Source organism: Lonchura striata, chromosome 5, assembly GCF_050655825.1.
Source record: "Lonchura striata isolate lonStrDom1 chromosome 5, ASM5065582v1, whole genome shotgun sequence".
NCBI classification, from domain to species: Eukaryota; Metazoa; Chordata; class Aves; order Passeriformes; family Estrildidae; genus Lonchura; species Lonchura striata.
Genome location: NC_140707.1, coordinates 24105376 through 24177464, shown reverse-complemented (window position 1 = coordinate 24177464; position 72089 = coordinate 24105376). Strand labels below are relative to the sequence as shown.

Below are 72089 nucleotides of genomic sequence, written 5' to 3'. Positions count from 1 at the left end.
CATCTAGCATGTATTTAACTGAGAAAAGAAAGGAACTGGGTAATATGCAAACAAATCTCTTATGAAATAGAGGTCCTCGGATAGAGACACTCACCTGTAACTTCTGGCAGGAGTTTAGTGGGTTTAGTGATTGCTTTTTCTAATTCTAGAGTGTTTCAAATATGTCTTGAGATAAAGAAATGCTAGAATACTGTGGCATGTGTCATTGCTGCTCCTTCTGCAATTCACTGAAAGTAACTTGTGACTTAATTTCTTCATAATACCAGCATTTCCCTCTTCCTGAGCAAAAATGAATGCATTGCACAGTAGAACATGCTCTCCTATTATGAGCTTTCTTTTATACTCTGAGATTTATGTCACTGTTTAATATTTGAGCAGTCTGCACCTTTCTCTATCTTTTTATACAATACAAACAAGTTAGTAGAAAAAATTCGGTCACAAAGTATTGAAATCTTGAAAAAATGTTGCAAGAAACAAATGACAAAAAAGAAACTCTGGTGACAATTTTTTTTCCAAAAACATCTGATAGAAAACGTGTTTATCAGCCCTAGTGTGTATTTATAAGCTAAAATAATTAAAATACAATATCAATTAAAGAAACAGATGTAGATGTGGGAAAGGACTATAACATATGTTTAGAATCATGTGAGCATGTTCCTATTTGTGAAAGATACTCTGTCAACATTTTTTTAAATGTAAAGCCAGCATTTCAACCACAATTATTAAATGTGGCTACAGTCAGAAAAAGTTACTAGGCAAAAGTCTTATTCAGTAGATCTGTTCTCCATATGCAGTCAGTCCAAATGTACTCACTTAAGAGATAAAAATAAATTGTTACCATTTTTTACTCCTGTTAGTTCTGCACAGCCAAATACAGCTAAGAGGAAGTGAGCTGCCTTCTAACTCCTGCACCACCACCAGATGATCGAGATGTCGGATCTGTATTATTGATGATACCATACAAGCCAGAAAGCACACAGCTTGACTGTGCAGGAAGACATGATGCAAAGGATGTGGTTTAATTAGGCAATGGCTTTATTAACTCATCTGGCAGCATTACCCAGCAATATGTCATACAGGGCAGGTCATCACTCTTTCACCGATTGTTCCAACCTATCTTGAAGGTTGCTGTCAACTTTCCCCCTTCTAGAGTAATTCCAGCTGTTGCTGGGGCCTCATCATCTCCTCATCTGTACCCTCAAGGGTGCTACCTGCATGGCCCACTGTGACCTTTAAACAGGTAGACAGAGACTCCAAACCACTGGTTTTGATCAAAGTGTGTCAAGGAGTTCAGGTTTGTTTTTCCTTCCCCCTGGACCTCACGGGAAGCAGCAAGCAGCACATTATGTACAACAGGTCACAGAAAGTGAATTAATGAGGGTTTCCTAGCTCAAGAGAGCAATACAAGAACTAAATATGGTTTCCCACTTGCAGTATGTTCAAAATTTCCTTGCCCATAGATTTCAAACAACACTTCTAGATTTCATTTTGCAAATGGGCACTAGGAAATAGGTTTAGGTTCTCTCTGTGAAGGTGAATGAACATGAGCACAGGCTGCCAGGGAGGCTGTGGATTCTCCATCCTTGGGGATATGTAAAAGTTATCTGCATATGGTTGGACCAGGGGGCCAGATGACCTTCAGATGTTTCTTCCAGCCTCAGCTCCTCTGCAATTCTGAGTGCGAACATGAATTGGGTGTTAAGTGGCAAAATACATACATGGCCTCACAGACAAGCTGCCATTCTCAATTTTATGCTTTCCCCAGTATCTGAGAAACTCAAAATTCACACATTACGATAGCAGTTAGAATTCCTGACCTTTTGTATGGATAATGGAATGCAATTGACAACTGCATGAGAATCTTTAGGTACAACTAGCAGCTGGCCAGAAGTAACTTGATGGATTAAGAAAACACAAGCAAACAAAAATTCATACAGAAAATCAGAAATCAGGTCTTATGGCAACCAACTTTTTGCCTCAACCTCATCTATTATGCTTGAAAAAAAATCTTTTCTTCCTCTCTATTGACTATTTGTATATATATATATATATATATTCATTTATATATATAGTGCATTCCATTTTTTTGATATATATATAGGAAAATATTGCAGGCACTCATTTGGTATTTGAAACTGGTGGTATTTAGAAGCCAGCTTCATGTGCAGCACTGCTGCTTCCCTCATGACATATTAAAAAAAACCACAGTAGCTACAATATGCTTCCACATGCTTAAGATGGTTTGTGTTTAACTTGCTCTATTTTCAATGAGGTACATTTAAAAGAAGAGGATGCCTGGCACCACATGCATAATTTTGATGAATAGACAAAACATTCTCATCTGAAGTATGCTCACTTTATTAAAAAGAGTAATCTAATCTTAGCCTTTATTCTGTTAAATCAGTCATGTGTGACCCATTACTAACCCACTAACATGGAATGTAACTCGAGAGCCAGAGAATTATTCCCACCATATTGCTTATCAGAGAACTGAAAAATAGGTATATACTATATTTTCTTGTTTAATCATTCCCATTGGTGATTTATTGGCAAAGACACTACATTTGTGCATCTCTTTGAGCCTCACTCTTCATCTGTTAATTCTAATTATCTTCTGTGTTTGCCTCTTTCACATTGTATACATTCATACAAAGCCAGCATGACACCAAAGAAATATAAAAAACTCTTTAGTGACTCTCCAAGCAAAAAAGTCTGACACTGGAGGAAAGCCTGGCACTGTTTTCAGAAACAAAGAAAAGAATCAAACAAACTTTTTTCACCTGTTCTAAACAGTTAATTGTCAGGAATTTCTAGACAATTTTCCTGAGGCCCACTGAAATTTCTAGAAGGTCTGGCAAATGGGTGCTAGATTTCTGGGTTTATGGTTCAAAAGAAAAAAAAAAAAATCCTAGTCTTGCTGAAGACAGCAGTTACACTTATTTCTTTGCAGTTTAGAAAGTGCTTTGAGACTGCCTTAGAAGAGATGCACAAGAAAACCTTCTTACACTCATAACAGGGAACTATACAGTTTAGATCTTCAGAAATCACAGAGGTGCTACTGTAGATCAGGTTTTCGGAATTTATTGATCTAATATCTGGCAAAAGGGCAGATGAATATCATGAGACAAATATTCAAAACTAGAATTTTGGATTTTGACTTTTAAGACTCCAGAAGAAAGATGCTCTAAAGGACAGCTAGAACAAATCTGAGTGAAAGACAAGATGCTGTTGGGGTCTTGGCTTTTTATTTTTTTATGAATTTCAAAACATAATTTAGACATTTGCCATTGCTTTCTCCACCTTATCTCAGACAAAAAAAAAATTGAAATTTTGATTGCTTCAGGAATGATCTTAGAAGTTGCTTTTGAACAGAGGGACCTAAGAATCTTCATACAATCTAAAAGTTAGGTCAAACTAACCTATGGGTTTCTGATGAAGAGATACCTTCTCTTTCTTAAAGAAACCAAAACCAAAACAGCAAACCAATGAAAGAACTCCCAATACAACAACAAAATCAAGCTGTAAAATGTGCTCACTTTAATACTAAGTATTCAATTCATATGAAGAAAAAAGACAATAAAAATTATGTTACTAAACAATGACTGTCAATAGACAATATTTGCCAAATACACCTGAAATGTTTCTGCCTGGATGGGATTGCTTTAAAACACCAGCTAGAGAAATGTTATTACAACTCAGTAAAGCTTAAACTATGCAAGAACCTAAAATAGCATTTATCCATCTCTAAGAATGCCACTACACAGTAGAAGTAAAATAAACAGGATGAACATGTTTCCAGGGTTCTTATAAAGAGAGATGCATTACAACTTGTAGTGGAATCTTTTTAGCTGTTCTAATCATTAGAGCTATAAGAGACCCTGCTATTTATTCAAAACAACTTAAAGCAACTCTAAAGGTCCCAGTGTGATGTTTTCACTTCTAATTTTCATAAAATGTTGATAAGAGTGGAATCAAACTAGTTAGTTATCAGTCTTGATGTTGGCATAATGTGACTGGAAATGTACAATTTGTAATTACTTGAAAGGAAACAAATTACCTTTAAGAGGAAAACCATAGGTAGAAATTGCAGAAATTAGATGTGTTCGGCTGCTCTTAAAAAAAAAAAGTAAAAGTACCTGTTATTTAACTTGCATTCTATGAGAAAAAATATGTATGCAAACCAAAGGCAAGTATGCATTAGTGGAAGCATGGAGCTGAAGGCTGAGCAGACACTTTATCTGTAACTTCCTTTAAAAACACTAACAGCAAGTGACTTTTTCATGAGATTTATTCCATATCTGAGTTCTTAGAAACATAATAGCAGATGGAAGAATTGCCTGTTGTTAAACTTTCATTTAAAACCCCTCAAACTCAGAGCTTTGGAGTTTAGACTTTGACATAAAGCTCAAACAAAAATCTCATGCAAAATCTTAGGTCACAAATAATTAAGCATGTGCTTAATTTTAAGCATATTTTCAGTCCCACCTAATCAGTACAGTTAACCTTTAACACACATCCTGATGGATTTGAGATCCTATGCAAGCACTTGGCTAAGTGGAAATGGATACTAAGGAAAAACATGAGTCTCAAGCTGTATCTGGACTTAAATTTCTCAAAAAACAGACAAGCATTTTTCTAGTCTGGGAGAAACACAGAATTTTGTACAATGAGCTTCTTGGTTGTTGGAAAAGCAAATTTTCCTTAATTTTCTCTTCTACCACTGCTATCTGTCTAGAAATCTTAAGGTGGGCATGCAGAATATGTGTCTTGAAGTGGAATCATCCTGCTTGTTGTATTTTCTGTTAGCAGACAACCTAACAAAGGAACCACTTAGAGTAAATTCTAGTCAGTCACTATATATCTCTAGACTCCAAAAGCCAGAAAGGATCACACTGATTGTTTCATCTGACATTTTTATAAATAAACCATGGAATTTTCCCCAGATGTGGAATTACAGCAAATAATTCTAAAAATTCAAACAAAAGAGTCAGAAGAGAGGAAATCTAATCTAATCATCTTGAGCCAAGATTTTCTAAGAGTTGTTCATCTTTCCCAAGGAACATGTTATTAAGAGCAGTAAAATGATGGCTGGGGGACAATTCCCCTGTAAAATATGGTGGCTGCAAAGGGAGCTGAACACTTTGAGGAGACTGTGCAACAACAAGATCACTGCATGATTTTTTTTCCCTGAGTGATAAAAGGGAGGGACTGTTCCAAAACATAGCAATTGCATTCTAGCCACAACCACCCCAGCCCAGCCTCATGCTGCTGAGCACACAGGGCTGCACAGACACTTTTCACAGTGTGGAATAGGATGGAAATTATGTCACATTGCTCACCTCCCTGTGACAGACTACTCACCATGCTACTCTGTTTTTCCATCACACATTTCATCCTTTAAATGCAAAATATGGCCCTTTGCTTTCCCTAAGCCAGAGACTATGACTCAAGAGGAACTTGAACTGTGAAATCACCTCCTTTCCATCGCTCATTCTTTGCTTATTGATTGGAAAACTAGGTAACTTCAAATCTAAGCAATTAATTAAAAGGTAACCACAGCAACATCATAACCCCAGGACAACTAAGAGCAATTCTTTTCTAATCTGAAAATACAACTGTCCTATCTTTTATCTCTCTGAACAATAAAGGGATAAAAATATTGCTTTACTCTTCCCTTCTGAGTGCCTATAGACTGTTGGGGTCTGACCCCAGCCTTCCCCACAATGGCAATTCAGTGAAGTAAAGCACCACTGATCCTAAAATCTCAAAAGCCAAAAGTTTAAGAAGGGATCATCACTAAACAATATAATATTCTGAGACAGGAAATCTAAAGCTAAATTTCCTTAACCCCTGGCCGTACCTAAGCTACAGGGAAATCCTCCTTATCAAGATATAAAAAGGTTTAGTTAGGTGATAATTATGGCCTGCTCAGAGCAGAACTCATTTGCCTGAACAAGGTATCGCTGAAATGATCTCATGGTGGAGCAGGAAATCTTATTGGTTATACCTTTTGCAAGAGCAAATCTATACTACCAGGGAAAAGACTACTTCAGACACAAATTCACATCCTTTAAATATCATAGTCCCACTTCAATATTTTTACAACAAAACATACATTAAATACCTATAGTAACAGATATAATTATTTGCACTGTTAAAAAAGGAGACAGAAAATACCTTTTACCAATACCAAACTTGTGCATAATATTTTCTTTTCAGCCTTCAAGATAGATCTCTTTTTAGGAAAATGGCTAATGTTACGTGAGGTTGTTGAAGTGAACTTTCTATCTAGTCTGGGTAATACCAAGCTATTTATTTTTCTTACTTTCTAAGAATAAGGTAGTTTCCTTTGTAATGATCATGATCAGATTGGCCCCACTTTAATCACTTCCTATTGTTTCTGTACATAGGAATGTTTAACAACTCATAGACTCTGTTGACTGAAAATTGGTGCAAGGGAAACAATCTCATTCATCAAATGTAATCAGCTGCTAATTGTCAGGAAGTGGAACTTTAAAACTGTATGTCACCTTCCACTGGGTCAGTATAACAAAGGCTGTTTAATGGGTTCTGTGAGCCAGAAGATCTTCACAGATGCAAACTGTCCTTAGGAGTGAACATCTGTAGCTACTTGGTAGCAGAGGGTACCACAAGTATTCCTGGAAGAAGCTTATTTTTTACTTGGGTAGTAATTTTACTTTCCAAAAAGAACAATCACAGGAAACAGGTATATCAGAATGGATGCAATTGTCCTGAATTCCAGACAAGAATGGAACCCTAATAGATCATAATAAGAAAATGCCACTATAACTTTAGTCTCCACAAGTTATTCTGCATGTCCAAAACAATTTCTCTTAATAAAAGGTCAACCTGAATATTCTTAATATCAAGTGACAGGATAGCCTCAGGACACTCCATCAGCTCCAATTCTCCATTGTTTGTGCATTTACTGAAATCTGTCTCCAGTCAATATCTGAAAACCATACTGCATGTCAGTATTTGGAGCAATAGATATATGCACCACAGCTTAGTTTTTCTAAAACTACTCTGCTTTCTTTAGCTAGATTTAAGAAGAACACTTTTCAGAAATCTCTGGTAAAGTCTTTTATGACAATCCTGTGCCTTTAACATTTATCACCCAGCATACCAAAGAAAGTTGTCACATTTGGACTATTAGATCCTTTTCCTTTCATTTTCCACTTGATTTGTGGATGTTCATGCTGACCAACTTCTATTCATGAGTTAAATGCTACCAGCCACCATGTTAAAACCAATAAATTTTCATGAAGTAATGTAGTCTTCTCCTCAATTAATGAAGAGTATTGTTATTCCTATTTTTTATAAGGAAAAAAAGAAAAAAGAACTAATTCAGGGAGTCCTTCAATCTGTATTTCTGTACATAGAATAAACATGGCATGTAGAAATAGCAACAATGATGCTATTGCAGATGTTCTGTCCTATATCAGGTCTTGGAACCAGAGACACTTTGTGTGGAATATATGCATGTTGCTATGTGTATATGATAAACTCATATGATGTCCTCAGACTAGAATGTGATGTGAAAACTGTTGTGGGAACAAAACCAAAACTTTATGCAATTTAGTGGCAATGAAAACTACAATAAATTATAGCCTCAATTAGAAGAATTACTAATGGTACCCTAGTATTAAAAGTAATAAAAACATTTCCAGCTTTTGAGAAAGAGTAGATCTTGAAAAGGCTGTTCTATCAAATCTAGAATGCAGGGATGCTGCTGGTTTCCTAAAAGAAAGACAAGAAAATTTTGGTTTTGGAAAGACAAGAAAATCTTATGTGGCAATAAGGAAAGAGGTCCTCAGACATCCCAACTGATTCAAGCACCTTTCTACTTTAACTCAATTAAATTTTTTTTCAGAAAGTGTTTGGAGGATTTATTTTCGCTCCATCAAAAAAACATATGTGCTGAAACTTCAGATGTTGCCACAAAATTAGATTTTCATCCTTTGGTCAGATCTACCATAATTTCTTGCCTGAATCCTGTTCAGTGGTAATTGAAAACAAAAATGTTAATGATTACATGCAAATGTCTTTTTTTAAACTGTTGGCAGTTTAAAGGAAAAAAAGTTAGGGGTGTATTGCTGCTAACCAAAATTCATATGCTGTGTTAACTTTTACTGCTTGACTTCCTGAATTTTTTAGCAGGGGAAACTTCTTGAGACAGTGCCCATAACCACACCATTTCTGAATGAGTGAGATTCATATACGAGCAGCTTTCTAGAGCAAAAACGAAGGCTGGCATTTTGAAAAAAAAGAGCTACTGTCTTTGTGAACAAGACACAGATAGAAGAAATATTCAGAACTGGATTTCATGGGTATTTCAGTAGTAGAAGGATCCATGCAAAGTTCAATCTATAGAGAGGTTAGTAGTAGTGTGGCCTTCTCTCCGAACACAATAAAATTTACATCATGGTTTGATGACAGGGAGCTCAGTAGCAATGCTGGTTTAAAACTTCAAGGCTTTTTTCTTGCCTCTTGGCAAAGTTTGCTGTCAGTCTCATTGTGTTGACAACTCACGGAGCTGTGCTGTGAACATTTCATAGAACCTGAAAAAACAACCCTCTCCCTCTTTCTTTCTTTCTTCCTCAGATTTTTTTTAGCTCATAAGTTATGTACTCTGACTTCCTGCAAGAGACAGAAAATGGGAAGCAAGTCTTCATTGTAGCACCCTCAATCCCCAATGGGCTTTTAGTTCTGGGACTGACACAGACATCATGCCCTCTCCCACTTCATACAACATCAGCCTGAAGAAGCAGGAAGATAACAGCAGACAATACCTCCTGAGAGCAGGCATTGCCACACTTCCAAACAAAATTTGACTCCTACTTTAGCAAGCAAATATTGCCCCATAGTCTCTGCACAGAAATACAATGGCCAGGCTTTTCCATCTCCTGCAGCTCTCTCAGAGGTGAAAGAACATCTTTAGCCAACCCTAGACACCAAAAAGGGATGGCATGAGATGAACCACATAAAGAACATTAGGAAATATTTTGAAGAGCCCACTAGAACAGGGGGAGGTAAAGATTCAACCAGCACTACAAATTTCTGACAGAAGAGATAAAAAGGCACTGCTTACACTCTTAAACATTACAGGCACCATCTCTTTTATTCCCTGAACTCATCTGTAACCAGATCTTGAGGAAGCTGTTTTTTTCCATATATGCAGCAATTTTTGTGAGCAACAGATGAGAGAGGACCCTCAGAGACCCAAGTGCTCTAACAGAACATGTCCCCTGGGGTTTACATCAGAAGGTGAAAAGGAGAGGAAGGTCGTGTGGAGGATAAGGATAGAATTTTTCTGCAGTCTAGTGATTCGAGCAGGAACCTTTGTGACATTGTTATCAAGATCATTCCCAGGAGCAGTGTCTCAGCCCAACCAAAACACAGAGACAACTGCATGAATTACCCTGATTATGATTTGAATCATAACAGCAGATTAACGGTAATTTAAGTGGGAGTCCCTGCAGAAGGTGCCTAATAAAAAAGTGCATTCTGGCCTGAAAAATGCAAGTGTCATGATGTTGGAAGACTGTTTTAACATGCAATGGATCTTCAAGGCAGTGAAAATAAAACATTTATACACCTTTGATGAAGATGATTGTGGTAGACTTACAAAACTGTTATATTGGAGATTGATATAAATCTGTTTTCATACATCTTCTGTATGAAATAGTCATATAAGAATGATCCATGAGTACTCACAGCTAAAGGTTCAGATGAGGTTAACCTCAACTGTGCATTCCCTTTTCTTGTTTGTTTCTCATTTCCTCAGAGGGTCAATAAAAAATGGAATACAGCTTTCTAAACTGTCAGAACCACCAACTCTCAGGCTGCTGGCTGCAGTTTTATGTGAAAAAAAATGGATGTTACCTTGCAAGAGAGCATCATTGCTATAGAAAATTTTCTTTCCATTTTCTTTCAATTAAAAGTAACTGGCAGCAACTTTGAAGGACAACTGTGTAAAAAATTGTCCATCAGGAGAACACAATTTATTGGCATGCACTAGCAAAACAAAAATGCCTGTGTAAAAGGTGGGGTAATTATTACCTGTTACAGAGGGAGGGGTAGGTGTTATATGTTAAGTTTAAGATAGCAGTAGTTCTTTAAAAGTTTGACCCTCAACATTCATTTACTGAGAACACAAAAAATGTCTAACAATGTACAATAGAGGATCCATTTCTAGTTTCATTTATAGTAGTTAGTCCTATATCTTTTACACCAAAAATACATCATTCTATAATCAGAAAGAGAATACTAGTTTTACTGTAGATATGCTTCTTCATATCTAAAAGACAGGAGTTTTTCCTTTAAATTTAAAAGTCAGCTTACTGATAGGAGAACAGTGAGCAGGACTTCTCAGATGTAGCTGAATGCAGTCATATAAAAGGAGGAACAAAAAGAAAACGTCTACTTCATAGGCCCATTTACAGGAAATAATGTGATATATTCTAGGAGATTTATTGCTTATGCAAAAAGACTCATTTGTTAAATATTAATATGTTAATCTTAATAGCTTCCATTTTTCTTAGGCTCTCCTGTCTTCCAAAAGATTCTGACTAAGAAAAGAATGGACAGTTTGTTATGATGAGAGTGGTCAAGATCATAAATGCCTTAATTAAAGGAATATGATCAACTTAGAACAGTTTGTACATAGATTTATAATGGATTGTTTTATCTGTTGTCCTAAGCAGCATTTTTGTAAATATAAATTAAAGGTTTTCGTGGGAAACCACAGTGCATGTATTTTGTTTACTTTGTATATTTGACAGCTGTTTGGTTTAAATTAATTTCACCAGATACTCTCTGTGTAGCACTGCACAAATGTGCTCTCCATTTCTCATCTTCTGGTAGAGATCCCAAAAAGTAACTATGTGAGAACCTTTTATTCACTAGAAAAATTACCATAAATCAGAAGAAAGTGCCACACAGGCTAAAGGGCAGAGAGAGTACCTGTAAGTCCTTTTAACAAAGTTGACAATATTCTTTTAATGTTGCAGTAAATTTCAACTGAGATAATAAAACTGTTATTTTTAATGTTTCCAGCCAGTGTATGAGAAAAATACAGACTAGACTGCTAGCCTGAAGAATAGTGTCCAGAAGCATTTTGTTACCCTTGACCTTGTCTGAAAGCTCAGTTTCCAGAGACCCCTTGTCTTCTGAGAACTTCCTAGCAAAAATGCATTAACAATGAGTTCTGCTCTGTATCATCCTGCAACACCACTCGTCTTGCACAGAAATGAAAACAAAAATGCTTTCTTGCATAACCCACAATGCCATTTTCTTTTTGTTCCCATGGTCTTTGGTCTTGGTTAATATGCTTATCAAAAGAACATTGGAATGTTACCAGCTTTGCTTGAAATAAGCAATATGGCCTCTTAAAAGAAAATGAAAGGCTGTCTACTTCTCCCTTGATTTATCTATTTATTTAATTTTTTTAAATTACATAGCAAAATAAAATCATAACTGAGAAATTAAAAGGGTAAGGCTGAGGCTATTAGTGGTAGTCCACCAGAGGTAAATTTGGCCCAAGCACTTCTCTGTTTTGGTATTTGCAAGAATATGTTCCAAATAAAAGCTCTCTGCAGCCTTGGACATAACTATAATCATTTCCACTGATCTGAGAGACTGATCCAGAGCATCTGCTTTGCTGCCACATGGGCCTCTCCCAGGGTTATTGTCATTTGTGTGGCTTGATCAATACTGAGAGGAGAGACGATTCTTTACCTAACCTGTGTTTGTGAACTCTAACTGGAGCTGCTCTGGATTCTGCTGTTGTGGAAGTAGAGGACAGAGTTAGATTTTCCCTGCCATTCCATTCCATTTCCATGCCATTGCAGTGCTTACACCATCCTGTCTGTACGGCAGATTTTCTGACCTATATTTAAGCAGTAAGACATGACAGGTAGTGAATTTTCTGAGAATTATTATATGCTTGGATAGTGTGATAAGGCAAGAAGCTGAAGACTTCCATTTAAGAGTCTTTTTGCTATTATGAAATGGAATTTTTAAATCAAAAGGGAGAGAGAGAAAGAGTCTGAGTCCTGCACTTAGAGGGCATTATTGACACAGCAATGACATCACTGACAGCCAGTCAGGAAGTTCTGACTATGTTCAAACTTTTAAAACTATTCCATAAACACAATCAAAGAAGAATTTTGCCTTCAAACTTTGCATGAATACTGTAGTGAGAATTGACTGTGCCTAATTTTTCTTCAGCTATTATCAATGAATCCAGATACAACTAAGGACAGGCTTTGATTACTTTTGCTTCAATAGTGTGAAGTGGTCAGAGTTTTATTATGATTAAGAATAAGCTTTGCACGTAGAGGCAGCTCTATCTTTAATCCCCAGGTCAGCCAGTACTAAATACAGGATGAAACTTTTGCTGGAGTTTTTGTTGAAGTTTTTCTAAGAACTTCAGTGCATTTCTATGCTGTCTAGAAAATTACTGCTAAATCATCTAAAGCAAAACTTTAGGATGAAGATGTGCAGAAAACTGTTTGGGTGCAGGGAACTTATTAAACCATTATTTGTTTTATTAAAAACTTTCAGCTGAGTTCACATGCTATGTATATATAGAATACAGTTGTGCTGTTTGTTCAGATACTAGGAATATAAATTAAAAACCAGCTAGGATTTTCCTGGTCACTTTCATTCATTATCAGCAATATAAAAAGAAAATATTTTAAATATAACAAATTATTTAATCAAATTAGAACCTAGAATCTACTAACTACTTAGATCTCTGCCCAGGTGACACAATAACCTAAACTTACCCTAAAATACTGGTGGATTTTTAAATTTCACTTTATTATTTTGTTTGGGCTTTGTTATTTGCACTGTGGAATCTGACAATTTAGAATACAAAATTGCTTCCAATTGGGTTTTTCAGCTAATATATTCTCCCTGCACATCTCCTGTCACTCCCTAATCCTTTATTATGAAAGGTCAAACAAAACTTCTCCCTCTGGTTTATGACATATAATTTTACCATCAGGATAACCCAAAATTAAGCTTGTAGTCTGCAACCTCATTTAACCAAAATAAATTATCCTACAGTGAGCCAGCATTTCCATCTGGGTTCTGCAGCCACTCTGCAGGACTTGACCCACCACAGAGCTAGGTCATGATGAATGCTGGCCACAAACATTCCAGGAGGTCAGCAGCCACAGAACTCGGCTTCACTGGGGGAGAAGAATGTTGTTTTCCTACAGTTGGTAGCACTGACTTTCACTTCTGACACTTTTCCTGAGAGCTGCGCAGAGGATGGACATGTGACACTTTTCTGGAGGAGTACTGTTCTACAAAGAAATTCAGCTTGTATGCAGTATTGCCAGTAAAGTATGAGTAGGAGAGAGAGAGAGCTGCAATTCTAGTAACATCTTTCAGAATACAATTTCTGTTTATCTGTAGATAGGCCAGAATTCCTGGTAATTTTCAGCTGTCAGAGTTTAGGAAAGAAATTTAACCTCTCACAGGTGAAGTCCCACCATTCTCTGAAGTCTTAGTTTTTATTTGGTTTTGTTTCCAAAAGGTGAAAAAGAATCTTTGGATTTCTACATAGATCTAAAATACGATTATTATTGCTGTAGATTTGCCACTGAATTAACTTGCAACAATCAAAACAAAAACCTAAGCAAGCTGAACAAGGACTCCGGTGTTGCCTGAAGCACATCCACATATTTAGAGTGCTCTAACAAACTTCTCTTATGTTGTTATATCTTAACTTTAGTTTGAAAGTTCTATTGTAGCCACTTTTATTTATGTCATAACAGAAGTTACGTCTTATATTTTTCTTAACATCCCTAGATCTTTGTCTATTGGCTGTCTTAATGAACAGAAATATGCAAATGAATCTAAGATGATTTATCTTAAAAAAAACAGATACAGGATTAATTATAGGTCTAAGAGTAATTTAAGTGAAGAAATAGCTGATATTGTAAGAATTAGTGTGAGGTGAAGAAGCAACATGAAATAACTGGTAAAAAATGGCAATATATGAGCAAGAAAAATATTAGGTGGAATATAAGGAGACTTTTCTGGGTTTCTCACTTCTTCCTACAGAACACTACAAAACTCCCTGGGTCCAGAAGGATCTAATTCATATTATTTTATTTTCCATCCCACTTTGATCAGATATCGTCAAGCATACCCAGTTTGCTCTTTGCAAACCAAAGGGAAACAATCAAAACTATTCTCCTTTCACCATTTTGCAGAGACTTGCGGGTTTCAGATTCAGTCCAAGCTGCCAAACACCAGGCCTTGGCATTTTAGGTCCAGACACACAATGCACCACATTGAGCATCATGTGTTAACATGACATAACACACATCAGTCACCATTCACACATCTAGGGAGTGGATGGATCAGAGTCCGAGTCTTCGTTACTTCACAGACATAAATTTTGTATATTTTTGAAACAAATTTTCTTCAGCTAGAATAGAAATTTAAAGACATTTCTGTAACACATATTACTCATACAAAGTAAGAGCCTTAATAGTTTTCTTTGCAACACCCACACTGCTTCAGAATTCAGTAACAATTGGGTTTTAATCTAATTTTTTATTGGCTCATTAATGATTGAGGCATTTTCATCTGAATTTTGCTCCTTAAGAGAATATATTACCTTTAGATTGGACAATGTGACAAAGAATCTATTTTTTCAAGCTTTTTACTTGGATGGGAACCAGTGTGTTCCTATAGAAGAGCATTGAATAATCATGTGCAAAATAGGACCACCCAACATCTGTCTATATTCACTTGGAAGTCAGTTTTATATTCCTCTGCTAAAGGATTTGCAGGAAATTTATACCGAATACATGGGTGGGGTGGGATAGAATCCTTCCTCTTTGCTTAATCACATTCAGGGAAAAGTGATGATCCATTTTGTCTGGTTTGCTCCATTACTCTTTCTAAAATTAACTCACATCTGACATTATAACATATGTTAAATATTATGTAAGTGGTCTGTTCTATATTTGGTTTATTCAGTCATAAATCCTGGCATGCACGCACACACACACAAAATAGTGCTGTGAAAAAAAAAAAAAAAAAGCCCACACCAAAAACCCCCACAACCTTGTGCAGACAAAATGAAATTGGTAAAAGTTGGATTATTCCTCCCAAGATCATCAAGGGGCTGTAATAATCCACTGGACATGAAAACTCACAAGACGTTGTTCACCAGGGAAAACATTTTGCAGGTGGATATATTTTTTACTTTGTAGAAATGGAATTTTCACAGTCTAAGAGATCTTAAGAGCTACAGTAGTTTATGCTGAAATAGGCTCCAGTCTGGCATGACCAAGGTGTGTCTGTGAGCATGTGAAAGACAAAACATAGTGGCCACAACAATGAGTTAGGAGCTCACTGTTGGCTTTCCTTTTGGTCCTAGTTTCTATTGGTTTGCTAAGGGTCTAAATATATCTCTATAACTGCAAAATAAAGGTTTTGTCTGGAAGTAAACTTTTGTTTTCTGAACCAGGCTTCCAGCTTTCCCAGCCTATTTCCCCGAAAGCTTTGCACCGTTTAGTACAAAATTTCCAGCACCGTCTTCTATCAATATTATTGGTTTCATTGGATTTGGCATGTCTGAAATAAAATAGAGACACTAAATTACACATAGAACACCATTTGTATTCTAAGGCTGATGACTTTTCTTTCTAACAAGTGTTTTGAACTATTTAAGAGCTGAAGGATTTCATACCACAAATGCTGTAGTGGATATAGGGTCTAACAGCTGCAGAAACACTTTGACAGTAAGAGGTAAAATAAAAAGTCTGTCTTCCCTTCTGCTCCTTAAATGCCATTTTCTGAAAATAGCTTGAATGATCTTGCTTACAGGGGAGGCCCTCCAAGGACAGACACAGACAGCAAAGCTGGCACAGCACAGCTTAAGGTTGTTACAGCCATTTCAATCAGCTGACAGCAAGATGCCTAAATATCTTCAGCAGACAACTTAGATTGTCCAGTCCCTCTGTTTTTTCAGGGACAAGAACAACTCAGAAAGTGAGATATTGTCTATCCATAGCCTCTGGACCAGGAGCTATTATCCAGAAACACCTGCTCTCCAGTTCTTCTCCTGGCAGCCCCCCAGGCCTTGTTTTTCAGGAAGGTATGCTCACCTTTTCCTTGCAAAGCTCCAGAGAACAGCCTGTGTCTTTGATACAGATGTCAATTCCTATGGCTCCAAACTCAAACATTTTTCCTGTGTTTCTGCTGGTATGGAGGACTGATCCTGAATGCCTCAGGTTTTAGCTTTTATATTTTTCAGATTCTCTACTGCTTTAGTGTGTAGTTCTGAGCTTCATGTTAGGGGATGGTGAGCTCCCTTCACAGACAAAAATTGGTGGACAGAATTCCTTCTCTAGCTGGGGACCAAGGATAAATGATCCAAATTTCAGGCCAGAAGCATAAACAGCAGAATGAAGAGTGAAAAACAAGAAGGATGTGACTTCATAACCTAAAGCTGTAATTGGACAATTTACTCCAATATACAAATGGACCAGAACTTAGAAAAGTGAGAGATCCTGCGGCTAATCATCCATTTTTGTGACCATTTTGGGTTCACCTTGGGTGTAGCCCTGGCTGGGCTCTTGTGCTGCCCAAGGTGGATCCTTTGAGGCCTTTTAAAAAATTCCTACTTTATTCTTTAGCTCCATCTAGCCTCTATTTTAGGTCAGCCTTCACAAGGCATCAATCCAACTTCTTATAACTCAGGTAAATATTGTATGGACATTTCAGCAACAAGGGCAGACTATGCAGATCTGTCAGAGAAACTTTAGCAAGTAATTAAAAAGCTTTGAATCATCAGGAAGGATATCTCTGCAATTAATTAGTTCCTCCTATCACAAGCCCTGAACTGAAAGAGCTGTTCTTAAAATGTGAACAAAACCACAGGTAAATAAGATTTTTTTATGTAGTGAAAGTTATCCAAAATCTACATTTACATCTCCCTTATATCAAATTATCTCATAACTGTAATTATCTCCTAATTACATGCTTATTTCTAAATTGAAGTAAGTCCAAGCCACATATAATCACTTCTCTTGGTCACTGGTGCTGAAAGAAACCCAACTTTATAACTTTTAAAACCACAAAGAAATTTTCATATGCCAAGGTTCATGCTGAGAGACACCAATGCACAGTTTCAAAAGAGCACCAAAAGATTTATCCTGACCCACATAACAAAGCAGGACATTGTGAGAGCCTGGTTATATTCAGCAGCAATTCAGGACTGAATGGATGGCTCATATTCTAAAGTGTTTCCATCATGCTGAACTACTGTGAAAACATTGGAAAACAGTGCCACCATCATTTGGAATGAGAAATATTTTGCTTTTTTCTTACTCCAATATGACAGACGATGGTCTAACATGACACCTCTGAGCAGCAGAGATCACATTTTAGCCAGCACAGGCTGCAGGAATGAGAATTAAGCATGTGGCAGCCTGCTTTATCTTTCTTGACAGGCAGCTGAGCCTTCTGCAAATGTTATTCTCTTACTGCCATAGGAGGCACTTCAAATACAGTGTGTTTAGAGCCTCCAATCCTGGTGTAGCTGATTTTAAGAACTGAAACTACCTAAGCTATCATGCATGAACAAAAGCTACTCTTTAGTCCCTAAAAGTTTTTCCTTGCTCTTGTTACCCAAAATCAGCCAGAGCCTCTTGCATGGGCCTGTTTTCTTGAGGCTGTGGAAAGCTGACAATTATTATTAATTGACCTAATACTGATCAAGGCTCTGTTGCTGCCTGGTGGGCTGAGTCACACAGAAGGGAGCTAATTATCATAGGAGGGAGAACAGGGATTAAAGAGATAATATTGGAAAAACAACACTGAAGAGCAATAGCCTGAAAGAACGAGATAGGTAAATACCTAGAGAAAGAAAAAGGGAACCAAGAGTTCTTCTTTGACTTAAAAACAAGATTGATACCATTAAGCAGTCTGCTATAGCATCTTATGAACAAATTTCATAATATCAAAGAGACTATGCATTCCAGCTTTACATATAAAAATATCTGTTCAGCAACATAGCTCACTGTAGAGGGAAAAAATATAAAAACTCCCATAAATTTGTAAATTAAAATGACAGAGTAAATTATTTCTTTTAAATCCCTGCAAAGTATATTTAATGCACGATTTGAAATTGCGGGAGGCATAAAAATGAATATTTGCAGCATGGAACAAGTGAAAGGAACAAAATTAAGCCTGGGTGGGTAGCCTTAGTAGGGTGGAGTGACAATGATGAAGAATTATACAAGGAAGAAGGGAGCTCACTAGGTCCCTAAATAGTTCACATCCAGATGCTTCAACATTTAGATTTCTTTCAAATGTATAGAAGGTTTTTAAAAAAATGTAATTTTTATTGAAGGAGTGGGATGGAGAGAGCAGGAAAAGGAGCAGAAGCAGTCATTGGGTGGATGCCACCTAAACCAAGCATTTAGACTTTGTTCCATTTCAGTGGAATTACCCCTCTCCACCCTGGCCCAGCTGACAGGCACACACAAACACACTCAGACAATGTACAATATGCTCAGGAGGCTGTAAAAAAAGCTGCTGGCATAGGTGTTATTCCAAAACATACAGAAGGACCCTACTGAGAGCTTTTTCAGCAAGCTGCCTGTGCTGAGGAGCAAAATCACAACCTTTTTGCCAGCTATTATACTCAGATCAACAAAGCTTCTCTAGCCTGAGCAAAATGAAATCACAATCAAAAATAACACCAAAAAGCAGCATTACAGATTCATCTGCTCCAGGGTTTCAGCTAAAACATCTTTCTACTATTTTCAATCACTTTCTCATTTACCAGCTACTTACTTTAAGACACAGTATGCCTTGAAGATCTTTGCTTAAGGCTTTTTCTACACATAAAAACTGTATTCTTTAGTGATTCTGATGTAATAAAAAGGTGCAAACCCCCTCTTCCTCAACATACAGACACACTTCCTCTGTATATGTACTTTTATCAGTCCAGATTCATGCCAAATGGGAAAAAAACACCTGTCAGTGACATATCTACATTCATAGACCTGTATTATTACATTTGATATCACCAAAAAGAATAAAACCTGAAGCATGCTACTGTTACCCTAACTAGGTATAACAGAATACAATGTATACAGACCACCTTAAAGCAAATAAAGTTATATGTAGAAAGATAGGTATCCTAAAACCAACAAAATGTCATTTTCCAGGAAAAGTTTAGTTAAAAATGAGGAGTTAATTAAATTCTGCTAGAAAATAATACAGGAAAAGAATAATACCCATTGTGACTTTTTTTTTAAACAGAAGTCTCTGACAAAGGAATAACTTAAAAACTTAAAATACAGCTCTAGAGAGACTAATAATCACACTGATTATGAAATACTCAGGAAGAGGTAAATTTCACAAACCTACACCAAGAAAAACAAAATATTATCCAACATTACCAATACTCTACTTGTACACCATGCCCCTCAAAAGTCTAATCTCTTGAATAGATGACTGACAACAGCCCAGTGCCACCTTCAGCTGAAGCCCATCAGTTCAGGAATATATACAAACCATATTTCTGTATTTCTCAGTAATAACTTCTAAGTAATTATTATGTTCTTGGCAGAGTTTATATTTTTACTTGCATTGGATTCTTGGAGTATTGGATTCCTATAGCAGAGTACAGCACAAAAATCTGTTCACGTTTGATCTCCTGTTCACTCGTACAGCAGAGGTTTGCTGAAAGCAGGATCAAAGATTACTCACCTTTTTCTTCCTTTTCCTGTTTTCCCTGATGACAATTCCACACCAGCCTCTTTTTTTATCTGTTGGGCAGCAAATTATTTTGTACTAGGCAACACCTGAGCTGAATTTGTGAAGCTAATTAGCAAAACGTCTACAGGTGCAGAGCAAACTAAGCAGCATGCTTTATATTCCCAAGAATGTTAAAACTCAAACTCCCAAGAAATGAAGCTCTCAAAGGCAAATGAATCCTATTAATCTGAATTCCTCTATTTTGTGTTGGCATTGTTAAAATAGGCTTTATCTCACATAGTTATAGTTTGTACTGGTTGTGTACTGTTTACTAGAATGCAAAGTATCTAGATTAAAGGAAGTTAGTGATAAGTAGTCACTTTACAGTGATATAGTCTTTATTTTTACATGCTTGTGCACTCACAATTAAAATCCAGAAAAGTTGTTTCGGTAAGAAAAAAAATATTGAATACTAATTTGGTTCTGGTTCTCTAGCAACAAAATCTGGTGATTCTGGATGGTTATCAGGTGAGAAAGCAGCTTTTATGGAGGTAATGCAAGTATAAACAAGCACTGAAAACTGACTCAGGCAATCTGTACTGCACATGGACCTAACAAAACATTTCTAAAAGGAAAAAATTAGAAAAGCAAAATAAACTGTATTGTCTCTTTCAAGTGTAATACCTCCAGATCCTTAGTAAGCTTTAAAATTGTGACATTCATGACATTCAGCATTTTTGATGTGTTCCAATGAATGGTATAGTCCTGGAACGGGAGCATATCTTGTTCAGCTTTATTACCACAAAAATGATATGTTAAAATGAAAAAGAGAGGGGAAAAGAGTGGATAAAATGTAAATTACATGAAATAATAAATCAAAGACCTAAAGCCTGACATTTAGATTTCTGGTGGTCCATATGTTTTACATATTATGAAACCATCCCCATAAACAATTCTTGCTAAAGAATACAATTCACATTCTTCCTAAACCATCCTATCTCATTTGTTTACAGTTTTCTTCTCAACAGCTTCATTAAATTGAAGACAGCATGAGCAAGTTGAAACAATTCATAAAGGAAAAAAAAGATCTCTATTAAATAATGTCAACATCAAAGGCAACAATAAGTAATCTCCTGCAAAGGGAAGGCTGTGAAAGCATCTTTTGAGCTGGTTAAAAACTGGCAATTATCAATTTCATTTTGACATGAATGAGAAGGAGGAATGTTCTGTACATGCTTTAATCTTCTAACATATATTTTATAATAAAAAAAAATCAAAACACCTTAAGATATATTTGGTGAATATTTAACTAAGTCTGTACTAGCACAAACAAGTTTTCACCACTGAAAGCATTATACCTCATGTTTTTGCTTTATCCTTTAGTTTTTACAGAATGCTAATGGTTTTGTTAGCAGCCAATGGTCTAGTATTTATTTAGGAAAAAATATGTCAGTTTTGTGCAGGTTTGTCACAGGGTGCTGGGCAAGGGGTGGGTCACATCACAGAGAAAACACCATGTGCCACTTTTCCCTGTCACTGTAAGGCACACAGAGTTTAATAAAATAGTCATGAAATATTTGAGATAACTTACACTTCATCATTCACAGGACACTATTGAAGCAGCTCTATCCCACCCACAAACCAGCTGATCCATCTTTTCTCTCATCTTTTAATCTTTGATAATAATAATGTAGTGAAAAACAGAGGAAAATACAAATTACCTTTTTTTTCCACTTAGTTCTAATCACTACTTTATAATCATATTATTTTTCCAATTTTTCTCTTATCTAAAGAAGAATATTCCAAGACTAATATATTGGCTGTAGTCATCTAGAGGACTTTCATATTTCAAGAATGCTATATTAAAATTATGGTCAAATAAGTTAAATGTTTGTAAATTTAACATTGAATAAAACAACTGTAAATAACAAAACTCTTTCTTTCCAATTTGAAGGTGTTAAAGACCTCTGTATGCATTGTTCATCTTTTCCAAACTGTTTAACATATGTCTTGCCTGCTTTCTCATCATCTTAAGGAAGATTAATAGTACTAGTACCAGTGTGATTCTATTTCCTCTGAAGATTCATCTTCACACAGAACACTTCCCTAGAAAATGTGTTTCAGTAAGGCTGATGGGAAGGGACCAAAAACTCAGAAATTACCCCAGACAAATTTAGCCAATTAGCAATTTAGGAGAAGAGAATTTACTGTGGAAATTAAAAAAAAAAAACAAACCATGGTGGTCAGGTCTGTCAGATCTGGAAAGACTAATTAAAAACAATTGTTTTGAAGGACTTGTGTGCAAAAAAAGCTGCTCTCTTATCTTCAGGCTTTCTCAGGTAATTTAATAAAGGGTATTTATTTTCCTTTCCCACAAGCTTCACTAAGGAAGGGTGCCAAATTAGCCTTGCACCTCAGTCATAGCCTGTGCAGAAATATCTTGAACCTCACCAGGCTTTTTATTTGACATGCAAAATGGATAGGATTACTTCATTTAGATAACACAATTGGCACAACAGAGCTCCTTGCAGAGAATAGCCACCCTTTTCTTCACCTGTTTTCTATATAAATGCTATTGCTTCTCAAAAAACCCCAGAATTTTGACTTTATCATGCTACATTTACATAGCACTAAAATGGCTTAGATGCTCTTTGATTAGTGATGTGAACTTTGAAAGGACCCTTACAACAAGTGAGAAGACTCTCTCCAATATTTTTTTCTGAATCTGGAAACCCATGAATCTAGAAGGAATAGCACTTTGCAAAGCTATGCACAGAAAGACAACTTATGTTCTTATAATTTGTGTGCATACATCCTACACATTTTATTGGGAGGTCAATCTGAGTCAAAAGCTGCTCCATTATATGAACGTTAATTTGCATTAAAAAAGTGATTTTGAGTCAAATTTGTGATTACTGCGCAATCTAGGTCAAGAATCAGCAGCCACTCAACATTTTCTTATAAACACATTAAGTTTTCAACCATTTTGTCTTTAACTCCCTCTATATAATTACCTCCTCCTTATTTCTATGCACACTAATTGATTCTCTAAGGATCTACATTTCTATTTTATCACATAGGCAAGATAAAATGGAAAAATACAACAAATCCTTAGTTTTTCCTAGATCTCTCTCTCTGCTTCCTAAGTATTCAGTGCTACCATTTTCACAGCACAAACTGCCATTTGTGGATATTATTATTACTACCATTAATGGATCTGTAAATGTAGCCCTTCTGTTCTCCAAGTTTATCCACTTGTCTATCAGGAGTGAATTGTTTTAGGAAAAACACTAAAGAAAGTAAAAACGTACTCCAGTAGTCACAATATATGGATGAAATAACAGAAGTTGGCAGGCTCAAAGTAAATAGTGATTTTTTTTTCACCAGACTGAAAGAGGTACTTTGGAGATTTCTTATTAAAAAATTGGATCCTATCTATGACAAATTTATCAGTGCCCTCTAGCACTTGTTACCAACTCTACACCAAAGTCACTTTCTACACCTCATCACTTTTCTTTATGCAATCATTTAAGGAAGTGTAGAGCTTTCTATTCCAGTTACACTGATGCAGATGCTTAGGGTAGGTGGCTGCAAAGTTGTGGAAAATATTTTTGTCACTGGATTATCTGACCTGTTCCAGACTGCAAGGAGAAAATAGGTTTGAATCAGATAAACATAAGAATATAGCTCTAAATACTCTTAGTTTGAATAAAAGCTGTTCAAAGATGGAGGAAACCCTTTTGCAGTATTTTTATTTAGTACAGTACAGTACAGCAGGAGCACTGTAGACTCTTCCCTGCTGCCTGGCCAACATGTCTGTTTCTCACTTAGGAGAGTAGGAAAGTTCCATCTCTTGGGCTATTTAATCCTCATCATCTTTGCCAAGATCGCCAGCAAAGCTATCAATTATCACATCACAAAAAGAGAGTGAACAACCATCCTGCAGAAGCTGGCATGAAACCATCAGCTCTTTTCACATACCTCTTCATAGCTATCAGATGGTAGTAGTTTTGGGTTGCTACTGAATTAAATACTTCAAGTGCTCATTTTTTTGAGGAAAAAGTAAAGAAAAACTTAGTCACAATGATGTCACAAGGTCTCACTAGCAGTCCATCGCATGACAGTATCCAAAGCTCTGATGGCTCCCATATTTCGACATATCAGTTTCTGTTCTCAGTGCAGTATCCAGATCCTTCCCATGATTTTCTGATCCTTCCCATGAATTTCTAGGTGGGAGCCCAGTGGGTCAGTGCCAGGAAGCACGCTAATGCTTGTTCACCGGAATCCAGAGTGCTGGCGAACACTGCGCTGAAACTCTACTTAAGGGTCTCAAGTGTATTTCAGCACACTCAGGGTATTAGAGCTTTATATCATTTGAAAGAATCCTTTATTTTTAGTGCTAAATCAACAAAGCTGTTAGTGTCATTTTCAGTCAGACTGTCATCTACTGGGAATTCAAAATTACACTCAGCTGCAAACTATTGACACTCCTCTTAACAAAAAAATGTTTTTAATAAATCTTTACATTAGCCTATGAGATAAAAAAATCTTTACCATGAAATATACAAGTGTATAAGTGTTTTATGAAAGTTTTATTAACTTTACAAAAGAAGAATTGGCAGTGAACCATGAACATCCTGTACTCCTAACACGTGGTTATAAATTACATGTTCTTTCCAATAACATCTGAAAAAGAGACTGTAATTTAAATTTCAAAACCACTTGGCATACCTACTATATAGTGCTGACATGAAGTAAAGGGAGGATCTGGAGAGACTCAAACAAAGAGTGAAAATATAAAGACATCCTTAGCTAAAAAGCTGCTGATGAATACAATTCCTTTCCAGCTGGACAGGGATCAAGTACTTGCTTGTCATATCATTCAATGCACTGTTCAATCAGGGATTCTTCCTTTCAACAGAAAGAAAACTTAAGTGCTGCTAATCATCCCTTGTAGAACTTTATCTTGCAGATACCTTCTTTATGTCAGGATTTCTCAATGACCATTGCCAACAGTAGAAGGATCAAAGTTGTTATTAAACAAAAATGCCTTCACTGATGGGGAAAAGCTATCTTCTGTTCTCACACACAAGATTTTCAGCTTAATGCTATTTGATGTGAAGTAAAGAAAAATCCACATGAAGACTGAAGAAAATCTATAGAAAGCATTTTACTTCCCATTTCTAGATGATGATGACTGCTCAATATAACCTATTTATTCTGATTTCCTGTAGGAAGATATATGCCACTTCATCCATTTAAGAATGTACTTTAAAATGATAACACATTCAAACCTGACTTTTTTAAATAGACCTACATTTTGCTGTGCCACATAGCAAACCATACTCTCATATGGTATGGCATTTTTAAGACCTAGAAATGTCTTTAATAGCAGACAATGCATATGCTGACAGGAAATGTAAATTTTTTTGCAAGCAGACTGGATAAGTAATTTCATGCAACTCGTCCTCACAGTGCTGTCTGGATAAAACTGGTTTTTCTGCCTCCCAGCAGTATGTGAAAAGCCAGAGAGAAGCTCACTGCCAGTTGGTTTAGTGGCTTGAATGGAACACAAGCCTTGAGAGAGAAAGCCAAGCCACAAATAATCATGCAACATCAAGATTCCTTAAGACCAGTCCTTAGTACAAAGCAAACACAAGAGCAGTCTTGAGAAGATCAAGAGAGAAATTAAAAAGTCTAAACAAAAAAAAAATTAAATAAATCTAAGGTTATAAAAAACCAGTGCTGGCATGCAGCTCTTTTGACAAAAAAAAGTAGCAAGATCACCAAGATTTTCTAACAGTATACTCACCAATTCTCCTGAAATATTGGTAATTTCCAATTGCAGATCTACTTTTGTTAGAGAAGGGTAAAAAGGTTAAAACAGTGAGGAAAGGGACTTCATTTAGAAAACTTTAAACAGATTGTGCAGGCAACATACTAACTTACTCCAGCCCCTACAGTGATGTAATATGTTCTGAGAACCATGAAATGTCCAGTTTGACATGTGAGAAAGCGTCAGAAGACAGAACAAGTTAACTGGATAGTTTGGGTCAGGTAGAAAAACACATTACAGGAAGAAAATTAGTATTACCTCTGAAGAGTGTGTTGGGGAAAGTGATCAACATGTAGTAAAACCAGTGCACCTTGATATGGTGCATCAGAAACATCATGCTGGAAGCTGAAACAAAATTCTAATTCATAGCAAAGATTCACATCAAGTTAGCTGCTACAGAAAAAGCCTGGACAGCCACTGAAAATACAGACAATTTTTTTTCAAATCTATGTATATGAGAGACCTGATGCTTTGCGTCCTACAAATAATTGATGTTTATAACCGTCACTTATTTTGAAGAAGAGAAATAATAGCTCTATTTCGAATCATAGTTATAGAAATATGCGTGAATCAAAGAGTTGAGGAAGACAGCATTTTGGTCATTTATGTTTTGCTCAACATCAGAATTGAAGCAGTTTGACAAAGCTATCAAGATAGCAGATTTTCATTTGTGGAAATATACTTGGGAAGGTGGGCTCCTCTCAGATCACTCACATTAAAACATGGTTTAGGGGACACATATCAAGAAGATGTGACTCACAAAAAATTATCTAGTTAATAGAAACAATTTCTCTGATGCCTTAACTGAATTATAGGGCCAACAGATGTAAATTGGATGTTAATGCTATTTTGATATAGTACAGTGGCATAGATTGGAACAATGACAGTGAAATAAAATATGCAGCTATTACTCAACCAAAATATTTTGCAATTCTGGAACACTTTGAAATCCTAGCTAAAAGAGAAGAAAAATGTTGGAATTTGATCAGAATGCAATCCCTCTGCCTTGCTGGTTGCAGTAGTGCTGCATTTTCCACCACAGCACCCCGTCATTTTGCTTGATAAGTATTGTTTTTTTCTAGACCACTTTTGCTTCTGTGTTGATCATCCTCTGCAAGCTTAATTTTGAATTACTGTTAGGATGACATATGTTAGCAATGTTAGAACACCCATTCATATAGCACTGGAACAACAATGTAAGATTAAAAAAAAAAAATTCTAATTTATTTAATTTATATTAAAATTACATTCAATATCCAAAAAAAAAGAGTGATATTTCTTGATTTCCTGAAAAGATTGGTCCTATATTTTTCTCATTTCCAATAAATCCAATTAATTTGCTATTTTCTTATGAAGTCATCATGTCTGAGAACATGATTTGACAATGTAAAACTGATGGGAACAATATCAACTGAAATGGTTCCTAGGCACCATTTTTTATACAACCATCCCACTTCTGAGCTGAGGTGCTAAAACTTTTTTGGAACTGTTCTGAAGTAGATCAGGGAATTGATCTAGGTTAGAAAAAGAAGAAAAAACAAAAGGCTGAGGTAACTGGGGAGAACGAGGAACGACGGAAGGGTTGAGTCATGGCTTTGCTATGGGTACCATTGTGACTTGGCCTTTTTAAATCTGTCAGGAGCTGCATTGAAACAATCACCATGGACACACTGTGTCCACTTCCATTAGAGAGCTTCCATATTTATTGTCTGCTAGGCTGCAAGGGGACAATTTTCAATTGCTTTAAGATGACAGAACACGTCGAGCTTAATCTTTATCATTATGATGTTTAATATTTTATTTGCTCTCTGCTCATTGATGAGAGAAACAGAAAAATGCTAAATACACAAATAAAATAGATCAAAGAATAACAATAATCCAATCTTGAAATCTTTGCAACAAAAGGATTTGGATGCTAGGAAATTATCTGCCCTTGATTGAAGACCCTGGAACCTTCAACCAAATAAATTAATTTTTTTCCAGTTCTGAATAAGTGATGCTTGCTACAAAGTAGAACTTGCCCTTCTATGAAATGTGTTAAAGGAAAATATCATGCATATAGTGAGAATGTTGGATTTCAAGGGCATGATGTTAATCATAGCAGATCACAGTGCTATGGCAGAGACAAAAATAAAAGCAGCAAAGACAAGGAGAAACATGTACCATGATTTAAAATAGAACTCCCACGCTTACAGCAGGATGAGATTGATGTATTAGACACAAAGAACTTCTGGCAAGTGACCTCTAACACTTATTATATGAAACACTGTACAAAGACTGTTGGCAAATGAATTTATTTAATATGAAAATCAGTCCCTTTTCAAAAATCTGTGGCAGAATAACTATCTTTAACAATAGCTCAGAAATATTAATGGTAATGTGAACAAGTTACAAGTAGGAAAGGAAAAGCAGAGAAGCATTACTCACAACTTAGCAGCCTGACTAATCATTCTAGAACTGGAAAAGTGTAATAATGAAAAAGAAATGATTTAATATCTTTATTAAATTTTAAGTTAGGTTTATTTTGAAAAGTATAGACTATAACTACTTCTACAAGTGATAAATTAATTCTGTGCTTGGTCACATGAAACTTACCTTGCAAAACAAAACAGAAATATAATAAAACTTACTCTCATATACAAAAATATATGGAAAGTTAAGGGTCAGTAAATATAAACACTACAAATTCTCTATGACTTTTGGTTTCAAATTCCTTATCTTCACACCTCAAAATAGCACACCTCCTCTTAGCTATTATACCAGGAAAAATAAAAAAAATAAATTACAATGGTTTAGTAGTTCTACTTATGAAAAAGGGTTGTTTCAAAGTTTAGGACTAAGACTAGCTAGAAATTTTCTTCCTCTGAAAAATAATCCTGTCAGCATATCAGATTTATAACTGCTTCCTTCCTTAGGCATAGATATTTCACACATTAAGAGAAAGAACAAAAATTATGTGAGACACCAAGAATCCCTTTTGAGTCTTGACCAAATTATTTAAGATGGCTGCAAATCTGAAGGAGAAGAAAACATGGTACAGAATATCCATGGATACAGAAAACAAAGAGGATTTACAGTACCACAAGTTAGCTTCCTAACAACAGCTAAAAAATATTTTTAAGCAATAGCTAAGTAAGAATCCTGGTTGAAAATTCCTCCTTACCCAAACTCACAGCAAAATTGGTGCCATATCCCATATCTTGATGGAACTCTTCTAGGTGAGATTCTTCCTGATCCCCTATTTTGACTTGAAATAATCTCTTTCTATCTCCTTGAGAGGATATGTGTCCTGGACTTCACTATACAAAAGGCAGCATCCATACACTAAAAAAAAAAAAAAAAAAAAAAAAAAAAAAAAAAATTTATTCTAGTAGTATAAGTATTTTGGATTTGAAAATTTTAAGACTATGGCTAGTTGCCAAGTTGTAACAAGGTACTGACTTGTGGAAAATCATTGTTTCCAAATCTTTCAAGGAAAGATGAAAAATAACTTGGTAGTTTAAAACTTGGCAACATCAGTGCTCCAAAAGGAAAGTAGGTAATGAGGAGGGAAAAAAACCCAGCTACAGCTGTTCTAGGTGGCCAACAGAGCTTCTGCATAAAAATGCAATCAAATATTGCGGAAACTGTTCACAATTGTTCTGCAAGAAAGTTAATGGTGCTTTCCTAAACCCCTGCCTTCTCTCTCAGTTTAAGATGACATTAGAGCTCATAACAGCTCCTTGTAGGAAACTGGCCAGCACATCATGTATCAGTGAATGCCTTCTGTGATATTACTGATACAGGAGCCCATCCTTTTTCCATCTGCTTCTTATCACTAAATACAAAAATTGTAATAAAAAATATTACCTATCTTTCTAAATGGATTCAGATTGGAATATCTATAAGCAGAATAATAAAATATATTAAGAGAAAGATTTCTTATCATATGTACTCAAGGCACCATGCCCAAAAACTTTAAAACACCTTTCATAGTCCCCTATTCCTGTCAATAAAGTCCTGGGTGGCCTATGTGAGGACATTACAATAGTAACAAATGCCACCAACCAATAGTAACATCACCAGGCAAGGCTGTACTAGGAAAAAAAAAAAAAATCACAGAAATGAACATTTGTCACTCCGGACCATTTCAGCATAAAATAATCAAAATTATTTTCAGGAGTTCAGTTTTTCTTCTAAGGTACTTTTTATTTATGATGACTGAGTCACACACAAACATTTCTGACATCTATTAAACAGCTAACATCTATTAAATACTTTCAAATTAATATTACATTTGATAAAGTTTAGGATAAGCAATTTTTTTTCCAAAACATTAATGAGAATAGTTTTTTAATTTAGAATAGAGAACAATAATACCTTAATAATAATAACAATTGAAACCTCTGAACAGTCAACTGTTTCTGGCTTTCTTTTATCTACTTTACAATCTGTCAAAACAGTTCCTTTTACTACTTTTATTTTCCATGTCTCTCCAGCTGTACCTAGAAATGTTAGTGCTCCTTATGAGCTTCAACATTCATTGCAGCTGTCAGGTTATTTCTTCCTTATTCTTTCCATGTTTATATATTTTCTGGAAAGATACTACTTTCCAGAACATGAGTATTTGATATTATTTACTTTTTATAGCCTTCTACCTCACCCTTATTTTCTCTGTTTACTTAAAATCTCCCCACCTATTCTTTCATTAGTATCTATTCACATGTGAGAGAGAACATAAATTCCAGAGTTTTGTAAACATGTTTTTCTTTTCACCATAGGAATGCACAGGTCCTAGATACCTGTCATGTCAAAGGAGCAGCATTTGTCAGCAATAAAAGAAAACACTCACATAATTCCACCCTTTTCCTTGCAGAAGAAGACAAAGGCAATGAGGAAATGAGGTAAAAAACCCTACCCTAGACAAAACATAACTGTGACTGATATAGCTGACTTCAAAAGTGCAGTGAGGATATTTTAAGGCATTACAAAATATTCTCGAAGTGTATAGGTAGTTGAGAATGTTAGTGAGAACACTGTAATCTTGGAATAAAATTCTGTTCTCCCACATTCTGACTGGAGTAATTTTATCTCAGATGTGTTTTGCATAAGATGTGGAGTATGTTTTAATCAGCAAAGTATTTTTGTGGGTTCTTTTTGACATCATAGAAAACAAAATTCAAAAATTAAACATTCACTACAGCGAAACAACTGGAAATATCTATGACTAACAGTATCAGTTCCCCTTCTCCTTAAATTCAGTTACCTTAACAACTTTATGCCATTTAATCAAGAACATCAGACGACTACTTAATTTTATTCTAGATCGCATTAATGCAGTTGATTTTGCCGTCGCCTTAATTTATGAGTCATTTTAACCACATCAGCAGACCCATGCTGTGAATCACAATTTGTAACCTTTATTCTGGTTCCAGTTACAAACAGCAGAAAAACAGCCAGTAGCTTTCATATGAGTTACTTACTAGTACAGTGGAACTTCCATTTTTGGAGAAAAAATGTCCAGTTAGGAAAACATTTCTTCCAAGGAGAAATATTTGCTATTAAAAGGCCTGGAATGGAGACAAAAATATTTCGTCCTGCTTCCCATTATTATCTGGATACAAACTAAGTTCAGAGCCCAGATAACACTGCCTATGATTTAAGTTAGGGAAAATTAATGTTCTTCATCTTGTTTATGTCTCCTGCTACCACAACACTGTTCTGCTCTTGACAGTGTCATAAGAGGCAAATATGCAGGGCAAGATGTGTCCAAAATCCAGCTATTACTACTAGAAGAACAGGACACAGAAAAGAAGAAGGTTCAAAGCTAAAGAGAATTTTATGTAAGACGTGGTCAATAATTAGCATTTGCAGCTGCATAAGGGGTCTGGTACCAGTAAACATTAATAAAATGGTACATTCTGGTTTTATAGTAAATTTTCGTTGTAAATGTCTGTTCTTTTTTCAAAACATGATTACATTGTTTAGGTGGTTTTGACTAAACATTTTCTCTATATGTATAAAATAATTCTCCTATTTTATTTTTAATTTCAATATAAAAATGCAATGTACATTTGCATGTGATCAAATTTGAAAGATGCGTAGTGTTTCAATAAAATCACAAGTTTGAATGCAACTGATCAAGTATGAATATTTACTGAAGATGAACTTTGAATAGTATGATTCAGCAAGGTAAAATTGAAAAGGCAAATCAATAACTTTTAAAAATATAAGAGACATTTTAAAATAAAAATACACCAAGTTTAGACATAAGTTTAAACATACCAGCATGAAAAATGTTTAATGCATTTAGTAGAGCAAAATTAACACTTTGTTTGTGAGAAATTATATCTATAATTTAAAACCACTTGCCTGAAAACTTCAAGGAATACTGCCAGTTCAATAGAGTGGCCACCATTATAAGTCTGTATCCACCAAATGCTGTTTTTTCTCCTTTTTGTGGAGAAGAAGAGCAATGAAGGTATACAAATATACTATTTTCTCCATGTTTTATGATGACTGCAACAGATCCTTGAGGGGAATAGAAAAGGAGAGGGTAATATGTAAAATAAATATTGCAGTGAATGACAGAACTTTGCTAATTTACGTAACAAGAGAACCTCCATATGCTTCTGAGTATTTGGTAGGGGAAACCTACAGTATATCCTCCTGATAAAAACTCATTACTTCAGTAAGTTAAACAGAAATTTTCAAATTCTTCTGGAAGTTTGCTCTAGTGGCCTCTAGGAGAAATGCTCTTCTCAAATTTCCTCACCTACAATACAGGACTTCACCAGCTCCATAAAAAGAAAAGGCTATTTTCCTGAACATTTTGCTTATGATATTTCTTAAGAGAAAAGTAAAAATTTAAAATGAAAATACTGCTTGAGATTAAGCTCATTTTCTTTTCTTTAGCATAACCTGAAACAAGTCTCCAGGGCTGAAAACTCACCTGCTATTTCCCTCCAATATTTCAAACTTAGAAGCAACTCAGTTGAAAAATGCAGACAGGTAAAAGAAGACATAAAAATGTTGAAAGCAAAACCCACACTTTTACTTCTACTGCAAGCTTTAACTCCTATAGATAGGATTCCCAAAGCCTGCTGGCCATGGAAGTTGACAAATGCTGTGTTCTGCAGATGTAGCTGCAGTAACACAGCTGGATATAATGCTCTGTGCATCTGGTGCACAGATGTTTGATTGTGTCCTTGGTAGTTAGCCAGATTTTGAAGGATCCATTTAGTTCTTGGAGTGAAATTGAAAGAACAAGAGAACAGTCCACTGGTAGTAATAATACTCCACATTTCTCTTAACTGCCTTAACCACTCTCATTTTCCCTATTAAGCTGAGTCATGGTAGTTTTCTAGTACCTTTTCTGAATGCAGGATCTAGAAGAGAAAAACTCGTTGGAACAGAGCAAGCAAAAAATCAAAACTCCACTTGAAGTTCTTTGCTATCCCAGAACTCTTATTTTCAGTCCCTTTTTGGGAATAACTCCATCCAAACCTCTTTGGAGATAATAGGGGGAAAAAAAATAATGAGCTTTGGAATCAGCCTGAAAAAGTGGGAAATGACTGTTCTACCTGAGCAATTTCAGCACTTTTATCACTGCTCAGCTCTGTCAGAAGGAATTTATCCTTCTTTAAATTCCATGCTTATTTTACCCTGCATAAATTACCTACATTTTACCAATGTTTTCTTCAAAATGTTTCAAACTTTGGTTTCATGTTGGTTTTGGCTGCAGATTATCCTTGAGTTTTGCAGTGAGCTGTATGCAGCATTCCAGAAATACGTGTAGCAGAATTAGAATATAGGGTACCTGTTTGCTCCTGCTAATAAAATCTCTGATTCTCTTCCCCTCACCAGAAGTGAGGAGCATGTCAAAATGTAACAAATCAGCAATAAAAACACAACATTTAAAAAGACACACCTGACTTTCTGGGAATAATTTTTGTGTTTTGGATCATCCATTTTTCAGCAAGACGCTTTTATCCATGTGATTATGTTGCCACTGCAATAGCAATTACAATTATTAAACAATGGCAATGGAAAGAATGTTATAATTGTGTGAATAAAGATTTAAAAAAATATATGAACAGTGATATGAAATGAGGTGTAAAATCATAACAATGTGTTTTCATCAGGAAGAAAGAAACCAAAAATTACTTACTTGGACCTTTCATTATTGGCTGAACTGAGATATTTCTCTTTTAGCAAATTTTGTTTCAATAAAAATATAACTTTGGATGAAAAATTATATGAGGAAACATTTTTAACTGGCTTTTATTAATATAACTGATCCCATAAGCCATACTAGGATCATTAAGAATGTAACAATTACCTTGCTGTTACCAAATTCCTTCTAGCTTCTGCCAGCTGCCTGTCTCACACTTCATGGTGTCAACCTAGAGAGACAGTAAAAAAAAATCCTATTGAATAAAGAGTGTCAGTGGGAATTCCATGCCTTCATTGCCCATCTTGGAAGCTGTTTCCACTGCTGGGTACTGAGCTGCATTAGCTGAAAAAAGGGAGAAAGTTTGTATTTGGGGCAGTCCAGCTCGTGTACCCGACCTGTCCTTTTCCTACTTCCTGACCTGTCTGCTGAGACAGAAACCAGATAGCTGAGTGAGAAGAGCTTTTTAGAGAAATGAATCTCGAGTTAAAAATTGTGACTTGGCACACTCAGGCACGTGAGATGTATCATTTTTGAAATTCATTCAGCCCTCAGACTTTAAGAGCAGCTGAAGAACATTGCAGTGGTGGCTTTCATCCATAAATAAAGTTACACATTTAACAGTTGGGAAAGCATGCTAAGTGAATGCTAAACATTCAAGGGGAGAGGGAATTTTTACAGAGGGGAATCTTACCTTCCTGAGGACATAAGACTCTGGTCAGAAGCTTAGAATTTATTAGAGTATAATCTAAACCCTGAAGTTTTATATTCTGACAAGAACTCTTCTCCTTTCAAAATAAAATCAATAAAAAAATTCAATTTTTCCTTCTCTGAAGTTCCATGCTTAGATTGCATCATTCAAACAAGTCCAAACCAAGAAATATAACAGATAAATCTGAGTGATGACAAGAAAGCAGCAGCAGCACAACAGCAACTTAAACATTGCCCAAATTTTACTCAACCAATTTGCAATGCTGGAAACTGAAATGTTTTATATATTTCCCATTTGTTTATTTCTGAGAGTGAGATCTGATCCCATTGAAGCCAATTTGAAATACAGCATTGTTTTAACTTGAAAAAAACAATTCTCTGCATTTGCAATATAATTCAGTCTGCTCATGGCACAAAACTCCAGAAAATTTGGATTTATTTAGATTAAGCAAATATATTACCTTCCAAAAGTTTAAAAAAAAAAAAAGTTCCATGAGCGAGTGAAAAGTAGGAAAATGGAAGCTGGGAGAATCTTTCCTTTTTTGCTCCACTCATTTTCTCACTTTTCTCCTGAATTCTTATTCAAAAGAACAAAGTAAAAATAGACATAGATGCATAGAAAATTGAAGGTTCTGTAGAATCAGGGGGTCACTAAGGTTATCTACAGGACAGATTAAACCAGTTTCCATGCTATATGAGAGTAAAAAAAAAATTCTCAGTTTGAAAAAGACATGAGAAAGTTTATAGAAACTGGAATTAAGAGGAAAAAGTGAAGAAGAAACAGTTGACTTCTCTTTGAAAAAATACAGGAATAAGGGAACAGCCCAGAAAATAACCAAGTGGGAGATTTAAAATAAGTCAGGGTACATTTCCATGGGGCACATTACCATGCTGCAAACCTCATTGCCACGGGATGCTATGGATGTCACACAGATAAAAAAAGATTGGACAAGTTCATGGAGGATAATTCCACTGATAAACCAGGCAGGAACTGTGGGCCAGGATATCTTCTGGATGCAGCTGGGGTGCTGTAGCAACAGAAGGATGACTCCACAGTGACCCTTTACCTTAAATATTTTGTAGGTGTCTGCTCTTGGTCATGTTTAGAGACTTAGGAATGGTTGGCCAGCCATGAACCTAATCTCTTAAACCCAAAATATGGGCACAAAATATGGGCATATTTTTAATTATTTCTGTTTCCTCAAATAGATGAGAAAGACAACCTCCCTTTTTAGCCATAGAAAATTAGTAAAAGGATAACAATCCAAAATGAAAGGAGATGCCACTTGGAGTATTTATTCCATTTATATGCATATATCTATAGAACATAACATATATAAAACTTTAAGTAAGTTTTTCTCCCTCCAAAATCTGTTCAATTACAGTAAAATGAGAAACAGCACGCTCCTCTTTTGAGCCTTTGGAGTCTCCAAATCATTTGAGAGCTGTTCTTTTAAAGATATGGGAAACCTACCAAAATACCAGATGTTTAATCAATACTCTTAACATTTTGGAAGTCTAGAGTGTGGAAAGGAAATGTCAATTGAATCGCTCTGGAAAATCGGATCTTTTGATTTTCACAGTCTGCAATGCACAATATTGACAGTGAGAAAAAGTTGGCTTCTTTTTCAAAAATACAAATCTGTGAGCAAAACTTTCACCATCTCCATTCCTTAAATATATTTGCTTAAAAAAACCCAACACCATAAACAAACAAGATCTTGTGGAGTTTCTTTTGAGATTTTGCCTGCATCTAATGAAATTTAAAATAATCTCTTATTTCTTAGGTGGACACTTGCTTAAAAAGGAATGTATATTCAGCTTCTGAAGGTTAACAATCTCAACTTTTCAGACTTATACATCTTTACAGAAATGAAATAATATCTGTACAGAAATATACAAAATACAATTCATGGCAGCCAATTTTTTGTGTGTATGTATGTATATGTGAAAATACTTTTGAAATTAAGTGCAAGAAATCTTGTTCTGAGTTAATGCATAAACCAGATATGTTAATACCTTTTCTTGTTTAGTTAGCACTAAACAGCAGACTCATTTAATCATTATCATTGCAAATTTTTATGTTGAAGACAAGAGGATTATATTATACAGATTTTAGTTTTAATTAAAAATGCTTTTTAAAAACATTTTTTTCTTTTTTAGAATGGACTTTAACACTAGGACATTTTCTTATTCTTACTGATAGATGCCAAATGGCAGTTTCTGACTTCAAATAGGTCAGAACATGTCTTTTGCTGCATGAAAATATCTCTTTCAGGGTATGCTTTTTTCAGAAACATCTCTATATCAAGAACTTAATTCAAATACTTCTCCACTTTCTAAAAACAAGCCCCATCATGAGCATATGTATTCTTCCATCTAATACTGAAGCATCATAACTTCAGTCATTTGATATTTTCTTCTTCCATTGATAGCATGCCAAATGATATATCATGCTAGATTTGCATGAAACACTAGAAATATCTTTGTTAAACCTACATTTCATCAGTATAGGAAGGAGAAAATATATTCTTATTCAACACATCAAACAAATGGCCAGAAACTGAGGTAGAAATGAAGAAAACAGGTTCAGTGTGTCGCTTTGCTATGCCTTTTTAGCTTGTTTGCTAATTTGGTTGACTCATCTTTTCAATGCATAATCACAGTTTGAAGACATCTCCATAATTACCTTAACAGGACAAAAGCAGGCAATGTTCATACTGGGGTTCTTTACTAGCATCCCCTAAATATCTTAACAGCTGGTTTTGTTATAAGCATTTTTGGTAGATTCACTAGTGGCTGAGAAAACTTTAACACAAAAAAAGTATGGCAACTCTTTTATGTTTGCTTAAGAAAAAACCAAAACAAACCCACCAAAAAAAACTATTTTTCCCAGTAATTTTAAATTGTACTGTGGTTCATACTATTCATTTGACTTTATTTTTTTTTTTTTTTAATTTAAAAAACAAAGCTTGACACAGTTTGAAACATCAGCCTAATCTAGGACTAGTGGGATTTCATCCAGAGGGACCTGGATGACCTCCAGAAATGGGGGTTCCAGCACAGGAAGGACAGGGACCTGCTGGGGTGAGTCCAGGGGAGGCCACCAAGATGGTCAAAGGGATGGAACACCTACAGGGAAAGGCTGAGAAATCTGTGTTTGTTCAGCCTGGAAGAGAGACAGATCTGAGATGACCTAATTGTGGCCTTCCAGTACCTGAAGTGAGTTACAAGAGAGATGGAGAGAGACTATTTACAAGAGCATGCAGTGTCAGGACAAGGGGGAATTGCTTCAAACTGAGAGAAAGATTCAATTATATATGAGGAAAAAACTTTCTTTACAGGAAGGATGGTGAGGCACTGGAATAGGTTGGCCAGAGAAGCTATGGATGCCCCATCCCTGGAAGCACTCAAGGACAGGTTAAGTTCTGAGCAACCTGATCTAGTGAAAGGTGTCTCTACCAACAGCAGAGGTTTGGAACTAGATGGTCTTTAAAGTCCCTTTCAAACCAAACCATTCTACAGTTTTATGAAATATAGTTAGGGCTCTGGTGATGTGCATGTGTCTTCAGAATTCTATGGTTCTATGACAATTACTATTATAGAGAAGGGTATAAGGAGTAGAGGAAGCCTGTTTTTTTAAAAAATTCTATCTAGCTAGCTGCCACCTCAGTGCTCTAGAATTATAGATCCTTATAATTCTGCAGCTAAGGCTCTAAAAATAATCTTCTCCTGGGCATGCTAACACTACCTGCATTGTTGTGACAACCAAAGGTCTAACATGTCTAACATAGATTCATGAATTAGATATTCCTCTAATTATTCTGTCTGTAGGTTCTCTTGTGGTGGGCATTCTCCAAACCTACTTAAACTTTCCAAAACCCCACCATATCCAAATAACTGTTGTGCCTGAACAAAACAGCATTGGCAATATGTCCTCAGGATGTAGGAGCCCTACAGTTTCTTAGTCTGATAATTACATCTCTATCTCAGTAGCTGAAATCTTAAAGTCCAAATCATGGGGTATATCTCAAGTTATAAAGATATAGATTACATGTCACAATTACCTCAATTTATTTCCCATTTTCATGAAATAATAGGCAAAAGAGAGTATATTCCATGGTCCTCTGGTTAGAAAGTTCATAGTGGATGGCAGAGGAACAGCTACAGTTCCTGCTTCCCAAAATATCTGAGTATTTCATGTTAACTATTCATGGAAGCAACAGGTAGAGCATTCATCCACCTTATATTCCACACTATTATCCCAACCTATGGATCATGAATTCCACTCTTGCTTATTTTTTCACTTGAATGAAAATCTAATTATGTCATGGTAACAGAACATATTCCTTATAAAGTGCTTCCTAGAGCTCTCACATGTGAAAAGGTGACAAAAGTGAAAGACAAAGGTGAAGCAGCCAAACTCCATCACACACATCTTTTGTTGTTAGTGCTTGTACAACCAAATGCTTCAAAAATTAAAAATTCACTATTCACATGTACTAATGACAGACTAAAGAAAAAGAAGAAAAAAATGAATAATACCCTTACTATAGTATTTTCTCTCTAAAATGAGAAACTTGAGAGAGGCACTTCTAGAAGAAACATCAAGAATAAGATAAGTCACAGCCATCCCAGGTAAAATTTGCAGATCTAGCAAAAATCAGGAGAAATCATACACTGGAAGTTCAGATTTTCTATAACTCAGCTGGCAACCCCACTTCTTTATATAGAATTATAATCAGAAATAGGAGATTTCAGATTCATGACAGATTGCTTAGTTTTTGTCTGTCAGTGTGATCAAAATAATTAATGGTAAAGTTTTCACAACCTTAGGCTCAGACCTGAAAATAACCTTTTATTGGAACATAAACATGGGAAATAATCTACCTGAACTATGACTTGATTCTCTGCAATAACAACAGTTCTTCCAGGCTTATTCAACAGTGAAGAATACACTCCTAATGTCCAATTAGAAGAAGAAAATAAAGAAGATAAAACACTCAAAAATACTGATACTTAGCTCAGTTTAGTTTAGATGTACTGATAGCAATCAACTAAAATCCATGAACATCAAGTATAAGTTTATGACCCTTAAACTTGATTTTAGAAGTGCAGGTCTACAAATCCTGGTACTATTTTTTAAATTCTTTGCTCTGATTTAACATTATTAGTTCTTAAAAAAATATACAAACCAAAACCAAATGAAAAAAAGAATGCAGTAATCATTCTAAACAATATCACTCCAATATTAGCTACTTCCAAAGAACAGGAAACCTTATTGCTTTAGCAACAGTGACGGGATATTTAGACCTACAGGAAACTACACAGGGCTTTGTTTGAAACAACCCTATTCCCAGACATTATCCTGTCCCCCAGCTGCAATATTAGACATGAGGGACACCTCCTCCTCTGCTTGCTGTAAACTAAGGTATATTCTAAGCCTAAATACAGTGGGGGAGAATCCACTACTTCTAGAAAAAGTTCTGACTTCTCTTACAGGACCTTCTGAATTTTACTATGAATCTCAGTTTTGTACTCTTGCTCTCCATGTCTAAGATCCTGTCACCCTGATTCTTAAGATTTTCTAAAGCCTTCTGAGTTTACATTCTGTTAGAAAACTTTCCCACACAATTTCTATAAACAACCTATTGTTTTTCATTCCTTCATGGGGGTGGAGGAAATTGATGTACTGGTGGTTTGTCCAATGTCTTTGGAGAGGTGGCCCATTCACTCTCCAATCCACTGTCACCTTTGGAAAAGTATAAAAGTTGGAGTCAGAGAATAAAACTTCTTCTATACCTTGCAAATAGCAAGTGGCTCACATTGTGCTTTCAGGTGTCCTATAGCGACACCTAACCCTTACTGAAAGATGTCCCTTAAATATAAAATAGGCACCCACAAATGCCTGAAAAAGAAACACAACTACACTAGGTATCACTCACTTCACAGCCCATTCAAAAATTCAGCTACAGATTCAACTGGGAGACACTTGTGGTCCAGAAGGCCAAATCTCATCATTAATCTTTGCATTTCTCCAGACAATTAATTTGGCCCAAAACTCTTGTTAGCCACTCCAAGCTCATGTGAGTGTTTTTGCCTGAAATCAGCAACAGACTGTGCTTTGTATCTGAGTTTGCCCAGGCTGCAGTGCAGCCCCAAGGGGGAAAAGGCACCTTTCACATTTATTGGCAACTCTCAGTTCCCTTTAGCAGAGCTGCAAAACCACACAAATTATTTTGGTTCTACAGCCCTTCCTTCCTTAAACCCAGCCATCCCTAAAGACTGTGAACACCATGATGTCTGCAACTTAAAAAATGGGGTTTCATATCAATTGATAACCATTCACGCTTTATGGTTGTGGATGTTGCTGAAGTCATCAGCAGGACATGCCCAGTGGACATGAACTTGCTGAGCTCCAACACCATGCTTGACTAAAAAACCTGCAGGTTCCAGCCTTGGAAAACTGAAGGAGGAAAGTTATATCAGTTGATGCAACTACCTCATTTTGATTTTAAAAAATCAGCAATAATGCCCCCCACTACATTGCTGACTCTTCGCACCCTAATGCCCATGTCTTTGCCCCCAAAAATATAAAGCTAGTAATTAATTACTGCATAGTAAATAAAAATCAGACATGCATGTCTGTTAATATAAAGGCCTCAATTTAAATCACAGGACCCTTCAAATAACTGTAGTAATTCAGAGGTGTGATCATTTTGCACAGAATAGCAATCCAGGCTACCCAAAACATTAATATAAGTTATCCCAATCTTGATATCTGCACAGTTATCTTCAAGCATTGCTGAAGTGAGGGATAAACCCATGTTCTACACTTCCAAAACTGCCTAGCAATAATTCTTACCCCCAGCTGGAGTACTCACATACTTAGTAGATGTATCCCTCTTCTCAATTAGACATTCAAACCCAGTCCAATCACCTTCAATGTAACTTGCCAGATTCTCTAAAATACATCCCTAACTCCCATCCTCAACTACAAAGACATGACAGAGGGGTGCCTTCAGCACTTATATTTGGGAGATGCAGAGTCCTAAAAGATCAGAAGCACCATTTGAAAGGAAGGCACTGAATTTTGCCAATATTTTTCAGGGCATGTTTACACTGACCTCTTTTTTCTTGTGAAATGGCCTATTCTGTCCTGTTGCCAATTTTTTTCAAGGATTCTTGATACTTTATATTTGCATTAGAGAACTATATATGTACTTCACATTTATTAGAGAACCCAAGGTGTTTAGGCCATTTTGTCAAAGGACTGTGAGTTTGTCCAGAAGAAAATTCATAAACACGTTTTACAATTGATTATAATGGCATTTCAGTTAATTGGCATATTTGACAAAATTCTTGTTTCATGCAAATCCATTCAGCCCTTCCCAGTGTGCAGTTACTATAGGCAAGTGTAAGGAAGACCAAAGCAGTCTATCAGAATGAACTGTGCCTCCTGATACCAAAATTCAATGTATTATTATACTACATAAGCAACCCTAAACAGACAATCTAATGAGTCAAGCCTGGCAGAAATACACAATAAAAACTACCCCACAGTGACAATGACATCCCTAATTTTAAACAAACCAGACCAAGGATGACAGAAGTGTTATGCAGGATTTACAGTCAGTAAACACAGAAGGAGGTTTATTCAGGTCCATATTCTAAATTAGTGGGCAAACCCAAAAGTAAATACATTTTTCTTCACTCTATGTTTGCAGCTAGTTTGACTTAAAAAATCAAATGTTCTTTTGTTTTCAAAGTCAGACTTGAGTGCCTGTAAGCTGAGTGAGGCAGTAGCTAATTTGGGAGCTTGGAACGATAAGGGAAAAATCCTCCTTTTAGTTTCCTTTATTGGAAGTCAAGATTCTGTTTGCATAGAGCAGACAGATTTAAGGAGCCTCTCCCCGGCTCCTACTGGACTTTGCCCCACCATCCACAGAATTCACAGAATCACTGGGTTGGAAAAGACCTTAAAGATCATTGAGTCCAACCCATGCCCTAATACCTCAACTAAACCATGGCACTAAGTGCCACATCCAGTCTTTTTTTAAGCACATCCAGGCATGGTGACTCTACCACCTCCCTGGACAGACCATTTCAAAACTTTATCAACCTTCCTGTAAAACACTTTTTCCTAATATCCAACCTGTATTTCCCTTGATGCATCTTGAGACCATAATGGAGGGGAGGAGGCAAACCACAGTCCAATTCTCTGAGGGGACATTGTAGCTGTCAGCTGGAACTTCATAACCAAAGCTGAGCATGGGCACAGGACTGCATTCCTGCCCTAATGCCTCGGGGAGGCCAGGGCTGATAGCATCCCTTTCCCAGAGGGGGTGGGAATTTGCCACTCCGGCGATGAAGGAATGGAGATGTGTGAGCTTGGCTCTGATTCCAGCTGAGAAGTGGCACCTGATGGCTCAGAGGCAATTAAGGGCCTCTCTCAAACGTGACTCTTGGCTGCAACTCAGCAGCTGTTCAAAGAGTAGAACAGAGCTGAATGAAGTGGACAAACTTACCCCTCACCTTGGGACCCATGCAGGTAAAAGCTGTAATGAGAGCTTAAGTAATCTCTATACTTGATAAGTTAGAATACAAACTCTGGCTTTCTGCTGGGTTTAGCAGAGGACATAAAGTTTAAATCTCAGGTCAGTACCCTAACCAAAACACCTGTTTCCTGTAGCAGCAATACTTTGTTTTATAGTACCCTGACAACCAATCCTCAGGAGAACTCAACATGCCAACTTCATTATAAAATTGATGAATTGAAGGCATTTAGCACCTTACAGGACCTATGATTGGTAAGAAAAATTTAGACTGTCTTGTTATCACGACAGACAAGAAACTACCAAAATCACAAGGAGAAAACAGACCATCAGTCATCCAGTAATTATATAGCAACTGCAAGGCCATTTAGTTACTGTGGGATAAGCAATAGAATGCTTAATAATTTAACCAATTACCATTCATTATAATAGCCAGGTTGGCATTTGACGATTCACAGGGGTCTTACCTGCCTCCTCACATACCCAGCACTCAGTGTTGCCATAGAAACACTGGTCACACCTCTCCAGTTCAACTTCTGTCATTCTCCAGTATAAATTCCTGCTTCTAGAACTATCAAGAATACGTTTACAAAAGAAGTACAAATTATATAAGGCACTGCTGATGGCCATTTTTATGGCACCTTTGGATTCTGACAGGTGTGCTAGTGCCTCATCCACGGGTCCAAAATTTGTTTTAAATGTGCTATACTTATTTGACTCATATATTTAAGACACAAATGGGAAGGTAGATTTCTGCTGGCCACAAGACTAAAATCTACAGTACTTACACAGTGGTGCATTAAAATGACTGAACAGAGCCTTTATCATGTTTTTTATTGGCTAACCTGTGCAGAATGACAGTTTGCCTTTTTTTTATTTAATGGTTGTTGTGATTACAGTCACATCTGGGGGATAAATATCCTACTGCTGTTCTCCTATAGAAAACAGCAGCTAAATAACAGAAATTTTTGAGTGTATCTATTAAACCTAACACAACATGGCAGTGTCTTGCTTTGGATTTGTGGAGTCTCAGTTTTTTGCTCTTTTTTAAAATTTTTGTTGTTTTTTTTTTTGTTATTTGTTTGTCAATTTGTTTTTGCTAGTTATTTTTAGATACACAGGCACAAAATAAAGCACACATGAAGTATTTATACCCAGATTCTCTGAGTCTTTCCATTGTCTTTGATAACTTAGTGTAGCATTTTCACTCAAGAAGCGAATAACAAGAGATAAAAATTATGTCACTGCTCTAACTTATTCAAAAAGGGAAAGGCTGCCTGTCATTCCTTATAAGCATATTTACATTTTCAAATAAAGTTTTCAGTCTCGTCCCTGGTGTTGCATTCATTTGGGCTTAAAAAGTCTGAAATTCTGGACAACATTACTTTGGGACAATTTGTGTCTGGCCACTGACTTAGATATCCTGGCTCAGTTGTAGCTCAAGATCTGTTACAAACCTGAAACCCAGGGCAAATGTGTGAAAAAAAAAAATGTACAGAAGTTAAGTTAACCTGGTCCTAACTTAATCAAAGTTGATGCAAAGCTTTTATTCAAGCTGTGTGAAAGGTGTGAAAATAAAGAAAATCATTCTTTCATTTCACTTTAATATTTTAGATAAAGTTTAAAGAAGATGGGAGTCTGAACCTACAGAGAATGGAACTAAAATAACCAACCAGAAACTAAAATCACTAACATGACATGCTAAAGAGTATATTTTACTCTAACTTTAAGTTATTCTACAGAATAGCTTTTAAGGTTATTCCCCAGACTATGGAGTTGCAGGAGTCAGAAGGGACAACAAAATTCTGTTAACACATCAAGGTGAAACAAGGCACCTGCTAAATTCAGTTCATGCAATCCCTCTGGTTTACATGTGTTGCACAGTATCCTACCTACAAAATTTAGTGCAGCAACTAGTGTGGAAACTCAGGGCTGATACTGCATAAAGAGCTAAAGCTGGGGAAAAGGCAGCTTAAAATGGCATTAGAGAATGTGCAAAGAGAGATGCAAAATAAAATCTTTAAAATACAGACAACTGCAGGATATCTCTCCCACAAACTTATTTTGGCTTGAGAGATGCTAGCAGGTGGCAGATATGTGACTGTGTGGTTGTCAGTCAGAGCAGAACTTTTCCTAGAGTTCCTTAAATGAAGCATCTCTCAGAGGAACCATACAAAGTAATTATGGTAGGTACTTAAGCAAATGGACTGTTAATAACTAGATAGAGGTGATAAGCCTCCCAGGCCAGCTGGAGACCTGTTAGTGAAAAAGAGAAAGGAAATGAAGAGTAGAATCTGTTTTATTAGAGAAAAGGATTCTGTAGAATATTTTCTGATCTAATTCGTACAAAAATAAAATTTAAAAAGAAACAACAAGAAGTCCCAACAACTTATCATGAGGAAATGATATCTTTGATGCTGAAATCTGCAGCCTATCTTCAGTCTACTGCTTCTTAATTGCTGGCTGAAATAGTTTAGGACTGATTTGTTTTGTTGTCCTAGAAGAATTGATTTTTTTTTTAAGTTGATGAATGACATGACTTTCAAAATTTCTTCTGATCTCCATAGTATGTCCCTTGTCTCTGAGGAATTATAATTGCTATGGAAGGATATTTACCCAATATATGTTGTGATGATCTCTCTAATGATCCAGAAGTTTTCAAAAGAGGGTTTGAAATGCTAAATGTGGAAATATTGGGAATCTTTTCCAATGTTGTCCTTAACAGTGCTGGAAAGAAGAAATGGAAAGTTCAATGAGCTCCAGGTTCCCATGTAGAAACAGCATATATTAGAAATATATTACTGCACTGCCTGGACAAGTCTAATGAAGGGACACAAGAAACTCCAGGACTGGAGTAGTGGATAGGAATCAAATTAATTAGATCAATATAATTTCCTACTAGCATATGTTACTCTAGAAAATCTGAATAAGATTTTTGTGTCTCAGTTTCTCCTAAGTCAAACTGAGTGGATCTGGTGACCAAAAAGTAACCTCTTGAGCTTTAAACTGCTTCAAAAATTACAACAACCAAGTCTTGTTGAGAGGTCAATGAGTGGTAAGTTCTGTTCTTATCCTTTCTTCCCTTCTCTTTTTTTCCCTTATACATTTTCTTAAGTGCAACTAAAGTGTTATATTAGTATAGCTAATAACAACCAAAATAGCTACACACCTGCTTTCCATTGCAACCAAACTTTTTCTGAAATAAACCTTACATATATATATTTACAAACACCATCATTCAGTGCCTTTTTCCTCCAATCTGCCCCAAGGGCCCACAAGAAGAACCTGGGTTACTGTGACCTCTGTAGGTGGTAACAGACTGAAATTTCAACTAGCCCTTTATTCAGGGGTATGAGATCCAGCAGAGCACCTTACCTAGCCAGCCTTCCCAGGTGTATTAAAAAACACCACCAGACTTGTACATTACTCAGGAATTTTATCACTTTCTGCCTTCCTTTGAAAAGCATTCAGAAAAAAGCATCTCATTTTTAAAGAAATGATTTTGTCAAAACCAGACTGTCTCACGTATCATACTTTCTTTTTTTTTTTTAATATTTTCAACAACATAAATCTCTGGATTTCCAGGGAAATATTTAATTAAGAAATTTTATTCTTTGTTATTTACATGTTGAATTGTGGGTGCATTATTTTATTTTTCCCTCTGAGTTTAGTACAAAACCAGCATCTTCAGTAGGGCTGACAAGCAGCACAATACATATTTTTGTCTCTCCTTCCCTCAGAATCTTGATATAAATGGAATTGCAGATAGAAAACATTTGAGACTAGTAGGATATTAGTTGTGAAATAAACTCTCATTGTTTTCACACATCCCAGAGTAGAAATGAGTAAACAGTGATATATAAATACATATACAGAGTGGTCATTGAGGCTTAATGAATTTGCTTGAGCCAAACCTGACTTGTTATATGTTATTCGTTCTGTAATGACCATTAAGAAGACTCGGGCATAAGCAGGCACTGGCAAGAAAATTTGAAGGCATCTAAATAAAAATATTCCAATTCCAAAGATGTTCATTCACATGAAATTCTCATTTAAGCACTGATCCTCAAAGAAATGCACCTTAGTTTAGATTATACAAGTTTTGTCAGATGATATGAAATGCTTAAAATATATGTCCACTACTTTTCTAGGTAAGCATCATTACCGACACTTTTTAATTAAATAATTTTAGTCAGATTTTTGAGTCAGACTTATAACAAAAGGAATTTAAAGTTTTGAACTTTGGCTCTAACAACAGCTATTCTTATTATTTCTTGTTTTTGCTTTTTCTAGTAGGTCCTGTTTTCTAACACTTTCATACATGGAGAAAATTTTCATGAAATGCAAGTTATCTATGTGATTTTAAATCTCCAAATAGCCTATAAGAGGAAAAAAAAAAAATGGACAAAAATTCCAGTAAATCCTTTTGACACTCAAAAACTTTGTGACCTTTCTGTCCTCCTCAGACCCTAGGGATAGATATAAGCCTGAAAGAAGAAGAAGAAAACAAACAGTTTGTTCCCAAGAAATCAACATTTTTTACAAGCTATTTATTCAGTTTTTGCAGTATGCTGAACCATAGACTTTGCACTGCATTAATATTTCTGGAGATCAGTGCTTCTGACACTGTTTTGGCAAATTTTCTCTACCCAGTCTGTGTTTTCTGAAGTAAAACCAAGTAGATGCATGTGGGAAAACTCACTGTCAGATGTTCTAGAATTGTTCTTCCAGAGTATTGTGGATCACTTTGTAAAGTAAAAGCCTGAAAATGCTGGATAATTTCAGAGGCTTAGCACTGGTCTGCTAATATGCCAGGAAGAATAAGCAATTATGATTTTCATCTAAGCAACATATGCTGTTTGCTGTCCTGTTCTGAACAGCTGTAGGTTAGATGCTGTTAAGATTAGGCCCCTTCTCTCCTCCATATTTCAAAATTCAAATTAAACTAAAATAACAGCACCTGCTGAACAAAAACACTATTTCAAAATGTGTACTTGCACACAATTACTATGAAGAGGCTGGCCACCATTGTTACCAGTCTATTCTTTCTGAATGGAAATGGCAGAGAAGTTTTCGATGCAGCTGCAGCTCTTCAATTGTATAACTAGTGCTGGCCCCAAGCCAACCCTCAAGAACTCAAGTGGCACCAAAAGATACTATATTGATTTGCAATCGAACATAATAGGCCATCAGCTTAATTATTACTGAAGTGACAAGGTTCTGGATATTTCATATTTATATTTCTGAGGCCTGTGAAAGATGAATGTAAATCTTTTAAATGCCTACATTTGCATATCTTCAGAAGGGTTGAGTGCTCTTACTGTATTCATAGCCTGTGAAAGACCTAAAGGACTGGCTATTCAACTCAGGTTGCTAGATCACACAGTCACTTACTTGCATAAGGAAACAGGCCTATAAAACTAAACACATTCCTGCAGGAAAATATCCCCAGATCTCTTGTGGACACCAAAAAAAATAGTATGCTGATCACTAATATTATCCCCATGGACATTTTCCTTCCCCTGTTACCTTTGGAAAAAGACTGCTTGGGTGAAAGAGAGTGAATTGGCATCATCTTCCACTGGGAGCATCTCCCAAAACACCTATTGAAGGACTCTCACCTTGGCTTTATGGCAGAAGTTCTGCAAGCAGTACTCAACATTTGGAAGAGCTGTGTGTTAGGGGAATGCAGGAAGAGCAAGAGGGAGACAGTGAGACCAAGACCCAGATTTCAATGCTGTCACTAATCAGCTCTGTCTCACTAGGTCATCAGCTAGCCAGTTCCTGTTTATGTGCTTGTTTTTTTGCTCCAATGTCCTACAACTCTACTCACTTAGAATCATTTAGAGAAATTGTTTTCATTATATAAATAATCACTTCTATTTTAATGACCCTAAAGACATTTCTTCACATGCCCCACACCTCTCATCTTCCATGCAGGTTGCTCCATTGCTAGGTCACAAAATTTTACTGAGCACATACAAACACACCGAGCAGTGTTTTTTCTTTTACTCCTAGTCTCTGAAGTGCAGTTGTCCTCAAAAGTGTCCTCTTGTGCTTACCATTGGTACTTGCTGTAAATTGCTTATTGTATAAGGATTCCTTATATTGTACGTGGATAGCTGAAAAAGAAAACAATTGTTTCTCCTGTTCTCAGGGAGATAAACAAGATTGAGTAAAAACATGGTTACAAATACAACAACACTCATTTCTGGATTTGTACAGTGGGGGGAAAGATCTGTTGCCATGATTATCTCCTGCTAGTGATATTATTCCCAAAGAATTTAGGTTTATATGCCCAGGTATCAATGCCCTCTACTGGAGGGAGTATGCCTGAACTCCTTATGTTGAAACTATTTTCTAGTGCTAGCCATTTGGTGACCTTTCATCACTAGTGAAAGAGAAAGCCAACACATGACTGGCAACAGGTTGTCACTGTAGACCTACTAGATCCTATAAGACAATAACTTCATTAAACTTTTCATATGAAAGAAGTCCAGTACTTAATGTTTAAAAAACCCAAACAAAAACAACCAAACAAAAACAAACATACAAACAAAATGCCAAATCAAACAAAAAAAAAAGGAAAGAGAAAGCTGTTTGCCAACAGAAATGAAACAATTTGGCAGGAAATTTTCTTTCTTCATCATCTGCTTGTGCCCAAACACAACACCCAGCCTCCTCCCCACTAAAAAAAACCCCTCTGACAACACTCCTCTCCCCTTGCCAAACCCCCAAGCTCTAATCTGCAAACTCAAGGTTTTTCAAAACATGACTGTGCTCTTTAGGAGCTCAGTTATAACACTTTGATACTATTCTGAAAAACAGAGTAGTTAGCACATTTCCACTTGGCTGTTAATGTAGACACAAACAATTTCATAACTGAAATCCCATTTAAAAAAAAAAAAAAGGAAGATTTAAAAACCAGAAAAGAATTCAGCTTTGCCATGAGCAGGTGTTAACTTGTGTAAAATTCCTGGTGGAATGTCTAGGATGGATTTGGGAAAACAGAATTCATTTTGGTCACATTCCTGTAGTGCAGAGTTGTCTTCCCTTTATTTTTTCCTTCCCTTTCTAGTGCATATGGATGCTGTTTGATTGCTCCATCTTTATAGTACTACAGGAAATGCAGCTCACACCACACCTGCAATCACCATTCATTATAAAATGGATTTAAACCAAAAAGGAAGATGAATTCTCGAGTGCAAGGCAAGCAACTGTTATATGAACCACTTGGTCTTCACACAAAATGCCCAAATAAAACCAAAACATTCCTGTGAATGAGTGCTGAGAAAGAGTGACACAGATACAGGATTTGTTTGAAAATTTCAATAGTTTTCCCTTGCCTAGCCCACACAGCTATAATTTAGTAAAGTACCGTATGAAGAGACTGGTTTTTCTCCATCTCCTGGAAACAATACCGTGTTTCTATCTCAAAAAGAACACAGAAGTGTTGTGTGTGTTCACAAGACAATTCAGTGAGATCAGATTTTGGTCAGGATGGGGATGTATTGCTAGAAAAATCTGGTGGGCTTTGTGTTTCATTGCTAATAGATGTAATGACTTAGGTAGAAATGTACTTGTCAATGCATTGTTAGGGGGAACCAACATAATTTTTTTCTCACTTATCTTGAAAGTAGAATAAGATTTCCCAAACAGAAGCATTACAATTTTCCACATATTTTTCCTGTCAAAAGCAGGACAGTCATGAAAAAAAAAAACCAGTCAGATATAGTGCTTTGGAATGTGAGATCTTTTGATGATCAATTTTTTAGCCATACACATGAAAGACACTAGAAAGGAGGGAAGAATATAGAGAGGCCAGGAGAAAGGTAACACACAAGAGACAGAACTAGTGAAGAAAAAAAGGGCTTTTCCAGTTTGGGGGCAATTTCCTGCGGTTTCATTGGGACAGCTACTTGCTACAGAGCTAAAAAAGTAAAGTATTTGAACATTGACACCAAGAAAGCTGCAAAGAACAGACTTCAAGTGATTCAAAGGGGCAGTCAGAGCACCCAGGCACTGAGAACGCTCCTGGGGAATGGTAGGAGTGGTCAGCAAGGAATCAATCATTCCTGACTTGGACCAGTGCAATCCCTGCAAAGTGTCCCAGGCTAAAACCAGACTGATAACAAAACACAGGCTTTGTAGCTGTGTAAAGGAAAAAGAGCTACACAGCAACCACCTGCACAGGCAATTTTGAAATGAAAGGATGCGAAGATGAAAATTGGGCCATTGTTATCAAGTAGCTGAGAATACAGCTGAGGTTTTTGTTGCTGTTGTTCAAAGGAACAACAAAAGATCACTTCAAATACAGATAGGAAGTATCCAGAAACCAATAAAAAATTATCAATGTGCTTTCTATACACAGGGCCAAAAAGTATCTGAATAATACAATATATGGCTGCTTTCTAATTACAGGAAAATTTCCTGGAGTAGCACAGAATAATTGATCTCTCTCTTTAAAACAAAGAAAAAAATCATTCTCCTTTATTGGACTTGTAAGTAAATAAGAGAGTGCTCCTCTAAATAATTCATCCATTCATACCTACACTGTGTGATCACTAAGGGATTTAGATTTTCTCAATTTCTATTCAGAGTGATAGATAACAGCTGATAAATTTGTACAGCTCAGTACAGAAATGCAAAAGTAATGTAATCTCTAATGGAGTTAAGCACTATTAGGACATTAAAATATCCCAGTCAATTTTGAGAACTTGGAATTAAATCTTCAGATTTCAATAGAACTTAAAGGTAGAATTTTTTTAAAAATTGAAAGCAAATACTGAAACCAGGGAAATTATTAATGGATTATTTAAATATTTTGTTATAAAATCAAAAACTGAATGGACCATGTCAAAGTACTGATGCCATCCCCTGTCTCCTCAATATATAGGCTGGGTTCTGAAACAACCTTTTCATGTTGCTGAGCAGTTTCTCCCAGGAGTAATTTCACTAACTCTGTAACATTTACTTGGGACAGGGGCTCTACAGTGAACAAAAACGCTTCTGACTGACTCTAAAGGATCCAAATAGAATCTGCAAATTACTTTAAAACAAACTCTAGATGATTCTGAGCTGTACCATGAAATCCAGGACAACAAGTTTCTTCATGGACCTCTAGATTTTATATTACAGGTTTTATTCTATGGCTTCTTTCTCATTGTGTAAAACAAAGATATGTGGTAGGAGGAGAAAACATTTTAAATTCAACAATAAAAATATTATTTATTTACATTACATACACTGTAGAGGTATTTATGAAATTTGTTGATTCCTCTTTAAAATAAAATTATATAGTTAATACTAATTTCATTTCTGTGGGATTTTTCTTCTGTGGGATTTTTCTGAAGGTTTGCAGAATAATCATGTGAAATCTTTTCTTTTTCATGAGCACATACTACAGGCAGGAAACAAAATTTGAATCAGAATCCTATTCATTCTATTGGCAGACTCCACAGTCTTCCTTCCTGGATTCTCCAGGATTTATTTTCCTGACAGGTCTCCACAAAACATGGGTGACTTCCTATGGCTGCTCCTCTAAAGTTACTTCAAAAAGCACAGATTATGTAAATCCTGTCAGCATTGCTCTTCCTGGATTTTTGAAAGGATAACATGAATAAACTTTTTGCTGTGTGGGTTTTTTTTTTCCCCTGTTGTACAGAGTTGGACCAGATTGCCTGAGCCCATGGGAGGTGGTGGGATGTGAAGATGGACACAGCATGCCACATACACCCAGTGCTAGTCCAAAATACAGACCTGGACTCCACTTCCATCCCCACCACTGACTTCCTGAACAACTGTTTCTCCTCCTCATTTTCTAAGTTGTTTGAGGCATGTGTCCACAAAACACTTTAGCACAGCAGAAACCCAACCACCACTGAGATTTAAGTGCAGCTGGAAAATGTTAATGCTGAAAAGAGCAACAGACCACAGAGGCAAAATGATTGGGCAGCAAAACCAGCCAGGCCTTGTATTCACCAGTAAAGGAAGGATCTCCTCTGATTTTGGAGGCAGAGAGGCTAAGACACTGTATATTTCTCAGAATCAAATAGCAAAGTGCTTTGAAGTTTTTCTTTCCCATGAGTACAAGAAATAAAGGAGTGGTAGATTTACAAAGTGAGTCAATCTTAAAAGAGAAACTTCCGTTATTCCTTCATTATTAGAATTAATCTCTTCTGTTTAAATGTATTAATGAAGCATATAAAATTGATTGTCATGAATTTTCTTTCCTTCTGCACCCCAGACTTATTGATCTTAGATTCATTTCAAAATACTGCTGACCAAAATAGGCGCTCAAACTAAATCATTGATTAAGAAATATGTACTTAGAAGAATAGTAAGTATTGCATATAGTGGAGTCTCTGAAATCAGAATATCTGTAGCCACTATTTTCCTCTGAGAACAAAAATAGTTTTTACCCTTGAAGTTGATTTTTTCCTTCTGTCTTTACAGACTCACACAATGGCTGAGGTTGGAAAGGACCTTTGGAGGTCATTTTGTCCAGCTGCCTTGCCCAGACAGACTCACCTAGAATGGGTTGTTCAGGACCATATCCAGACTTTTTTTTTAATATCTGCAAGGATGAAGGAGACTCCTTAAACTTTCTGGGAAACCTAGATCAGTGTTCAGTGAGCCTCACAGTACAAAAAACTGTTTCCTGATCAGATGAAATCTCCTCTGTTTTTGTTTATGTCCATTACCTCTTGGCCTGTCACTGTGCACCACTGGAAAAAGTCTGCCTATGCCTTTTTTATACCTTCAGGTATTTATATACATCAATAAGTATATGAAACATATATATATATATATATATATATATATATATATATATATATATATATATATATATATATATAAGCACAAAAGCCTTCCCTAGGCTGCATCATCCTAGCTCTCTCAGCTTTTCCTTGCAGCTTTTCCAGTCCATTATTTGATTTGGCTTTGGCCATTGGGAAGCAGCTCCAGCTCTCTTTTGTACTGGGAACCCAGAAATGGGCATTATTCCAGGTGTAGCCTCACCTGTGTGAGGAGAGAGGAGGAATCACCTCTGTTGATCTGCTGCCAAGATTCCTCCTATGCATCCCAGGATAGCATTGCCACAAGAGCACACTGCTGACTCCAGATGGGACCAGTGTAGATTAGTTTGCTCATTTCTGAGCTTATGTGCCATTCATGGTCATTTGTCCTACCCCATTTCCCTTATTGAGTGTAAAACCCACCATAGGCTTCATTTACCTACACACCCTCTCCCATTTATAACTTAAACTTTTGTTTACACAGAAGTTTTTTTTTATGTATCAAATGCAACCACATTCTTAGGCCCCACAGTAGGGATGAGGGCAGCCATAAATCTCTAAAAATATTATAAAAACATATCTAGACTATAAATAAATAAATGTAAAGCATTACCCCATATTATAAATTATGTAAATGTGAGTGGACAGAAATGAATATCTTGGACAAAGTTCCCTGTGATTAGGTATCTTATATAACAACTGTCACCACTGCACAGTGGAAGCAAAAATTAGGAGGAGTAACCCTTCCTTTAATTCTATTGTGGAGGTTTAAACTACTAAGTTGTAAAGAACTAAAAATTATAAAATATAATGCCATAGTCACATTCATCAAAGTGAAAAAAGAACAAAAAACAACTTTACATTTTCTGATTGTTCATATAGGACATGATTGGTCATGCAGGATATGTGAATTCTGTCCTCAACTGAGGCTTCTGGAATTGGTGTAAACTTTAACCCAACAGTCTTAAAAATGTTATACACCCCCATACAGGATGGACATGTATCTTTGGCATTTTTCCCCTTAGGATAAAGGCAAATGAAGCCCAGACACTTCCCATAGGCTGAACTGAATGAACCTAAGGATGAAATTAATCAGTATTATAATGTATGGATGAGCAAGAAAATGAAAGAGGAACTGATTGGACATTACCATTCCTCTTCTTCCGTCCTGTGTAAAGACGGATCTTCTCAGTGAGTGAAGAAAGTCAGGATTATGACATAAGAATGGAAGTAACTGCTCCTGCAGGATAAAGTGCAATTTGGCAATAGGAACTAATTTTCCACACTTATCTTTCCTGAGAGAGAAAGGGATAATAGATTTTCTTTAACTGCCCTCTCAAGTATTGTACTGAAGACTGAAATTACCACTGACTCTTTAAAGTATGTACTTAATACCCTGAGAAATACATCTACAGAGAGATGATAATAGAGAATTATATGCATATAACTACAGAGACTTATTTTATATGTGGTTCATAACACTATTAAACTTCATATAAAGTTGGTATCTGAGTTATGACCATTGAACAAACAATGACACATAAGAAAATTTCTACTCCTAATTCAGGCAGAAGAATATACCTGAGGAGGTCAACTGAAGGAATTCATGCAGCAGCAGAATTTCCTTTCATTTCTTTAACAAACACATGCATTTCTACAAAAGACCAAACAAGTACAATTATAACAGTTTATTTTCTATCAACTCTGCCTGTTACTCTCAAGCCTTCCATTTTGATAAAACTATTCTGAATCAAAGACATGTGTAGGGAAGGTGTCAGATTTCTTTTGATATTCTGAGCATTCCTGCCCAAACAAATTCATTACTAGAATTTTTCAAACCACCTGACATTTCATTTTGAATCACATCTTCATGAAAATATGTTGATTAAACAGGTTGTAAATTCACAAGTTTCTCAATATTCTCAAATGTTTTCCTCAGGTATGATATCCCAAAAGGGCTCTGTTTGAAGATGTCCTGGAATAAATGGAGGACCAAATTACATGTGGTCTGATGGGGTGAAATAGCACACACTGAACTGATCCATGGATGCAGCAGCTAAGTTCTTACTTCTGGAAGTAAATACTTAAAATTTAGATGAAGCCAACTTACCTTCTCTACAGTAAAATAAATAGGAAAAGTATAAAATTTAGTCTAATATGAGCACAAACATTTAGAAAGCAAATGTGACCCAAAGAAGAGACATGCTGCTTATCCTATATTCAGTTTCAAAAAAAGCATTATTTGTCTATCTTTTAATCCCCAGGTTAGGAACATACTGACTCATTAAAAATACCTCAGAGGTGGAGATTCTGTATGTGTGAAGTGCATTAGTTTTAGTGATTTCTACTATTTTGTAAGTCTTACTTTTTCAACAAGTATTCCTCTACAAACCCATACTCCAAATGAGAAGTTAATGTGTTTTGTGATAGACAGAAACACAGAGGTGGCACCAATAGTGTTACCAGGCCACCCAATGGTGCCTCCCTGCCATTTAAAACACATTGTTCCCCACACTGACATTTGCAGAATGCTCAAAGGAGCCCCAGGAGAATGGGATCACCCATCACATGATGGAATTACTACTTGCTGAAGACCACCCTAGGTCACGGGGTGGTTTTGTGTGGTTGAAAAACTTCTCCTCCAACCCGAGCTTCCAAAGAAAGGCTCAGTATTCTTCTGTTGTCCCGTCTCAGGGTAGTTTATTGCAAGTTATCTAAAAGATTCTCTTCTTGAGCTGCTGTGGTTTGCTCAGCAGCTCAGGCAGAGGCACACACACACCCTGACATCCTCTCTGACCCCCGACTGCTTCTTCTCTCCCCGCCCAGGGCTGCTTCTTTCTTTTATATGGTACATTACGTGTTACATGTTTACAGTTTTCCCCCAATGCCTATTGCCTATATTAAATGGTGCCTTTCTACTCTAAACCAATCTGTGAGTGCCAACATCAGCAAAAACATGGAGGTAAGGAAGAAGAAAGGAAGGACAGGACCCGCTAAAATCCCTCCATCTTAAAACTTCTGACCCCATATACAAAACTAAACCCCCCCTGTACATCACTAAAAAATTCTTCCCTTTACTTTGTGACTACTTCTACTATAATATCTAAACTTTTGTGACTTCTTGTTCTTCCTGCAAAGTTGGTAAATCATTCCATGGCTCAAATCCAAAATCACAGCTGTTTCCAGCTGCCTGCCAGGGTCTCAAATGCTTCTGACCTGGACCCGGAACCTCCAAAAATGTCTGAGGGGCATTTTGAGTTCCGACAACTACTGACCTAAGGAAAAGTTTCATTCAAATGGCAGCAGGACAAGAAAACAAGATTTCAGACTTCTGCAAGCCAACCATTCCTAAAGGGCAAGTGCTTCTGGGAGGAAGAGCACTGATAAAGGTGGCAAAGCAAGCTTTGAACAGGCAACCCTAAATACTGCAAGCTGGGTAAACATGGCAGCAGAAAGGAGAGGCTTTGTGTGCTGCAATGAGCCTGTCTGCTCCAGAGCATACAGAGGGCTTGAATCTATTGCAGAAATTTAGAGAAGCTTAATTCACTGCACTTTTCATATCCTCAGCATGACGAAAACACCTCTACTCATGGAGGGTGTCCCCATGTCTGTCTCCTGACACCTTGTTGGCTTTTGTATGCTCCTTATAATCCTCAAAATGTTTTTCTCTGCTGTTTTTCTTATCTGCTTTTTGTTTAACAAGCTACAGAACAAATGCAAAGATACCTATGTTATGACAAAAATTGCAAGCTTAGTTTTGCAGCAAACATACAAATGCTTAAGATTCAATTTACTGAACCTTCTACAAACAATTTCATGCCTCATTTTCCAGCTTTAAGTTGCTACAATGGATATCTGCACCAAAAAAAAAAGAAAAAAAAAAAAGAAGTAAAGCTCCAGTGTTAAGTATTCATTATATACACTCCTTCTAAATTTCTTTGACCATCACAATATTTCTTTGATGTGCCAGCATTTTTACATTTCAAAGACTAAGATAACAATGTGATTTTTAGAAGTCTGGAGGGGAATAAAAACAGAGTACACATCTATAGTGTGCAGCAAAGCAACTGCTTTTTCTAAGACAGTTTCAGCCAATTGTCTTGGCTTAGTTTTGATTAATTTTGGAAGGTGTTTTGGTTTTGTCTTTTTAAATGGAGCAAAACAGATCATAGAAATCCCTGTTATTAGCAGTGAAGGAGCACTGTTCTTGTAAATCAACAATTGCCTTTTAATTTATTTTTTATTTTAAATCACTGGAATGGTGACACTCTAAAGCCATTCTCTCACTTCACTTTGAATCCTCCACAAGCACAAGGAATAAAAGAGCTCTTCTCACTCAAGGGAGCCTCTTCTTTACTATACAATTCACAAATGGACTTTACACAGCTGGACTGAAGACGCCAAATAAGGAAAGAAACTGGGAATTGGAATGATATGTAAATTAATATTGTTCAAAGAAATACATATTTTGGCACTGTAGAAATGCACTTGCATACATGCAGCTTTTGTTGCATATTTTTTGATTTGCTTAAAAATTAGGATCTCTAAAAATAGACATATCATATGCAACTTGTTTCTGTGGCTCCATATAGTGGTAGTGAAACATACAATAAATTAGAAAATACATATGTCAAAAGAAGTATTTTTTTCATTTGTTAGCACTTTGCTACCTGCTCATTCTACTTCTACATGCTTCCAACTCTGAAATCTGCCTGTGAAGAAGAGAGAGAACAAAGTTTATGGAAGGCCATATAGACACATTTATCCAGATAAAGTGAGGCATGTGGCTCAGCTGATAAGAGACCCTCTCTCTATAATTTTATACCCAGAGAATTAATGTATTCTATTGTCTCCATAATTGAGAAGTCCACAGAACCAAACTGAAGCAGTTCCATGCCTGGAAACTGCAGAACAGGGTCCAACATTTTTAGAATATTTTGAGCCATATACAGATTTACACCCTCAGATCTTGAGAAATCTGAGCTGAAGACATCTTGCTTTGTCTGCCAGAGCTACATCATAACTACTTCTTGTTGAAGCTTGTTCTTTTAAAATGTCTGTTTCCATTTCCTTGCAATTTTCCAAAAAAGTAATTTCTTTCAGATTGTCATATTTCATCTTAACAATTTTCAGTAAAGTCTCTCAAATATAAGGAGGATTTTGTACAGTATCCTGGAGGCAGGGAGTGGGTGGCAGCACGGAGAACAAATATTTCTGTCAAAACTTTGTGACCCTTTTCTGATAACCAAAATAGTCTAGAATGCTTTTAAGCCCACTTCTTTTTATAGTCTTATCTAATGTAGCTTTCTGAAAACAAAGCAAAGCAAAAAAAAAACACTGGAGCTTGAACAATACATTTTGCAGAAGGAAAACAGTTTTAGGTTCTTCCTTGTAGCTGTCCCCTGTTCAGAGATAAAGCAAATGCTAATCTCCTTTTATTCATAAAAACATACAGTGGACTACTTTGAAAAAAGAATGCACAAAACCATTATAGATAAAATCATAGAGACAGAAAAATTACAAAAAACAGGGACTGAGTATTTTTTCTGACTTCTGTAAGAAAAATGTGTGAGTGAGAGGGACAAAAACATCAGAATTAGCAAGCCCAGAATCTGGTCTTTATTATACACAATGTTTTTTTATTTATTACCTGGGGGAACTTAAAATACACTTAAAACCATTTAAAGTTGTTAGAAGTAGTTTTAATATTTTTTAAGTGTATGAACATATGAGTTCTAAAATAGCTAAAAAAGTATATGTAATTTGGGAATCTTCAGCCTACAAGTCAGCATATGTTAATTGTTGCTTGATTTAAACATATGTTGGACTTCAGGCATACTTACTTTTAATGTCAGAAATATTTTATATTTTGAGGAAGAAATCTAGAAGATAAAGTATTCTTTGAGGAATAAATCCAGAAGATGAAGTATCAACAGCATCAGAAGAGTAGATGTAAAAAGCACAAGTTTAAAATTTTGATCACTTAAATGAGCTATAATTATTTACTTGGATAACTTGTATGAGGAGAATGCAGGAATTAGCAAAACACATTTTCTAGGTTTCTCTCTACATCTAATTTCTTTGCATCTCTAGATGTATATTCCTCAGCTAGATAGTTCTACTGCATAGATACCTGCCTGTATATTCAAAAAATTGTAATGCAGTAAAATTATTTCTGATTTTAGCCTTCAATTCAAATGAGCACTTTAATAATAGATTAAAAGTTTAAAATTCAGGGTAAATATGCAGGAGATCAATGGAAGATTTATCATAATAAAACAAACAGAATAAAAGCCCTGCAGAGTAAGTTTGTAACTCAAAACAATATACCAAGAGAATGGCTTATGTAATGCTTATGTCATGCAATGTTGCAAATGCAAATGATTCCTCCTTAAAAAGAGTTTCATGACAGTTTTCTATGGTAGATTAATCTCTTCCCACATTCTTTTGTTTTTGTCCATGACCAGCATTGTTAAGGACAGGGGGGCAAAGTTGCACTTCTGTATTTCTGAACTCTGATGGGAGTAAAGTATAAGAAGAATACATGAAAACAAGGATGCATCTATATGTGGACTGGGTTATGCCTAGTAATGAGTTATATCTGATGTAAAGGACATTTTCTTCTTTTTTTTTTTTTCCTGAGCATATTGATCTATTACCTATTGGGTTCAAAAACCCCAGCTCCCATACTCTGTTATAGTAGAAATATGAACTCATTTGGTTCAAAGTAAGAGTTTTTTTATTACTCTTATATGACTTCATATGGGGTTTGTGACCTGCCACAGCAATTACAAGATGAGAGAAGAGACAAGACTCCACTCATTAACCTAAATAGCTTTCAAGACAAAACAAAATAAAAAGTCATATCTTTATATTTAAAATTGCTTGCCAGTATTGTGATGCAGTAATTTCACTGTCTCTGGCATGTTGCTGTATCTGGTATAGAATTTTATATTTATTTCATATTAACAATTTTTTGGCTGAAAGGCTTTGTTTAACTATTATTTATGGCATTTTTCTGAATTTCCTGGTGTAGTAGTACACAAACATAAAGTAATACAGAGCTGGTAGTTTTGGCAGCAGGTGCAAGAAAAACATAAGCATACTAGGAATGCCTAGTAATGCAAATAATAGGAATAAACCAATAGGATAGGTCCTGATTCCTGGATTTGGTCATTATCCTCTCAATTAACATAGGGAAACAGATTTAAAAATAAATGGTATTTTGAGGCACAAAATTTACAGTCCTTCAAAGCAAAACCAAACCAACCTGGCCCTCCTGAGCAAGAAACCACCCCGAAAAGTATGGTATAAGGAACAACACATGCCTGATTTCCATCTGCAGAGACATATTCCACCTCCAAAGCAGTGGAGAACTACACCTTTGGCTTTCTCTCTTTAATCCATCCCATTCCATGCACTCATCCTGGCACTGAGTTGCCAGGCAATAGTGAAGGTTAGAAAATCTTGAACAGATTAAATGAAAATTCTGAAGTTAAAACCTTTTAACCTTTTACTACTTAACCAACAAATACCTCCTACAATTTATGGTACTTACACTGTGAACCCCATTATTGTTGATCTTTAAGCTGAAAGGTTTCTCAGAGAAGGACCCAAACTCTCAAATTTATACTTCAAATACATAAATTCCTACAGAAACAAGTATAAAATCTTGGCATTCTCTACTCCATATACCAAGTAAGACTGTTTGGGGAATCTTTGTATGGATAAAATTATTCTGTTTGTCTGCAAATTCTATTTTGTTTGAAACCTTTTTCCTTGTCTTGACTAAAGCACCTACAAGACGCTTTGTAGAATAGACAAGAGAAGTGCTGTAAAGTAAAAATTCAATTTTATCTGCCCAATGAGCCCATCCATACCAGGTTACTGCAGATGCTTTGACAGAGGCAGGATTTCTTTGCAACTTGGAATATTTTGGAACAAACCCTGTAGGTGTTTCTGTCTAGCTGTTTCCTGTGCATCTCCACATACAGACATTATTTAACTATGAGAATGACAGCTCAAAATGGGAATCTCAGTATTGCTCTAACAATGATTCACAAAATAAATCACCAGAACGTTCTATCCCTTCATCAAAGCTATGTATTCTCTTTGAACCTATTTGAAATGTTGTGATTCAACAAGCTCGAATTTTGGCCATCAAAAGGGACATTTCACACGGAAATTTTAAATATCCATAATTCATGATGGCATTAAGAATAACGACAACAATAATAAAGCCACATAGGAGAAATGGGCATTACAGGGATCTGTTCTGGAGTTCACAGTAACTGTCTGGTTGGTGAGGTGGTTGTCCTTTGTTGTAGCAGTTGCTCTGAATTGGCAACAAATACCTGTATTATCTTTCATCTGATAAATACAACATCTTATACATAAATACAACAAATCTTACTGGCTACTGGCATGAGCAGGAGACACTTAGATCTTCAAAATAACTACAGACTTGAAATTCTCTTCTGTCTTGCAATAACAGGTGATCAATTTAAGGTACAAACATCATTGTTAAACAGCATTTAGTGATCATTATGTTTATGATGCATGCAAGGCTGCAATTCCCACATACAGCTAAACTACTGATAGCTGATGTGTACCTGGCAATTGGTTCTGTTCAGAAATAAATATATAAAATAAATAGCACCAAGCTATTTAGATTAGCACCAGATTTTTGCCTCTCAAAGACCTCCTTCCCTATCTCCTCCAACATGCACAAGTGATGATAGTGATGATGTTCATAACCTTAAAACAGGATCCTCTTCTAATCTCTCTGTCCATGTGTGCCTTATCATTCTGTGTGTCACCACTGTTAACATATTCCTTCTGTGTTATGTGACAGAAAAGGCTTCATGAGACAAAATTTTAAATGCCTGAAGTTCTCTATCATACCACTGGCCCAATATCCTGAATCAGTTTGTCAGCTATACTGTAAGTGTTTACATTATATTTTATGTATTAACAAATCTAAAAGAGAGAGATTTAATAAACTTTGTGGATTCATCCTTTGGAATCCTGCACTGAGCTGTGCTGTCAGTGCTGAAATATGCGTCAGAATTATTGATGTATTCTCAGCATATTTTTGTGTTCTCTGCAGAAACCACTGATGTTTTCTTCTCTTGTCCTGAAAGAAATGGTCTCTTTGATATCAACAGATAAATACCACAAGCACTTAAAAGATAAACTGTGCAAAGTAGTGAAAATGTAAATTTGCTTCCACAACACACAGAATCCCTGTCAGTGGAGTTTAGTTCACAACTTTATAAGTGCTTTCTTTTAAGTATATTCAGACCTCAAAAATATGGTTTTATTTTCTTTTCAGGAATTCAAATCTATTCTTCCAACTACACAATATTAATATTTAATAATTTAAATTAATACTTCCCATTTTTATTAATTTGTTCAACCTATGGCTGTTCTTTCTCATTTCACTTAGGCTCTTGGTACATAAATCCATTCTAAATGTTTTCACAGCTGCTCAGAAGGTGTTGATTCTTAGTGTCAACTCATTCACTCAACATAATCATTGCCTTTTAATGAAACAGTTAACAGGAGACTGACAACTATCATTTTACTGACGGGGTCCAAGAGCTGGGAGAGGTGACAGTGGTGTAATTACCAGGCCTAACATACTTTGTTCACTTTTTCCCACCTTTTTAGGCAGATGAGGCAGTGCTGTGCAATGTCAACAATCAAAATGGAAATGCAGGCAGTGTGAAGACCCGGGTGAGTAATTACCAGGGGCTGCAGACCTGTGACTACTCCCAGTGTGGCAGGGCTGACAAGGTGCAGATTGTTTTTCATCCCCTAGTGTGAATCTGGCTGTCTTGCTGCTGATAGATCCAGGTGGTGGTATTAATTAATACAACAGCAGGAGTTACTTCAGCTCTTGACAATGCATTTTCCTTACTAGAGAGAAGAGAGAAGGCAGCAGTCTCCTACTGAGGAAAAAAAAAGTCAATCTTTTTGACTTCTTCCTGTAAAGGTTGAAAAATAAGGTGCATCTTGAGAAGTAAGAAGTTATCATCAGAAATGACTTACTGTCCTTCTGTCTTTGGAAATTGGATGCAGGCAGGGCTGCACTATCTACTGAAATTTCACTCAGAAATTATTCCATTTAGGTTGTTGATATAAGAAATGTTCTACTGGTTGTTGAGCGTTCAAGTACTGTATGTAGACATGAAACTTGTCTCATTCTGTAAATGACACCTGCAAATAAATTCCAGGGGAAAATATTCCAATTGAATGTCAATGAACTGAAATGCAGACTCAGATGGTGAGTGTAGTTATCACTCTGCACATCATCTAAATGTACAGTCACAGCTGTCAATACTCTAATCACCTGTAAACCATCAGTGATACTATTACAGATAATTTGATAATTTATATTTAAAATTTAAATATATGCAACAATATATGCTCCAGTTGGATTACAAAGTCTTTTACCAAGACTATTTCTTGTGGTAAAAATATACAAATCCTGTTTTCACCAGTGACTAGGTTTTTTAGGTGTCTAGTAAATCAAATGTATTTATGACATGAGCATATGCAATCCCCCATTTTTAGCTGGGGTTAAATGAAGGGGTAAAAATTTGAGTCCTCAGCTACATAACACATTCATGTGTGTTATCTCTATGTCCCCTCTGCTCCAACAATTGATTTGGTTACTCCTGGGAATACTCAATAACCAGTTTCAACCAATATGACTCAAGCTGACAAAACATTATTTTTAAGCTATTTTAACTACATTCCTTTATTTTTATACTTCAGTGGGTTGATAATGCTTGCAAGACAATAAGTTATGCTGATGATGACCCTCAGGACTATGGTTTAGGTGAAATTAAAAAGAAAATATAGCTATGATCTTAAATGTATAAAGCTGTTTTTGAAAACAGGTCGCTACTTACAAATTCACAGGGTGCTTCTTGGAAATTTGCAGTTTAAGTAATAACTACTCAAGTGGTCATATTTTGTTAATAACACCCATGTAATATAAAGTATGTCATGTTAAATTCTTTTTAATCACATATGAATAATTCTTTTACACTCAAATTTCAGTGTCCAAGTCAACAGCTTCAAAAGTATGGGGGGAAAAAATGCTTGAAATGTAAAAGTTTCAAAATATCACATATAGATACAGTATGTATACACCTGAAAAGGCATGCCTTAAAATGGTCTAAATGGTATAAGAACTCACAGGAAAACCCCTAAAATGCACCAGAGTGGCATTGTCCAAAACTTCTACACAAATTTATTGCTGATATGTGACTCATGCAAACCCAATTTTATTGCATCAACACCCAGTCTTAAACTTCACCCCTCAAAATTCTGCACCCTATTGAAAGGAAATAATAATGTTAAAGAAAAGCAAATCCTGTGATCTTTTCACCTTTGGCTGCAGATGTCATGCCATATTCAAGGGAAATATTTGCCTGCCTTCCTTCTTACTTGCTCAGATAGTTACTGGGCTAGACACACTGCAGTCTCCTTGAATAAAATACCCTGTTTAATTGAATGCCTGACACTCAGGATTGAACTGCTGAGACAAGCCTGCACATGCAGTAGTCAGAAGCAATATTAAAAATAGACTCTACCAAATAGCAGAAAAGCAACATAAAACAACAAAAGCTGGTAATCACTGCTGAGAGCTTCTGGTGATGGATATGAAAGCACACTGGAGAAAATGCAAATGAAATCTATGCAGGAATGCAAAGAAAGAAAAATAATTTTGCACCTACAGGCTGTAATAAGATCTCTGATTGTTGGTATCACACCTGTAGACCTCTGAACTAGTATGGCAGAAATACAGGGGCATGACTCATTTGCTGCAATAAACAGCTTGCTGACTGATGAGAAACAAAGTAATTTTTACCTTCAATTTAAAACTTAAGTAAAATGAAAGGCAATTAGGCACCCTCTGCTGTGAGGTGGCAGTGCAGTTCCTTCTGTGATGCTGACTGCCCACAGCTTCATGGATTTCAACAGAAAAACTGCATCTGTATGATTATTATCAAATATATCCTGAAATACATTTTTGTGGCATCTTGGAACACCTAGAATACAACTATTTTTTATCACTTATCTTATTGACTATAATTTGTTTCCTAAATTTAGTGTAAAAAGACACTTAGGAAGATTAATTTTCTTACATGTTAGCAACAAGAGAGGTATATTTCTACTTATATTCCTCCCAGAAGTGATACTTTTGGCCTAATTAAATTCACACATCAGTTTTATACAGACCTATGAACAAATGTAACCTATTTTATAGCTTTTCAGACTTAGCCCTACCTCAGGGTAATGACAGCAGGAGTAGCTGCTTTAACTTCTGGTTAAATATTCAAACTGTTGATATAACAACAACAACTGTGAGAAATTGATTAAACATTTTAGATATCAGCTTTCCTGGGTGCTATTTGTGCACAGTGTGTTCTGTTCAGCTATCCTCACACTGTGCCCCTAGTATGACTTATTAAATAAGAGTATGATCATTAGAAAAAGTTAATAAGTGGACTGAGTGCAAGGTTTTGCAAGCAAATGAGACTGCTCCATGCCTCAGTTCCTATTCTCCTGTCCTGTGCATTCACAATAAATGTGAAATAATTCAAGCCATGTAGTCTCACAGTGCAAGAGGCAGAGCTGCTCTATAGGCACTATAGGAGTACCAGGAGCAAGGATACATATGTAGACATTAGGATACTTCATGCTTGTTAGTCCACTGAAACTTATCTTTAGGACACAACTAAAAAGATGACAGAATCTAAAAATACACTACAGAAGTTTTGAAATACCATATTTACATTTTTCTATTGTTTTCATTCATTTTTCCTTTTAATTTTTTTTGTGTTTTTCATTACAGTTCTTTTTCTTTCTGTACATATATACATACCTACTTGAAAGCCTACCTTGGCAGTACTTCCAAGGCTACTGTTCCCATGAAATGCATCCCAGAAGTGGGGAATTGCAATCTCTTGCCTGCCAATTTTGTTTCGGTAGTTTGTGGCTACTTTAATCTGTCTGGTTTATGAAGTAAAAATCATTATGAAAAAGATAATATTTATAGCAAGCAGCGACTACCATTTGATTTGAAGGCTCATTTGGGGATGGTAAATGTATTTGTCTACATCAGATGACTTCTCATAAGAATTAGCTAATTTTATTCCGAAACCAAAACAATGCATTTTGCAGCTCAGTTAAAACAGCTGCTTGTTTGGACACAGTCAAATCTTTCACTTAGTGGTTTTACACATTTTTCAAGTCCTAATGCTGATTTCCTCCCCCCTGCATGCACACAAGCACTCTTGAATTCCAAATTTCTCAAAGTTTAGGTTCCATCCCATTTGTCAAATTTCCCATTATCTTTAAGACCTTGCTGTTGAGCCTCTTGAACGTGGAAGAGCTAAACTTTGGCCAATGATAATATTTTTTAGATGACAGAGTGAAAACATTGCTGTTGTGGGTTAAGCTAAAAAAAACTGGAATGTGAAGTCAGAAGAATCATTTAATTCCAAGGTTTCAGATCAAGCAAACCAGAACCACAAAGAAGAGCAAATTTCCAATTCTGCCTATAATGGAACTATTGTTTTCTTGGGAAAAGCATAAGGCTATGAGTTAGGGAACTCTGCCTAAGTGGCATTTGACAGATCACAGCCATAATCTTCATAATCAGAAATATCTATTCAGAGGGAAACTACAACAGTTTAGTTATTGAAGATGAGAATTGAAGACTTTGAATGAAAATATTCCAGTGATGTTTGAAAAAGTTCTAAGAGATCAAGACAGCACCACTTTTGTTTCTGATTATGCCACTTTCCCCCTGGTTCTGCTTTTTAAAAGCAATTTTAGAATTTAGGCTGACTTGCGAATGGGCAGAATTTAATTGTTTAAAGGTAGTGTTTCCACAGGGCACAAGAAAGTAAAAAAAAAAAAAAAAACAACATTCTCACAATTAACTCTGTGATTGTCTTAATTAAAAGAAATATATTTTTCTTTTGTTTTAAAACACAGACAGTTTCTGTTGCCTGCACCCTATGTGCATGTAGTTTGGAACCAGAAACAAGGCCTAAGCAAGGATTAAAACAGATCAAGTATCCTCTTGAACTGAATTTTCTAGGTATCTTGTCCTGGTTCTAATAAACCTGGACAAGATACTTAGAAAATTAATTTTCTACTACCACTTTTACAATAGTGCTATGAATGTGCTTCTATTTGCATATATGTAAAATATGGTCAGATAGATATAGGACAACAAACACTTTGTCATAAAAACCACAGAAACTCTAGAACTATTAAGTAAGAATATCACAATTTCCTGTGCATTTAGTGTGTCCCAGCAGAATTCCTGTTCTTGCTACTACAGTGTGGAGTGACTTCTGAGAAACCTCTTCAACTCAGCTTGTAGCCTGTGAAGTGACCAAAATTTTGGATTGAAGAACCTCAGACTGCAAAAGTAATTGACCTTAAGTTATCCCTCTTGCCAGAGCAAGGGGCTCCCCTCATCTGCCTTGTCCTGAATTGGCACTGGGGGCAGGTATAACCCATTGCAGCCCCAAAGAAACCATTTCAAAGCCCTGAAGGAACAGCGAAATCTCAGTCTTGCTAATTCTCTACGCTGTCCTTAAAGGTTGACTCTCACTCCAGTTTTTTTATGCATTATATTGGAATATCTAGACCTCTAGTAGAAAAAGATTTTGGACAAAGATGGACAAAAATGACCACTAAGGTCTAGAAGGGCTTAAAGTTCAATAGACTTTAAAGACTTGAAAAAAACAACTGAAATACTTTAAAAGACCAAAAGACATCAAATGTCTAAAGTGCGGAAAGATACATAAATTAATTTATACAAATCTTAGCTGTTCAGTTTTTACTTTTTTCTGCACCTCTGAATCTGTTGGCAGGATTCTGATGTCCTTTTTGAAAACTTGGACAGTGGTGTAAAATAAACTCATATTCAGATTTGAACAGCAGACAATTTCCTTTTCACAAAACCCTTTTTAATGGATCATTTTTTCAACTGGTAGAAGTCATGATTTATTAGACTCCTCTGAAATCTGTATTTGCAAAAAGTCTTCTAGTCTTTACACAGAACTCTATGAAGTTTCAAGTTTAGGTCGCAAACATGAAGGACAAAACCAAGTTTAAAGCACTGAAAGCTGGAAGAAGAACTTTCCAATGCTAAAAATATTTTTATTCCAATTTCATTTATATGGTTTTATATGTCCATTAATAATGCATTTTTAACAAAGGAAAAAATCAAAATTTTCTGTAAGAATGTATGAGTGTGTATCATGCAATTCTGTAGAACTGTAATTAATTCATGTCCAAGCAAACCTGTCAAAATTAAATACTCTTCCTGGCCTATTCAGAGATTTCACCCACACTTCATGGATTTTCTTAAGCCTTTGTCTCCATGCTTTGTGATTCATCCACACAAAATTCTTCTGAATGAGCACTACCATGAGACCAATATGGCTTGTTAATAATCAGTTGACAGTGAAAAGGGAAAAGGAGTCAGTCTATGCCTACACATGCTCCCTGTAAGCACACAGTTTCTTCTCCAGCCCCACAGTGAATTTACACAGAAAGATTGTTTCTCTCCCATGTGAATTAACAGCTACGCCACTCCTGTGTGTTTGTATAGTCACACAACAATAAAACATCAACCTTAAATGTTTTCCAAAAAATCATTTTTATGTTTTTAGCTATCCCCTGCTGAAGTATAATTCTCTTATAACTTGGGGTTTCATTTCTTCAAATATAACACAGAATTTCCCAGTAAAATTGAGAAATCATATTTAGACTTATTCCCCTCTCCTCTATTTTATTATACACCATATAAGACAAGTAACTTAAACATTATCCTACAAGCTTGAATAATTTTTTCCTATAAGGGAAAATATAACACAATAACAATAGTACTTGGACACATTACTAATCTCTTTTAATTAGATGCTAATTAGTGACTCCCTGCCTTTAATCATATCAGTCTGGTAATATTATTTATGCCACACAGAATAATGATCTACTTTATGAGAAATCAACATGGTACATGTTGACATAGGAATGTACCCAGCCATAATTCACTCTGTGTAAATATTCCAATTTAGAGAAGACACAATAACTTAGCTGATGAGCATGGAAAGAGAGAGGAGGGAAGAAGAGGACATAAGGAGTCAAAGAATGGAGACAAAGAAAAGTACACAATTTTTTCCCAAAATGCCAGCACTCTCATGCTTTATGTAATACATACCCATCAATGTATTTTACATTCAAAGGATGGTAATAATGTTATAGTTAATCCATGCTAACAGAGTTAAAAGACGGTGATTCATATGTTTAATTTTCATTAAAGGTGTTCAGGTACTATAACAGGAACCTTATACGTCAGATAATTCACTATAGATAAAGTTGATTTTGAAGTTATCATTCTGTTGGAAAGGTAATAATATTTCAAACTTGTCACAGAGTATTTCAGCTGTACTGAGAGCCTAATAAAACCAGCATATCAGGAGAAATTAGACTGATATGAAGTAATTTTCACTCTGAAATACCCTAGGTGTGTCCTAGTTGAAGATCCAGACTTCTGCTTTCTAAAAATACCAAAATGACCATTGTTTGCTCCTTCAAATACAGTTCCAAGAAAAAAAAAAAAAAAAACAAATCAGGTATTAAATAGAGATATAATCTAAACCTGAAACTTCAAGCCCCTTAGGTTTGTTTTATTTTATCAAGATATCTAGAATACTCTGCCAATTAAAATCTGTCTACTAAGCCTGAAAAAGACCATGCAAGAAACCAAAACCAATAAAATACCACCCACAGAAACCAAAAAACAAGCAAGCAACATATCTTGTGTTTTCCACTGGGTTCAACAACAGGAAATATTCCTGCCACAGCTACTTCCAGGTGAGCTCTGAAGAATTCAAGTTTTTCGTCCTAAAGGCATTGGTGCTTTTATATAATTACAGTGCAGTAAACAGAGTGCTTCACATCTGCTGCTGTCAGGTTAGTTCTTATTGCATTATACTGCATAACTTAATGTGCCTTAATATACAAAGTGCACTGAGGGATACATTTTAAAACTGTGTGTTATTTTAGTAGACAGCATACACTAGGCTTCACAGAGAGAAAAAAAAAATAAACACTTTCCTTTCCTAGTTATGATCCTGGACAAACTACAAACTTTAGTAAGTGCCACTGCCATAAATTTTTGGTGGTTGGATACACTAATTTTTTTTTATTCATTTGTCAATGCTAAGGAGCCTAGACTATCTCCATTACCAGGAATATTTAGTACACAGAACCAATTGCCATGCAAGTGGACAGTTAACCTCTCACAGAGAATTTGCTTCATAAACATTGTTAAGTGTTTTGTGTTTTTTCAAAATTAAAAATAATGATAAACAGCTATATAAAATATACTCCACATACTGAAATATTTTAAACACAATATTGCAGGAAAAGAGTGAGATGTGTGAGTCACTGTTTTTAATTTCTCTTCCAGCTGAAAGAGAGAACATAACTGGACCATAGGAACACATATTTTTAGACAGACAACTGACTTATGTAGATACACTATATACATTCCCAACAATTTTACCACAGTTAAAAGGTATTTATATTCTGATGTGGCTAAAATTGAACATGTCAACACTAATGCATTTTTCTAGGAGAACCACTACTTTCACCATAATTTCCATGGAAAATTTGTGTGCACATGCAGTAATAGATACATTTATAACATCAAAAGGATTCAATTTTCTTTTCAATCATACTACAGTATGAATAGCTTTTCCTATTGAATTTAACAATAAGGCACATTACCACAGTCTAAAGGATGGGGTACTTCTGCTTGCTCATATGAAAGTATGTCAAACAATATATATCTCACAATAGTTCTAGGTTAACTGCTCCTTTATATAGGTTTGTTTCTAATACATTTGTGTCAGCAGATTTTTTTGTATTATTATTTAAATTTGTAAGAAGAGCAGCATTTCAAACTCTGTTTAACTCTCCACAATATTAAGAGTATTTAAATATTATTTAAATGTGTGGAGCGACTTCACTGTACAAAAAGAAAAAATACTTTTCATTAAGAAATCAACTGGAAATACATGCTTAGGTGTATAGGTTTTGATTTGTATCACTTATAGTCTTTGTACCCACTCATGGGCATCACTGTTTCTGTCCCACATGGGAGATAAAAGGGAAGGTTTTATCTGAGAATCATGGTCTCAATCCTGCATGCCTTGAGTAGGGCA

General features: G+C 35.9%; 1 long non-coding RNA gene across 2 annotated transcripts; it reads right to left on the bottom strand.

Moving 5' to 3' along the window:
* Positions 1-28759: 28759 nt before the first annotated feature.
* Positions 28760-49581, bottom strand: LOC146767303 (uncharacterized). 2 transcript variants are annotated; one of them, XR_014955557.1, is made up of 3 exons: positions 33921-49581; positions 33510-33590; positions 28760-32110 (listed from the first exon to the last, which is right to left on the bottom strand). It is a non-coding gene; the product is annotated as an uncharacterized LOC146767303 (long non-coding RNA). The 2 variants fall into 2 exon arrangements; XR_014955556.1 differs by lacking the exon at positions 33921-49581 and having other exon boundaries at positions 33510-33913.
* Positions 49582-72089: the final 22508 nt, after the last annotated feature.